Raw genomic sequence first — 72089 nt, forward strand, 5'->3', positions numbered from 1 at the left:
TTCACTTCATTCGATTATGATTCAACGTGAAAAGTATTCATCACCGGGTTTGGTTTTGGGGAGACACATTTGGGTGTCCATAGGGACAAGTTTGAGTGCGCAATGAGATTTCAATTTCAAGCCTCCAACAATGAGGTCGAGTGCAAAGCTTTGTTGGCCGACCTTAGAATGTGTAAGGCGGCAGGGGCAACAAGAATTGATGCAAGTTCGGACTCCTAGCTGATAGTTAGCCAAGTAAATGGCGATTATGAAGCCAGGGAGCCGGCTATGATGAAATATTTGCAGATGGTAAAAGATGAGGCCGAGGGCCTAGAGCATTTCTCCTTACAACAAGGTCCCGTTCAAAAAATCATCAAGCGGACGCGCTCCCTAAGTTAGCATCCTCTGCATCATGTGATACTTCCAGGTCAGTGTTTTGGGAAGTAAAGGAAAAAAGAAGTATTGATGCCGAGCCAGTAAAAATTATTGAAAGAAGCTTTACTTGGATGGACGGAGTCATTTCCTACCTAAGGGATGGGATACTCCTGACCGATCCGAAAGAGAGTTGGATGACGAAGAAGAGGGCAGCCCGGTTCGAGATGAAGAGTGGGGAATTATTCAAAAAGCTTTTGTGAAACCGTAAGTGAAGTGTATCACCCCCGAAAGAGGGCATGATGTGCGGGACGAGCTCCATCAAGGGCAATGCGGGTCACACATTGGAGGGCGAGCCCTAGCTGAGAAAGTTACCTATTTGGGGTACTACTGGCCGAGTATGAATGTAGACGCCATGCAAATGGGGAAGAAATGTGACAAGGGCTAGAGATTTACAACCCTAATTCACCGCCCGGCAAATAATCTGTCGGTCATAAGTAGTCCACTCCCCTTCGCAAAGTAGGGCATGGACATCTTGGAGCCGTATACGCCAGCGTCCGGTCAAAGGTGGTATGTGCTAGTAGCTATAGACTACTTCATAAAGTGGGTTGAAGCTGAGGTCGTTCGAGGAATCAAGTGGATGGACGTGTCAGCCTTCATCTCGAAAAATATCATTACTCGTTTTGGGGTACCACAATCTATGGTATTCGACAATGGACCACAATTTGAAACGCCTCAACTCAAAGACTGGCTGAGTGACCAGGGCATCACTCATTGTTTTGCCCCGGTCGGCAGCCCCCAAGCCAATGGCCAAGTTTAGGCCTATAACAAACTAATTTCTAACGGCATTAAGCGTAAGCTTGAGAAAGCAGGTGGCCTGTGGGCAGACGAGTTGGTTAATGTACTATGTTCCATCCGTACCACAATAAAAAGCTCCACAGGAGAAACCCCCTTCTTTCTAGTATATGGTATCGAGGTAGTGCTCCCAATTGAGATGTACGAGCTCACCCTCCGGGTAATGTTATATGACAAATCGGCCAATTGGAAGGCCATGAAGAATGCCCAGGAAATCCTTCCTGAAGCCAGGGGCAATGCGGCGCTTAGACACGAAATCTATCGTCTAAGGATGACAAGGGCATACAATCGCCGAGTGTCTAAGCAGCCGCTTAAGATGGGGGATCTAGGCTAAAGAAGCGGTGGGCCGAGCCAATAAAGACGGAAAGTTAACCCCAAACTGGGAAGGGCCCTACCAAGTCAAGGAAGAAGTACGAGATGGAACATACCGAGTTGAAGCCTTAGATGGACATCCTATTCCTCGTACATGGAATACAGACAATTTGAAAAAAAAAATATCATGTTTAAAGCTTAATAGCCAAACATTACATCCTAGTCTGAATGACCAAGTAGTGTAGCTGAGCCGTAATGGTCGAACAATGAAATTAAGCCGAACGGCCTCCTATAATGTAAAAATTCGACAAAAATTAATGAAAAGTAAAGCATTGTTATTAAATTCTTTGTTCTTGACTGCTAAGAATGTTTATACTATTAAGCTAAACACCGAATGAAAATAACAACAAGGTGGCTCACAGCAGTGCTGGTCGGCCACCAAAGAATAGACACAGCAACCGCCTGAAAAGAGATACCAGTGTTGCTTCAACATAGCATCTCCGTCGTCATAAAATAGGGCATAAAATGGAGGCCGAGTAGGAGCTCACTGAGAGCATGACAAAATGAACTGGTTCGGCCACCCCTCATCAAACGATGATGCACCTAATAAAGGGGGCAATATACATTGGGCGAGTAAAATGTTAAGCAAGGGCTTCCCTAGCAAAGCTACTCGGCCATCAGCTTACAGGGCCGAGTAAAACGCTATGCAAGGGTCTCCCTAGCAAAGGTACTCGGCCTTCAGCTTTATATCGGCCGAGTAGACTGTTAAGCAAGGGCATTCCTAGCTAAACTACTCAGCCATTGACCATTTATACTAAGAAAGCCTCGAAAAGCTGCCGACTACCATGTGTAGCAAGGGCATACTTTGTTCAGCCACTCGACCAACTAGCCTAAAAAGCCAATCTTATCATTCGGCCCCATCAAGCTGAGGGAAAGACAAACGAGAAGTTCTAAAACTGCTAAGGTATATATTACCCGCTTAGGATGAAGACTTCCCTAGGCGAATGAGCCCAGTAGACAGAAATTTACAAGTTGAGAGAATTCTTGAAATTTCTTGGGTACGTCTAAGCGATAGCTTCAACGGACGACTCAAACAAAGCCCTTAAATAGGCCTTATACTTAATGTTGATTTAGCGTCTACCTAGTCCAAGGGCAATCATTATATATGATTTGATTAACTTACTAGTAGTCATACCCTTCAAGGTATAAAATTTACTAAGTCAATCAAACCACTTGGAATATGAACTAGGCAAACGCCGAATAAAGGGGCATACCCCCGGTGTTCGTATGAAAAGCAGTAAAAAGCACGAATAAAACAAGCAAATTGCTAAATTAACATAAATTAAAACCGCTCAGAAGGCGGCAAAATAATCCTTACAAAGCTGCTCAAAACAGGTGGTAATAAAAATTGTTCAGCAGAAATAAAAATATAAAAGACATAAGCTTAAAGTTGTAGAAGAGGAGGGCTCCTCACTTGACTGCTTCCTCTACGCCATTATCAGCATTGGCCGCATCATCAGCATTGACAGCATTATCTACCTGAGGTGGTCCCCCATCCTCGGCCGCATCCTCTTCCTCGTCCTCTCCATCTTCGACGTCGCTGGGTAGGGGGAAGGAGTCTCGACAAAGGGAGAGACAGGAGCCAACGGCTTCGCACTCGTCCCTCATGGTGAGGAAGTCTAGCCTTCTGGTGAAGCACTCCAGATAGTAGCCGAGCTCGTCCTTTCCACCATCATGGAAAAAGCATCCTCAAACCGGTTCTTGAGATGAGTAGGGGCCAACTGCTTAATCCAGACAACGTCTGCTAGAGGGATTGGCCTTAGAGCATTGAGCTATTACTTCAGCTCCTCCAATTCTTTCCTGAGACGCTCGGCCTCCTGGTTCCGCTAATCCGTAGCCTTAATCGCTGTTTCTAAGGCCTCCCTATTGGACTCTAACTCAGCCTTAAGCTTGTTCAAGGAGTCGGCCGTCTTCTTCCAACTGGCCGCTTGAGTGACCGCCTCATCTCTCTCCTTGGTGAGAGCTTCATTGGCCAGCCACTCCTACTTCAGAGCATCGCCGATTTTGACGATGACTTCAACTTGTCTGGCCGCCTTCTTAGTTAGGGCATTCATGGCGGTCTGGTGGTGGACTTATTTGACAGCCAGCAGCCAGTGTTCTTGTCTTGAAGGCGCCGGATATTTTCCCATTCCGACTGGATCTCGCGTCTCTACTGTTGACGCCAGTCCTGGAAAGCGAAGAGCCTGAGAAAAATCTACGGACAAATGAACAAAGATAAGTAAGCGAGAAAAGGGGGAAATTGGCTAAGTGCTAAGGGGGAAGACGAGTTCGGGTACCTCAACACAGCTATTAATCATTGGACCGAGGTGCCCATCGTTGATACCCCTGTATTTGTTCTGAGTCTCAGCCGGGACAGCCTGCTGGATAGCATCTCGGACGGCCTTGCGCTCGGCCCCAGTCATAGAAGACCCAGGTAGCCGAGCATCCATCTCTTCAGAAATGTCTACAAAGTAAAAACACAAGTTAGGAGAGATTTGATAAAAGAAAACTCAGAAGGAAAAAGATGAAGGCGTACGATTACCTTCTGAGAGATCAGGAGCATGTGGAAGCCTCTTAGAAGTTGGCATCGGCACATGTTGTTCGTCCGCCTTAGGCAGGGACAGCTGCCCTTCTTCAATTTGAAAACCTGTCAGCCGAGTTCCCAAATACTGAACATGCGGAGTTGATTCACGGCCGCCCGTTTGGTCCATGGACGACTTTCACTCTTTGTCCTTTCGGACGGACGTGTCTCGAGCCACCTTGAATGGTTGTGGTCCCGAGGGCTTGGAGTCCCCACTAGGTGTCAGCTGGGGTTGTTCTCCTTTAGGTTGCTCTAACGCAACCCACGACCTTGCCCTGGTCGCCTGCGCCCCTGAGAGGGTCTTGGACGCAAAAGTTTTGCGAGATTTGGACGACCCCTCGTCCTTTGAAGCAGGCACCGACCGCTTCCTCGCTGGCCTAGGGGTAGCTGTCTGAAAAAACACCGAAGTATGAGGTTAGTCTACCCCGTCCGAGTAGAAGTAGGAGGAACAACCCTCCAAAATGTTTTCACTCGGCATAACTTTCCCCTGTCCGAGTAGAAGTAAAGGGAAAGATTCCCCTAATAAAATCAGCTCGGCCAGGTGGGAAAGTGTTTGATCGTCCGAAATAGAATAAAAGAATCCTTGATCCAGCATGGAAGATCGAACGCAAAAAACAAAAAAAAAAATAAAATAAAAGAGAAGAAAAATAGTATTTTTAATTAAATAATTCAAGCCAAAAGGATGAAGAATGTGTTCGTACCCTTTTACCGCCTCGTACTACTGCCTTAAGAGCTGATAACGCTCCATATTGAACTTGTTCATGTCGACCTCCCCCTTTTATGCTGGGTCGAGCTGAGACATGGCTCGTTTTGTCAAGAATAAAGAGTTGGGAGTTAGAAAATTCTCAAGTGTAAGTATAGTCAAGTGTGCATATCATGAAAATCCACATGGAGTGTAGTTTCAAAGCAAGCCGAACGAGGACATAAACATGTGATCCCTCAGTCAGTCCACTAAGGGAATCCACCTAGGAATGATGGCCACTCGGCAATCCCCCGAAACTCCCTCTTGACCAAATAGTAGTCAAGCTGATGAGCATGGTCTAGATGAATGGGAGGACGGGTCGGACGATGGTCCCCTCGTCCGAGTTGAACAAGAAAAGAGTTAAAGTTGTTCATTTTCCTGTTAAACGCTCGATCCCTGGTCCGGACGAGGTAAAATCTCTGCTTCCAGTCGCACAATTTAATTAGACGACTTGCGCAGGACCACCATGTACTCTGGCCGGGTGTTTAAAATGAACGACCCGTCTGCATCGGCCTTCAGCTTCACCATGCTGTGCATGGCGCCAAAGACCGAAAAGTTAGGGGTGAAGCCCATCCTAAGGCAAGTAGCCAAAAATGTTTGCCCAGTTGTTTAGCGCCAGCTGGACCAAGGCAATGTTATATTCGTCCAGCAGAACCTGGACGAAAGGATGAAGGGGAAAGCGGAGGCCGACCTCCAATGCAGCCCTATATACATTGCAACCCCAACGAGTGATAGTCGGGTCATCTGAAGCCGCCACTAAAGTAGAGGTGTGTGGCAGTTTAATCCTGAAGTTGTGGAAACTTAGGGCAGTTACCCCAATCTCACAGCCAAACGGGCTGTCAGAGTCCTTCTCTTCGGCAGGAGCGTCAGGGTTTTCACACCCCTGCTCGGCCGCTTGAGGTTCAGGTTCCCTCACCAAACCAAAGTCAGCAAACAGAACTTTGTCTAGCTCAGCCACTTCAGTTGAGCTTCCTTTGACTGAGTCCTGCCCTGGGTCGGCCAGCACCATACATTCAGGCACTAAGGAGACCTTGCCCTTGTCTTTAGCTTCGCCCCCAGACACTACTAAAATTAAGCCGAATTGCGACCGCCTCTGACGGTCGCAGAAAATAGCAAAAATGGTCGCTAAAAGTGGTTGCGACCGTCAACGGTTGTAATGTGGTGGTCGTTATTCCTTTGGTCGCAAAACGAAAAAATTACGACTGGTTGACGGTCGCAATTTTAATTGCGACCGTTTTCAGTATTTTCAACGACTGTGTGAGGAACGGTTGCAAATTAATATAATTACGACCGTTCAGGCGGTCGCAATTATGGGAAATAGCGACTGGTTATGGCGGTCGCAAATTAATGTAATTACGACCGTTTGTTTAGGCGGTCGCAATTCTGGAAAATAGCGACTGCTTCTGGCGGTCGCAAATTCTTTAGATTAATTAAAAAAAATAACTAAAAAACACTCACTGACTGTATTTCGAAGCCAGCCCCACCGCCACTTTGCACCCAACCCACCACCACCACCCTGCCTAAACAACCTTTACCAAGCATCGCCGCTAACCCAAAACATTTGATTTTATAAAAACCCCCACAAAATTATCAAAATTTAACGAAAATCAAACTATACTTAACGAAAATATGAACAAAAAAAACAAACACGAACAGAATTAACGAAAATATGAACAAAATCAACAAAACACGAACAAAATTAACGAAGATATGAACAAATTAAATCAACAAAACACGAATAAAATCAACGAAAATATGAACAAAATAACCGAAATAATTAACAAAATCAAGGAAAATTCGAAATCAATCACAAAGTTAACAAAATTCGAACCAAATATGAACAAAGTTCGCAAAATCAAACAATATCAACGAAACTAAAAATTAAACCCAAAATCAACAAAATTCAAACAAAAATTCAAAACAAAAATCAAAAATAAAATCAAACAAAATTTGTATAAAAATAAACCTGGAAAATCGAATAAAAATCGAAGTAAACCACAAGCCTTTCCTCATATTTCTTCCTTTTTGGGTTTATATGGTTAAATTGGACCATAAAAATTCCAGATCTAAACTCCAGATCTGGAATTTTTATGGTCCAATTTGACCATAAACACCATAATTGTTCATTTGTTGACGAAAATCCAAACACCCGAAATACTTTGTTGACGAAAATTCGAAGAAAAAGAAAAACTGAAGTAGAAAAAGAGACCAAAAATGGAGGAAATAGTGGTGTGAGTGTTGGTTAATGGAGGCATAGAGACGTAAGAAGAAGAAAGGAAAGAGAAAGCTAAGAAATGACAAGAGAGATGGAGGAGCGTTAGAAAAGGAAAAAGGAAAGAGAAAGATAAGGAAAGAGGAGAGAGAAAGGAAAGAGAAGAGAATGAAAGAAAGAATAGAAGAACGGCGTGAGTGAAGAGAGGGTTAGGGTTTGAGTGAATGGGGTATCCTTTTATATCCTATTATTTTTAAAATTAATATTAACCCTTTTTGCGACCGCTTTTACGACCGTTTTTAAACGGTCGCAATTTTGATATTTGCGAGCGTTTATAAAACGGTTGCAATTTGTGAAATTTGCGACCGCTTTAAACGGTCGTAATAGATTATTTTTCTTTTACAATTATTTTACACATCTATCTTTTTAAAAAAATTGTTTAAATATTCTTGCGACAGTTTTTTTGGCCAAAAACGGTCGCAATTTTGCGACCACTTGAAAAATGGTCGCAAATTGCAACTTTTACGACTGTTTTTATGGCGGTCGTAAATAAATGGTCGCAATTTCGCCAAATTTTAGTAGTGAGAATCGTGACTTCTAAATGGAACGTTACGGGGGCGCTCGGCCGGCTCAGCAATATGGATGCCAGTTTGAGGCCTGGCCGACCTGGAATAATATGAGGGGGGTGGAGGTAGAAACTGTTCGGACGCCACATTAGGTTGTGGCCGATTTTGGACAGATTGAACAGTGCCCGATCGAGATGAAGAGAGAGGCCTCCCAGAAGAATGTCTCTCGGACGATCTTACGTCCGAACTAATATGTTGTACTGGGGGCGATTGGGGTTTCATCCAGACGATAACCCGGAAGAAAAAGTGTTTGGCTGATTTGCAGCCGGGGTTCGTCCAGACGTAGAAGTGCCTCACTGATTTTGGCGCTCCTCAAAAGAAGTGGTCACCTCAATCACTGAGCATGCACTACCACTAACAGTAGTGGAGGTGTTGGTATTTGTGTCTATATTAGTGGTCTCCACGTCCGTATTATTCGGATCATAGGAGGCCAAGGGTTGGATTATGCTGCCGTCCGGATTTCTCGCAGCATGGAGGTTGTGCGTCTGCCTCGTACGCGCCATGTTCGGCTGCAGGGACATAGAAGAATAGGTGGGGTGAGTTGGTACGCACTAGAAATGGACCCACTCCATAAAGACAAGGACTCGTCCCCGTCCACTCTACATTCCTCAGTCCCAGGCGAACAAACGACCTCTTGAGGAGAAACGAACGAGGCCGAGTGTTGAGCCAGTGTGTGTGGAGATAAAACAAGTATAAAAAGAAAAAGGGAAAAAGAAAGGAAAAGTATTCGGTTACCTCTGTTCGAGTAGAAAGCTTGAAGATTCTGAAGATCTTGTTAAAGATTGGTCGGAGAACTCAACACTTTGACCGGAAAACTCCAAATGCACGGTGAAAACCTTGAAGATTCAAAGGAAACTTAAATTTCTCTCTTTAGAAGCTCTGACTTCTCTCTAGAAAGTGAAATAAACTAAATTAACAAAATGAGGTCAAACCTCCGCTATTTATAGGCAAAAATTTACAGGGGCATGATGGTAAAATCATCTTTCCCGCCTAAAGAAGTCCAAAAGTTAAACTCTTTGAAAGTTTAACCTAGAAGTTAAATGGTTAAAAACCGTTTTGTCATTTGGGACAGAATTTGAATGGGTGTCACGTCATTTAAGATGGAATTCGAACGGACATCATAACTATTCGTTAAAATTAACACCTGCCTCAGAAGTTGAACCATTCCCTCGAAATAATCGACAACAGCTGGATGGCTCGTCCAAAGCCATTCGGACCTCCCCGTCTACCAGACTATCAAGCAAAATCCCTTAAAAGATGTCAGGCGGACCGGACAAGGCATTTAGCCCAACCAGATGGATAGACAACACTGTCCGAACTCTACAACGTCTTCAAACGCTCAAAAACGCCTAAGTACCCAGACGCGCTCGGACAAGTGAAGTCAGAGGAGTCGGCCCGTGGAGAACGAGCCACCCCCTCTGAGGGGAAAATATTTAGTGTAAGAAAATACCCCAATTACGTGGTCCAATCCCATAGAGACACGTGACCTAAATAAAGAGGCAACACGTGTCCCTATAGGAAGATGACACATGTCAAGAATAAGAGCACCTGACAAAAGAGAATGAGGAATGGAGGCCTCCTTACATCAGGAGGCCCAAGATCCTAGATAGCCGCAAAACGGCGCCCCAAGGGGACATGTGCCCTCTCCTGATTGCACCGCCAATCAGAGCACGCCATCCTAAGTCACTAACCTTAAAGGGGCATCATTTCCCACCCTATAAAAACCCCAATCATTTATGATGGGAGGGGTGGATTTAAGACATAACATTTAATAGAGCATAAAATCAGCTCCAACTTCTCTCTACTTTCTCTCTCTAGCTTTCCGAATTCCGGTTACTAACTTAACCTTTGGAGGCGAGTATTCCGGCAACGGAATATTCGTGTTTTGGAGGTTTCCGAGCCATCCTGTTCATAGAGCGCGACCAGTATTCCAAGGGATTCCAAAATACCCCCAAAAAACACATGTCACGTAAAACTAAGAATCATCATGAGGAGAGTAACATGTGTCACTGCATGCATACTGATTTAGGAACGTCTTTTAATATATAGTATAGATAGAATCAACTGAATAGAATATTAATGAAATAGGTTTAACTTTCGTTCGTCACATATGTTGTAATTTTATTTAATTATTTATTTTCAATAAATGCTTTTAGTGCAATTACAAAGTATTATTAATAAATTAAAGCAACCCATATTTTTGGACACTCCTTCAACAATCTCATACGCCAGTCGAAATCATGGCAATTAGCCTTGTGTATGTATATTCAAATTTCGACCCTTATAGTTGAATCTGGTTGAATGATTCAAAGGTATCTGATATCCCATGCCATAAGTTTTATGACATTATTGTATCCATATACAGTTCTCTTTTATCATGACTTATAAGTAATTGGATTTTGGTCAAAAAAGTTGGTTGGTTTGAGCTCGAAACTGCTTCGTAGAGTGGCCATAATAGGAAAATCTTCTTGGCTAGGGACATGATGAAATCCCATTGTATACCACAACACAATGTCTTTGTTTTCTATCTTTCTATTCCTGCAACAAAAAATATACTATGTGAATACACAACGGATAATTTAAGTGCACATTGGTAAACTTAAGTAGTTACTAGCTATGAGCATGAAGAAAGAAAAATTAAATACTACCTCCGTTACAGGTTATGTGCAAGATTTGACATAAAACAGAGAGGGAAAATGTCTAATCGTTGCACATAACCTGTAACGGAGGTAGTATTTATTTGGAGTTTGAAATGGATAGAAATTAAAGATTTAAAAAGGCATCCCATAACAAATTATTTTTTGTTCTTGTAATTATATTCACATCTACCATTCTCTTATTATATACAATGTACTACATAAGTACCATTTAATTATGTTAATTTTGACATTAAAAATAAATCAAAATCAATCAATAAAAATTTAATACAATAGTAGTCATTCATAGAATCATCCCAGGTACTAGCTTAGAGTCTTATCATTAACATATTTATCAAAATATTTATACAGAGGGTGTGCAAGTGTCTTCACTTTGTGCTATATAAATCTGTCACTTTCGTCATCTATAATTCATACTAGTATATAGGAAAAAACTTTATAACGTGAGTTAATTTAAATTTATTATTATATTCTGTATTTTCATAATATCAACATTTTTTTTCTTAATAAATTTAGTAATACGAAGTTACCTGCGTGTCCATACGGTTAAGCCATCATCTCCATGACTTTGATCAGCATAAAATCCACCAGCCCATCTTTCAGACTTATCATAGGGTGTCACCCAAACTTGATACTTTGTATAAGCCGTACGTATTTGAGGATAATCATCATTCGCCAAAAGTGAATAAGCCGATTGCCCCGTTACAAGTTGGTAACCAACTAGGTTTCCTACATTCGTTTTCTTGTTAGAGTTCACCACCATTAGTTGAGTTGGTTTTGAGTCGAGTCGTATCCTAGCCTCGGCTTCTCTTTTCAAGATTTTCCTTTTCACCCTCCAGTAACTTTTCCTAGGGGTTGTCATCCTCTTAACTCTCTTCGACTGTAACGACGATTTCATGAAGGAGTTGTTGTCGCCGTCTATGTCGAGGTCGAGATAGTACGTGAGGAAATGGTCGTGGTTGATGGCAATAAGGTTGGGTGCCACCATGGTGCCATACACTTCTTCCTTGATTTGGTCTGTTGATGTGTAGGATGTTGCCTTCATTTCTAAAACTCCGGTTAGTCCAACCTGTGTTAAATGGTTATTAATATATATTGTATCCTCAACAAGTCTTGTACTCCCTCCATTTCAAAATAATTGACACATTTTACTTTTATTTTATTAATTTTGACCATTTATTACTGCTATTATATAAAATAAAATTTTAATAAAAACTTGATATTACAATAATATATACTTAATTTTAAGCTAAATCCAATAACTACTTAATTTTATTTTATATACTAGCAATAACATACGGTCAAAGTTGATTAAAAAAAAAAAGGCAAGTGTGTCAATTATTTTAAAATAGAAGAAGTACAACCTTCTACCCATTTGTTATGTTCTATTAAGATTGTACAATTTGCTTGTTAAGTTGCACCACTTTTAGATTCTGATTTTTGGTTGAATAAAATGATACTACTTACGTTATGTGCAACTTTGGGTATTATTTGTGAGATATAAAATATTCAAAAGTTACACATAACATTTAACGGAGGTAGTAGCTAACTTTCTTTTATTATTCTACTAGTTTTGTGCCCCGTGCGATGCCCTGGTTGTTTATTGAATTTTAAGATAAATTTTTAATCTATATGTCAAATTTTATAATATATCATTGATACAAAATTAGTTAGGAATTGATGTGCTTTTGTGACGATTGGCTATATAGTAGGCATGTAATGACTAATAATAATGTTGGTGGAATGCTCGATTTAATTTAATACATTAAAAAAATAAAAAATTAACAAAAAATAAATTAAATAAAATAAATGTTCAAAGCCTGAAGTGACCCAATTCGAGATGACTCATGACCCGACCCTAATTGACAGGTCTACATAGTAATAAAATTATATTGGATTGTGAAGTATATTTTATTAAACGATTAGTATATATTATAAATGAATGTTTTTATAAATGGATGTTTTACGCTTTTACTTCCTTCGCTCAAAAAAATATTATGATATAAAAAATAAATTTTTATGATAATTTTTTATAATTATAATCTAATAATTTTTTTGAATAAAATTATAATTCAATTTGTACATCTGAAATATTGGTATTTTATTGAAAATAAAACTCTAAGCTAACAATTTTATCCTAAAATTCTATACAAATAGAATTCTAAACTAACTTTTTTATCTTAGGATCGAAGTTTATTTAAATCTATCCAACGTGGCGCGACACTTGACAAAAAGTTAGAACGTCAAGTGTCATTGTGTCGTGACCTGGCTAAAAGTTTAGCTTTATATATTAGTTATATGATTTTAATACTATTTCTTTTTTTTTTATTTATTTATTTAAAACAAATGAGTGATTTATACTTCGTACTTCCTCTGTTTGTTAGTTGATATATTTCTATTTCACGCTTATCAACGCATGTTTTAACGATTAATAACAACATTATAAAATTATAAAAAGTGGATATTAATATAATATACATTGAAACGATTCAAAGAAGACCCCACATGAATATGTTTTATCGTATCTATAAACCACAAAAGCGAGTTAAAGCGTGTTTTGTGAATAGTGTAAAAGTCAAACGGTGTCAACTAAAAAAACAGAGGAAGTATAAGACAAGAAATCATTTCCCTTCAAAAAAAAAAAAAACAAAAAAAGAAAAAAAAAAATATTTGTTGCAAATAAAAAGAAATGAAACCAGTAATAACAACAGCCTAATCAAAATGGAATAAAAGAAAACATACCCCAACTGTAATAGATCCAGTTTGTCTAAATTCCCAATCAAGAATGTAGTCATAATTTCCCACGGTAGCTATCATTCTCACAACTAGTGTAACTTCTGGCTCTCCATCTCTTATCTGAAAAAGACCAATGACAGCATCAAAACTATGTACAACAATATAGTAACACTTTAGTAACAATAAAATTAACACTTTAGATAACAAGTATTTAAGTACTCTCATGTGCACTTAATATTTTCTCGATCTATAATACCACAATCTATAAATAACAAAAAATAATTACTCAGACAACCAAAAAATTACTTACCACTCTTCCAGGAACACCAATCTCAGTATGTCTCCAAGCAACATCACCAGAATATTTTTCAAAAATACAAATAGCTCTAGGAAGCAAATTAGGCCTTCCAAAACCATCAATCAAATATCCATCCATAAACCTTGCATTCCCTGCACAATCAACAAGGGGTTGAAGGCTATCTGCTGCCTTCCCGAACCCGAATTCGCCTACATCCATGAATGTCCTATAATACCAATCTTCAGTAGGATCCATGTACGGTACAAACGTCTCCGAAACATGCCCTCTATATAAAACCCTCCTGTACTTATTCTCTTTTGAATCGAATACTGAAGCAGTAGATATAATCACCCCTGCTCTTGAATTAAATGCAACGTGAAATTTCCAATCACCCCATGTAACAACATTACCTTGTATGTTCAACTTGCTGTTTGTTGTGTTAGGAAAACTCGGGCCGGGTTGTAGTGGCCGTGAATGAAACTCTGTACCTTCGGCCTTTGGCAATGGAGCTCGGTACCGGTCCATGTATGTTGTCACCTTCATTAGTTCGAGATCAAATATTATTGTTATCCCGTTAATTGGTCTTCCATAAATGTTAGTTGTTCCATTTCTATAAAAACATGTGATTTTAACTGCCCTTTTAGAAACATGTTCTCCAAACCAACCTTTTGTAAGAGGTAAGCATGAAACTTGAGAACTTTTCAAATTTCTTTTAGACAATGAGGTTAAAAATCGAGGGTCTTTTTGTGTAAGTAAACTTGCTTGTAACAATTCTTCAAATGTAAGTTGGGGGTAACCATGACCTTTGTAAACATGGTCTAACACGATCGACCTCTTCGATAAGTCTACTATGAGTTCGCGTGTTTGTTTCCCACCTATAACCACCACCTTAGCTCGACGAGGAAAAGATTTTGGTTGTCTAGTTGATTTTGATGATGATAGCCAATGTAGCACATCATCCTTTTCTGGCTCATCAACATCAACAAAGTGGTATGTTAAATTTGTAAGGGTTTTGAGATGGGATTTTTCGATAATAGCTCGTATTTCATTGATCTCTTTAGGGCTTAAAGGGTCTAAAGGGTGCTGAATACTTTGAGTATTAGAGAAATTTAATGCAACAAAGAGTAATACCAAGATTATTGAGAAATTTATGAATGACATCTTTGGAAAGAAATTGGCATTTGCATTTGCTTAATCTAAGATTATATATAGTTCACATTACTTGTAAAACACCTTATATCTTCATATTTTTAATGTCATTCTAAAGGGTGGAAAACTATACATTTGGATAAATAATGTTTTGCCACACTTTGAATTATTTGTTGGATTAGTGAAGCTCATTTTGGACGCACAGTAACGTCTTGCTTTGAGAAGAAGGATAGTTAAGCAATAAGTTGAATAAGCATTTAAGAATTGTAGTTGAGTCACTTGTGCTTAAGTTTATAGCAATCAGCCATCTTTTTGACAAAGCAAAAACATGTGTTTAGTTGCATTAGATATAATCCCATTTGCTAAGAATCCTAAAATAAACAATTGCAAAAGTATTTTAATATATGTGACAATATCGATCAAGATCCAGTGCATCATGAGCCTAAAATCCTTTTTTTCTATAAATGTTATGGAATGTTGATAACTGTAGAGACAGGAGTTGCTTGCACTAGAACAGCATTGAAGTGAGCACATGCCGTTGATTGGGCACATGTTAATGCTTAATGAACTGTTCTTGAATTCCTTAGTCCACAAGGTTTGGTTGCGAAATTCTGAACCACTTGGCTGAGCGGCTGTCATTGTGGCAACAATCTTTCTGCACGGAGGGTTCTGTGTTCTGTCCCTTGATTAATCAGAATTTGATCTTGAAAGGCGATCTGTGAACCCAAAGTAATGTTGTATCTGTTGAAGATAAGACTACCAAGTCAAGTTAGTTGAGCATAATTATAGGACATTATTCTTTATTATCTTTATTATTCCTTATTTATCTAGGTTTAACGTATAACTCTGTAGGTTAGTTGTTATAACTTGTATATATACATACTTTGTATATTGTAAACATTAAGCTAATCAATATACTCTTGATTATTCTTCTACAGTATCAATGTGTATGAATTGGCATACACACGCATTATGTGTAATCTATATCCAGTTCATCGCATGACAGAAGTTGCTGCTGTTCATTCGTACATGATGTTAAATTTGAATATGACTTATCATCTATTGATGAAATTAATCAATGATAGTCAACAATTATACAATTTTCTGAATTTTCAGAACATTGGTTTCCTCTGCTTTCAGTATTCACAATTCTAGGATGGTGTTATTGATATGCAAAGTCCCATCTTGGGGGTAAACTTTCCACACAGCCCATTGCTTTAGTTAGTCGCAGATTTCCCTTTGCAATCTAATGAACTGAGAGTCGATCATTGCATCATACGAAGTATGAATAATACTGTCATAGGAATACCTTTTCAATGTGCAATTTGTTGAATATATACCACAAACCTGAATAACCAACACACACAAGATAAACAACACTTTAAACTACATTCACTCGTACCTCCAAACTTGGGGTTATTCCTGAATACAAAAGCTCAAATTTATTTAAAATGATTTGCCTACAATAATACTTTAAGATAATAGCTTGTGATACCTATTGTATTTTACAGATCTGCATCTAGTTTTAATCACATTCAACAGCTGGAATTTAGACAGTTAAAAAAAAAAATAAAAAAAATAAAAAAAAATGTCGTTCTACTCAGATTGAGTCCCCACTATTAAGCCATTATCTGATCATCACAAGAACAAAATTATCCTCAGCAAGAAGCAGCAGAGAATCAAAAACTCACCATCTGGATCAAAGAAAAACACTTGCTTTGTCTTTCCATCAGGTAGAGTTTGTTCAAATGTCTCATTTTTCTTCTCTTGTATATCAGTAAAATCATTAAAATCTCATGACTTCAATGACAACAATTGAACTGCGTCCTAAATTACAGGTTTAATTTTCTCTAAACGCAGGTATTTTATACATGTGATTGACTGATTGTTACATTGTCATCAATATATTCTTCCAAAACTTATCTTTTTGAAAAAAGTATCATGTCCATACCTTATTTAGTTAAATCTAATAAAATTAGTCCAAGTGTGAGAGTTCTATCATACATTCCAGTAGACCTGAGACTATTTTATAGTGTGGGAATGTGGGTTTACCGGGTTTACCATGTACATGATACACTTGGATGTGTACAGAGATCATATAACCCAAGTACAACACTACAAAATATTATATTCTCCATTTAAGGGAGAAGCAGTTCAAAATTAAAAATTTCTCAGCTCTTAAACTAGATAAACTAGCAGATTAATCAGACATTGAAATTGATTACTTTGTAATTACCTTGAGAGAATTATCGAAATTTGAGACAGAGAAGAAGACATGGTGACCTCTAGGCAGGTTCTTAGGATCCTTGCCCCTTTTGCATAGCGAATCAATCTAACCCCAGACCTTATACTAGAAGATGAACCAAACTCCCTTTAAATAAGTGTTCCCAGGTCCTTGAATTTAAAATTTGAAGGATCCGACTCATGGGTTTATAGCAGAGTCAGAGCACCCTAGCTAATTTTTAGCTAGTTGAGGTCTAATAGAGATAAAAACAGAGTTTAATTATTGAGACAGCAGTAGCTGAGATCATATTTGCACCTCTTTAGCTTATATCAGTTACTTTCTATAATGACGTTCCTTATTATTTATTATGGATGTAAGCCTCATTAATTTTTAAGTCATACCTTCTCTACTCATCCTACTCCCTACAACTAACACTATGTTTGGATAACAATTTAGAAAGGAAAGAGGAAGGAAAAGGAAGGGAGAGGGAGGAGGAAAGTGGCGCTGCATTTTCCTTCCAAATCTCTCGAATTTTGGAGGGGTAGTGTTTATTAAAAGAGGAGGGAAAATGAATCCCTCCCTCTCCCTCCTCTTCCTTCCCTCAATCCATAATCCAAAAAAGGTGATTTTTCCCGTCCCTTTCTCTTCCCTTTTTTCCTCCTCATTTCCTTCTATCAAAACAATTTGTAAAGGGAAAAAAATGAAAATGCAAGTAAACTACTTAGCAACCAGTATTAGTTAGAGCAATAAAATTATCCCAGCCCTAAGCACAAGCCTATTTTGAATAATTGGTTGAACTAAACTACTATTTCAAACAAAAGTACTTAATCTGTTGAATCTGTACATGTCATCCTTGTCTAGTAAGAAGCACAACATAAACATCAAATTATATACAGGTATATGACTAAATGACTGAGAAAAGGAAGAAATTGATTTTACATATGAACACATTATTAAGCACCATTTTAACCTTAAGTAGGTACTATAACAATGATGATGATGATGGTAGTTCAATCAAAACGTGACACAACAAAACATCAAAAAATGCCATAAGAGAGTGATTCTTACTGCACATTGAACTGCTCGAGATAAATTTGGGATTTCTCAAATTGTGGGCAACCCTGAATTTGGAATCTATCACAATGTTTAGATCTAATCATGACCGTCAATCATCATTTCCTATAGAAGGCATAGGGTAGCGCATGTCACAATCTCAAGGATAAAATTCCCATAGAGAAAACAGAAATTGTATCTTTTAAGCAGAAGTCCTCTTATTGAAACCCTACTTTTCCAAAATCCAGCTTGTTTCAAATTTACCAATTTGAGAGCTAGTGTCTCATATCATATTATCAATGGCATCATTAAGGCGTTCTGAAAGCGTTTTGGAAACCACATACTGAGCCAAATCAATCTAGTAGTGTACACCCAATAACCTCAAAATAAATAAATGAAAGAATAAATAAAAGAAGGAAACACTAGCAAATGCTTAAAAGACACAAAACACAAGTATTTGAAGACCACTCAAAGCAATTTGACATAGACAGAAAATACAGACACAAAAAACATATAAAGCAAGCTAGTTTCATTACTGAAGAATGCTGATCATATTCTTTGTACACAACACATACAGTCTGCTACACTTAATGCAATGCAGCCAAAATTTGATGTAGGAAATCAATAATTACATCAATTACAAAACAATGCAGCTTTAACTTTTATTACCCTAGTAATATACCTGCTTTGGTGTTTAAAGAGCGCAGAATCCTGTGATTGTAGTTGCACCATATGTCCTGTAACTTTAAAAAAAGAAAAAACAAAGAAAAAGGACACACAGAAGATCTAGATTCGGGAAACAATCATCCCTCTTGTGGCATGAAACAAGACAAAGACCTTGCTGTGTTATCCTCCCACCCCTGCCCTTATAAAATTTGTTTGTCGGAGGTTCAAGGGATAACTGTTGTATTTCCGGCTCATAGGACCAATTCAAGATATCTATTTGATGAATACTAAACAAAAAATTTGATAAAACAAATCAAACCATTTCCAAAGAAGTAAAAGATTTATTATTCATTGCCTTTGCTATAATGGCAAATGTTATTTGAACCACTTTCTGATCAAATCTACAATAAAAGAGATACAAGAGACACATGATACTTATCAAACCTAAACAACAACTCGTATCCATTGCAGTACGTAGACAAGTAGCTAAGTTTATTCACACTAGTTTGTGCTATCATCTACATTGCAGTAAGTAGACAAGTAGCCAAGTTTATTCACTAGATCGCACTATCATCTACAGAGGGTTAACAAAAGAATAACAAATGTATAACTGTCAACACAAGCAGCTAATTTTCACAATGTAAACATCAACACAATCTTCTATTCTTCTTGCTCCGTGATTATGGCAAGAGGTGACATAAGGCTTGGAACATAATTCACTGCACTCCATCTTTCTACACAACCAATATGAAAATATTCAGGAGGATCACGGTTGAAGTCAGCAAGCAATATTTCATCGTTATTGTAGAACTTGAAAACCATTCCAGACTTGGTAAATCCAAAAAAATTCCGATAATAATGAGCCGGATCAAAACGAAACAACTTAGTCCATGATTCCTGCACTCCATATTCTTTCAACATCCACGTCTCTACTACTTTTCCACCCTCATAATTCGCCCAAGCACACAAGCAATCATCCAAACAACACAAACAAAAAGCACTGTCAGTTCTTCTAACAGATTCTCCAAAATTAGCACAAGGCAATTTCATCTTCCCCAAAAACTCTTCCTGATTAGCCAAATTAAAGGTAACAATGCATTTCTGATCCTTTCCTAGTGTAATACCCCAATGCAAAGTTTCTTTAACCAGTGTTCCAGTTTCACCGTAAAAGGGTTCTTGTAATTCCAATGACAGTCTATCTTTCTTATCATTTCGCACTGTTTTATAACTTTTCCATTCTCGCAACCTCAATGAGTATACAAACACAACTGCCTCAGGTCTACTCAAACACACAGGAAAATTAATTGCAACAATGTAGTAATCATCACGAGACGAAACATAACCAAACCCAAAATTAAATTCCCCAGCAGAATATTCATCACTTGTAACAAGAAATTCATCAGGGTGTTCAATCTCAATATAAGCATTTTTACCAAGAACTGGGTTATGAACCACAAAATGAAAATCAAAATAAAGAAGAGAATCAGGAATGTTTAAGTGATATTCACAAGATTCTTCATCAGCAGAAAGCAACAGAACTAACCCATTACAAGAACCCAGAAACCAATTGAAAGTCTCAAGAAAATTAGCGCCAAAGTTACTGAAATCAAGATTGGAATCACTGTAATCAATACACTTGAAATCCAAGTAATCATCAAGGGTAAGAATAGACCTTGAAGAGAGAGAAAGTTGTTGCAGAAGATGGGTTTTGGCGAAAATGGTAGTTGAAATGAAGTCGTTCCATTGATGAGAAACACATCTGAATCGAACAAGGGATTTGGCGGGAAGATTTGGGAGTAATTTTTTGGAATATTATGTCTTCTGGAATTTCTATCATCTTGATTTTTGTGGAGAAGAGAAGATGGTGGGTTGGGTTTTAGCGGCGGCGATTGCGGTGGAGAGAGAAAATGGTGGTGGTTATGGGGTTGCTAAGTGGCGGCAACACTAGAGAAGATTATTGGGAGGCGTTGTTTGATTATTCGTAATGTGGAAATTACTGAGTACTCCGTACTTAGTAGAGTAAATAGGTCCCTCAATTTTGGCATGAGGCAATTAAGTCCTTCAAAGAGAAACCTTCGAAAAGAGAAAAAATAAATAAATAAAAATAAAAAGGATGGAAACCTCTTAAATTGATTGAAATCGCTAATTAACAAACTGAAAACGCTAACTTTTAAACTAAATACTAGTCTTAAATCCGTGCGATTTACGATTGTCAAATTTATTATACTACGCACTATTTTTTATTTTTATGTTTTTTTCTTTTTTTTGTATTTGAACGTATAGTGATTTATTGATCTAAAAACTCTCATAGATATTTGAAAATTCAACAATACCATTTAAACATTTATCCCCAAACATATTAATACATGAAATTGAATTTCATTAAATCGGAAAAGATGTAAATTTTTACCCAAAATTATTAATATATGTAAGCGAATTTCATAAAACCAGAAAAGATGTACATTCTTACCAAATAAACATTGCAAAGAAAAAGGATAATCAAAAGATTACAACAATCTTTCCTAATACTCACAATTTTTGACGGAATTTATGACAATTGGATGCGAAACTTGTGACAATTGGAGATGGAAAATAAATTAACTTCTTCTCAACGTCCCACAAACAGATTAATCGTCAGATACCATAAACCCAATTTTTGTCATGCAAATAAACTAAAATATGACCAAATCAGTCAAAACAATCCAACAAACTTGACGACCTAGAAGTTCTTAAAACACAATAAAAAGAAGCATCAATTAACAATATAAGACAATGTGAAAGTGAAAATATAAATTTTGAAAAAAAAAAATAAAAGAAATAATTCATAGTATCACAAATCTAACAAGTAAATTCACCACTGCAACTTGATTGAAATATAAAACCCAAAATTTAAACTGGTAAAAATATAAAACTTGTTGTAACATATCTGACGAAACTGATCACGAAAACCAAATTTTTTTTAAGCAAATTGGTTGGAGAGATCAATTGCATGTGTATTGTGATTTTAATAAGAGAGGGGAATGTGGAACTGACTATTAAAGAAACAAATTTTAGAAACAGATGAAGCACAATGATAAGAGGAAAAGAAATAAACAGGTTTTAAAGGGAAAAAAAATTAAAACGCTTCACTATGATTTTTTTTTTTTTTTTTTTTATAAAGAACACTTTAGTAAGATTAATAGGGCTTGAAATTTTTGTAAAACCAAAATAACAAAATTTATGTGTAAAAAAAAAGGTTAGAAAAGGACACGACTCTTAAGATTATTTGTTTTTTGTTAATTTTTTTAATTAAATTAACAGGAAGTAGACACGTGTCCTTCCAACTTCCTGCTTTAAAATAATAGTATAGATGTTATCCTATTGGGTTTTTTTTTTTTTTTTTTTTTTTTTTTACTATTAACAAAAAGTGATAATGTCAACCTTTAAACACTTTTCAATGAGCAGTTTTGTTTTTGGGTGGGATATTGGGATGAAGTGAGCTGACATTTTTTTTTTTTTTTTTTTTTTTGGTGTTCCACCCGATTCATTCTTTGGGCTAATTCGGATTCGGGGATCAGTTTTGTGTGGTTAGGTTCCAATCCCCTCCAATTGTTGTTGTGGGGGATCGAATACGAGTTTTCCCTACCAAGTGTAGTCCCAATCACCACTACACATTTGAGAGTAAGGGGTAAGGTAAATCTCAATCGTGGTATCTCAACATGACCTTTTTCAAAGTTGAGAAGCAAATTTCCATTACCCCTACTCTAAAATGAGACAATTGCAAATGGGGGTAAGGGAAATCTCAATTGTTGCAAATGGGAATACTTAATTGTTGTAGAAAGTTGTTGAAGATTGATGCTTTATGAGTAAGGGTAAGGGAAATCCCTACCCTCGATGTGTCCTTAATGGGGATTGAACCCTTAATCTTAAGGTAGAAAGGCTCAATCTTTTATCAATAGGCTAACCTTTGTTTGGAATAATATAATTATATACGTAATATCTGGTTATAATAAATAAGTTGCGTGTTAAAAATTAAAAGGGTATTTATTTAGAAGTTTTTTTGGAGCAAAAAGAGATGTTTGTCCATTACAAAAAGTACTTTAGGGCTTGGTTGGGCATTGTTTGAACACTAATATAACAGTTACTTACCAAATACTAATACTATACTTTTACACAAATAACTAGTTATAATTAGCTTGTCAAAGCAGTTAATGCAAATAGATAACAGCTTATCAAAGAAACTAAAAGCTAATTGCCAAACTAGCTTAAATTTAATGGAAGAAACCTCCCTTTATTTTATCTTTTTGTGTTTTATTATGTAATTTCCTTTTTTATGGGGAGAAGGATCGTTAATTACAAAGCAACTAATTCATCCGAACAAATAGCGGTTTCAGTAAGTTTTTAGAGGTTTCATACATCCACTTAGCTAGGAAAATTAAGCTAATTGCCGAATTCCAAATTAAGGGACAAACTTGCAACTTTGATGAAAGTTAAGGGTCCTTCTTTATGCTTAACTCTACCTAGTAAAAGTTACATGCAAAGGGTATGAGGCGGGTACAACTTGAATGGGGAAGTATTTTACCCCACCTGTTTTAGGTGTTTTTGTCCCTCGGGAGAGTTACAGCTCGAAGACTGGTCCGGAGCAGCCTGTACCTGCAAGACAAACGGAGACACCGGTTGGTAGGTGCTCCGCCTCCGACGATCAAGTTAGTAACTTGAAAGGAGAGAAAAGGTGCGGAAATCTAGGTGGGGATCTGCTAGGATTTCTAGCTCAATTGTCTCTATCAAAGGGACAGTTTGTAATAAGTGGAAAAACGTGCCCTCCAAAAGAGGGGAATCTCCCTATTTATAGGGTCCTTGGGAATTGTGCCCCTGATTAGGTCACAGAACCCTAATCAGTGGTGGGCTGCGCCGCATTGCGACTTTCTCGGGATTTGGGCCGGAAGGCCGTTATTTCCCCAAATATCTGGGATGACATGTGTCAAGCAGGGATAGGTCCACTTTGGACCATCCTTGGGCTGACACGTGTCGCCCTCTGATTGGGCCACATGGCGGGGTAAAATTACCCTAAACATTTGCCCCTCACAGATGTGACGTGGCACGCCACGTGGCATCTGTGACACGTGTCACTCTTTGAATGGTGGTAATTTTACCGCCAAAATTTTACTGTTTACCTTCTGGGTAAATTACAGGTTTACCCCTTCATTTACCCTCTTTATATAGCCGTTTACCCTCATATTTTTGTACGTTTCACAAAAATTTTCAGAGTAAACTTAGAGAGAATCTTGAAAGAGAGAGCAGAAGTCACCCGTCTGAGTCAAGCGCAAGTTTAAGAAAACTCAGCCTCTTCAACACAGGCGGACCCGTCTACCTTCAGATCTCAAATCTAAAGGTACGGTCTCTGACTCTCTCAGCTCTTTTTTCATTTTACCGCTTGTATATATTCCTTGCAATAAATGGATTCATCACCAACACACACGGCACAACCTAGGGTAGAATCCAGCCGTTCACCAGGGACGGCTGAGTCTAGGACTGGTAGTGCCGTCTCAGGGTGTTGGGACCACCCTCATGCTTGGATTCCGACCATTTGCGCGTCTGTGCAGGGCACAATGGCTCGGACTATGCAGACGGCACAGGATCCCAATTATAGGAGCGAAGGCTCAGGCGGCCAAACGCCTGAGGGAGAGGCGTCTGGCTCTGAACACCAGACGGCTCCGGAGAGGCCCCCTCCGCGTGGCCCCCCAACTCCTCCTGACTCGTTTTTGGACGAGTGCGACCAAGGCGGTGAGGAGGCCGCCTCAGCTTCCGTTTCCCAATCTGGGGAGGAGACGGGAAGCGGACTTGACGTCTCTTCCTCAGAGAGCAGTGACAATCTTCCTCCGCTTGAGGATAGTGAGGAAGAAGAAAGGAAGAAATGGAAGGAGAAGGACGATCCCTTCAAAATCCACGTCTCCATGAAAGACATAGACCTCATGGATAAAGGTCTTAAAAACTTTTTGAAGATGCACCCAATGGGAGACGGGTGGAAAATAAGGGTGCCTCCCCCAGAAGGCACCATTTCCTGGGAAGACGAAGAACGAAACGCTAACGGCTACTTCGGCTGTAATGAGGCGGCGTTCAAGGCAGGACTTCGCTTCCCCCTTCACGAGGCGGTGAAGGCAATTTTGAGAGGTTATGGCCTCGGAGTCTGGCAACTTACCCCCAACTCTTGGGAAAATATTCTGGGGTATGTTGCCGCCTGTGAATTCCAAGGAATTCACCCCGGCTGGGAAGCCTTTGCTAAGATGCATTATCTTAGTCGCAACCCAGGCGGGTACAGAGCGTGGTATACTCTAACCACGTTCCCTCAATACATGATGACCTTGGACAAGGTCTCAAAATTTGACGGCTGGAAGCACAGATTCTATCTGCTGACGGCTCCCACCAGGCGGGAGAACTTCGAGCTCCGCCAGTACAATAAGAAGCCCGACCTTCTGGGTCGGAAATGTTGTCTTCCCCGGATCCCGGATGAGGACTTTGACAAAATAATTGAGGCTGGCTTCTTCGGCCTCACAGACGCTACACTGTCAACCGGGGAGACAATAAAAGTCCCCAAGAACTGGATCCCTAAGAGCGCCTGGCTCAGGGATTAATGCTTTCTAGCCGCTTGCGGGCTAGGGCACATGTTCATCAGACGTACGCGCCTGAATACTTTTCGTCTGTACTACTTTTGTGTCGGAAATGTTTTTGATGATGTACTAATTGATTACCCTTTTTGTTTTTGCAGAAGAAGCTTTGAACATGTTGCCAGACGAGAAGACCCCCAGACGGTCCTCTGCGCAGATCCGCCGTGACTTGGCGGAGGCCCAGGCGCGAGAGCTTAAGGCCAAGGTAAACGCCTGACCATTTTTGTGAGTTTACTTTCAAAGTTTTCTTCCTTCGACTGCTAACATTAACTTGTTTTATTTTTTCAGGGAGGAGAGGTGGACAAGACGTTTGAGAAAAAACTCAAACGGGCTAGGGAGGAGACCACCGCCTCTAACCCCAGCAAGTCCTCAAAAAAGACCACCTCCACTGCAACTCCCAACGCCCCAGTCGGGAGACAAATGCGGATAGGGGGGAGGAATGAGAGAGTGTCCGGCTCTGTTGGCCTTGACTTGGCCAGCCCCCTATCTGCAACCAGGGGGTTCACCACGCCTGCCAGCGGCTCTCGTCTGGCTGGCTCTGCAGGTAAGAACCCTTTTGAATCCCCGCCTGAGCTGGGATGGCCGTTGCGAGTGAAAACACACTCCCAGCAGACGTCATCCTCAGACGGTCGAGACTAGAAAGGCGCTGCTTTAGTATCTCAATCTGACGCTGATTATGGTGCAGATCAATCTCCCCGTTGGCCAGACGTCCAGAAGCATGCCAAGGCCATGCTGGATGCTGTCAGCAAACGGGATAAGGATACTATCCCGGGGATTGAGACGTTCAACCTTGAACATATTCTGACCCTCCTGGCTGAGGTAAGACACTTGAACTATTTTTCAATAATTTTCTCCAAGTCTTTCTCCGCCTGCACTACTAACCTTGTTTGCTAGCAGGCTCTGCTGCGGGTAGACGGGCTCAAGCGTCCTTACACCCGCAAGCGGGATGAGGTAAGACGGGCCAAGCAGTCCGCCTCAGACGCCAATAATGTTGCTTTATACTCGTGCATATTTGACGATCTTGAAACTAAAGCAACCCAAATGACACAGGCGGCCAAGATTTCAGAGCTGGAGACGGATCTGCAGGCGGTCAAGAAAAGGGCTGAGGATGCCGAGTCGTCCCAAAAGCAGGCGGAGGTGGACCTCCCCAAGCTCAGGGAGGACCTCAAGAAGGCCTAGGAAGACCTCCAAAAGCTCCAAGGAGTCTCTTCAGAGAATGCTGATCTGAAGAGCAAAATTGCTAAGTTGGAGAAGGAGGCGGCCAAAGCTCAGGATAACTTCCGAGCAACTCTCCAGGTGGATCAAAACCGTCTGGTTGCTGAGATGGCCGCTAACAACGAGGCTATGATGAGGATCGCCTGGAACGCCTTGTATCCTGAAAAGGATTATGGCGTCTGGGCTCTGGCTCACAAGTATGCTGATGAAGTTATATTCTTGAGAGAGAAGGGTGAGCCAGAGCCTGAGTCCTTCCTCGCCTGGGCTGAAACTGAGCATTCCGAGCCTGAGGCTGAAGCTCCAGCGACTGAAGCTCCTGAAGAAGGAGAGAAGGGCCAGGGGGGACCGTCTGCGGGGCAATGATTTCAGCGGCTGTGTGCCAATTTCTCTTTTTTTTATTTTTTCTGCGGTAGTATGCCATTGATTTGCTTTTCCAGCCTGTGTGCCGAGTATGTTTGTATCTTTACCGGCTGAGGAGCCGTGTTCAACAACAATTTCTTTTTTCCCGGACGGGGTCCGGATAACATTTGCCCCACCACAACCGTTTGGTTGGGTGGATAATTAATGAATGCACCGACTGAGTCGGTTTTGATCTTTTTTGCGCTTGTGTTTGCACTTTTCAAATTTTTTGCATTTTCAATTTTTGCCTAACTTATCAAAAGTATGCGGCTGATTTTGCCTAACTTATCAAAAGTACGCGGCTGTCCTTGCCCCTGGACGGCTGTGTGGTTGGTTTGGACAGGCGAATTTATGGGTGAAGCAGCCATCCGGCCATTGGCCTCTGGTCTTGTTTTAGACCGGCTGTATAGCCACTAAGCGTTTTTGTGCTTAGCTTACTTATCTGGCCATTGGCCTCTCGTCAATCAGACGTTAATTCAATTTCCAAGTGTCAAACTCAGAGAAACAAACAAGTGACCCGTCTGAAATTCAGACGGGGCAAAAGACAAAAATGACAACAAAAAGCAACTTCGCATTAATGTACTTCTTGTTTACAAAAATTACAAAATCTCAGAAGTAGTATTTTTTTCAAATTATCTACATTCCAAGTTCTAGGCAGGCGCCTGCCGTCTGGAGTTTCCAGGCGGTAGGTGCCGTCTCTTACTTCTTCATAAATCCGGTAGGGGCCTTCCCAATTAGGAGTTAGCTTTCCAAGCTCATTGGCCCTACCGGTTGCCTCCATTTTCCGTAACACTAGGTCGTCCACTTTCAAAGGACGCCTGTGTACTCTCTTGTTGTAGGCTCTTGTCATTCTCAAACGATAAATCTCATGGCGCAAGGCAGCATTGCCCCTGCGTTCTGGAAGTGAGTCCAATGCCAAGCGCATTGCCTCCCAGTTTGCCTCTTCATCATATAGCATGACTCTGAGAGTCGGCTCATAGTGTTCAATGGGCAAGACGGCTTCAGCACCGTAAACCATGAGAAATGGGGTTTCACCGGTTGCCCCCTTTGCTGTTGTCCGGATGGCCCATAGGACATGGATTAATTCCTCAGCCCATAAGCCACCGGCTCTTTCAATTTTCTTCTTAATGCCGTCTGAGATCAGTTTGTTGAAGGCTTCAACTTGACCGTTTGCTTGGGGACGGCCGACTGATGCAAAGTAACTTGAGATCCCTTGATCTCCCAACCAAGTTTTAAGCTGAGGCGTCTCAAACTGAGGACCATTATCAAATACCATGGACATAGGAACCCCATACCGGGTGATAACATTCTTCCAGATGAAAGAAATGACGTCTGATGTCTTGATACTCTTTACCGCCTCAGCCTCTACCCACTTGGTAAAGTAATCCACAGCCACCAAGATGTAACGCTTTCCGCCTGGTGCAGGCGTGTAAGGACCTAAAATGTCCATGCCCCATTTTGCAAACGGGATTGGGTTGTGGATGGCCGTCAGATCAGTAGCCGGACGGTGAATAAGTTTGCCAAATTTCTGGCACTTGTCACATTTTCTCACCAATTCCTTGGCGTCTGCCTCTAGAGTGGGCCAAAAGTAATGTCGTCTGGCTCTGACGGCTAGAGATCTGCCGCCTATGTGGGAGGCGCAGAATCCCGAGTGCAAGTCTTCGAGAACTTCCTTCCCCTTTTCTGGGGTTACACACTTCAAAAGAGGCTTAAGAAACCCCGCCTTGAAGAGCTCTCCATTTCTCAACTCAAAGCTTGCGGCTCGCTTTTTCAGAACGGCTACCTCCTGTGGCGAATCAGGAAGTGTACCGTCTGAGAGATATGCCCGGATGCCATCCATCCAGGTAGAGCTTCGGTCTAGGACTCCAATGGGATCTTCATAGATGCTTCTTTTTTCAAGTACTTCCCAAAAGACTGACCGAGGCGTATCATGGCAGGCGGAAGATGCAAGCTTTGATAGTGCATCCGCCTGGTTATTATCAGACCTGGGTACTTGATTCAAATGAAACTCCTCAAGTGACCCAGCCTCTTCTTTGACCGCCTGAAGATATTTGATCATAGCCGGGTGAGTTGCCTCAAATATTCCCTCATATTGGCTAACGACCAGCTGTGAATCAGAGTAGGCGTCAATTTTTGTTGCCCCTGCCGCCTTACACATACGGATTCCGGCTAGCAGGGCTTCATATTCCGCCTCATTGTTTGAGGCCTGAAATTTGAACCGTAGTGCATACTCATATCTGTCCCCCTCAGGAGACTCATAAATTACGCCTGCACCACAGCCGTTCTTTGTAGAACTCCCGTCTACATAAACTTTCCAAACCTGATCAAGATTATCCGTAGCCACCGGACGGGTCATTTCCACAATGAAGTCGGCAAACGCCTGACCTTTCACTGCCTTTCTTGGTTCGTAAGTGATTTCAAGACTTTGCATTTCAATAGCCCATTTTAACATTCTGCCGGATGACTCCAAGGTAGACATTGGCCGCTTGAGTGGCTGGTCGGTGTAAATCACCACCGGATGAGCCAGAAAGTAAGGCTTCAATTTTTTGAATGCCATGTACAAAGCAAGGCCAAATTTTTCAACCACGGGGTACCGGAGTTCAGCATTTTTAAGAACATGGCTAATGAAGTAAACCGGGAGCTGAACGTCGTCTAGCTCAGCAAGGAGAACGGCACTGAGAGCATGATCTGAGACGGCTAAATACATATACAAAGTCTCCCTAGGTAGAGGACTGACCAACCTAGGCAGAGAGTGCAGATGCTCTTTTAGCTTCTAGAATGCCGTCTCAGCATCGTCTCCTCATTCAAACCTGGTCTTCTTCCTGATTGCTTGGAAGAAGTAAAGGCATTTGTCACCTGACCGGCTGAGGAACCTCCCCAAGGCCGCCAGGCAGCCAGTTAGTCTCTGAACTTCCTTGACAGAACGGGGTGACTTCATGTCAATTACCGCCTGTATCTTTTCGGGGTTAGCCTCTATCCCCCTTTGATCAATCAGGAATCCGAGAAACTTCCCAGACTCAACACCAAAGACGCATTTCTTGGGGTTTAACATGACCTTATGCCGCCTGAGGGTGGTGAACGTTTCTCGGAGATCAGCAAGGTGATCCGTCTGTTGCTTGGATTTGACTATCATGTCGTCGATGTACGCCTCCACATTCCTCCCAATTTGATTAATGAAGACCGTATTAATCATCCGTTGGAAGGTGGCAGGCGCATTCTTCAAGCCAAACGGCATCAGAGTATAACAGAATAACCCCAAATCAATGACGAAGGCCGTCTTCTCTTGATCTTTTTTCTAGAGGGGTATCTGATGGAAGCCGGAGTAGGCATCCATAAAGCTCATCAAGGCGTGGCCGGATGTAGAGTCGACCAGACTGTCGATCTTTGGAAGCGGGTAACTGTCCTTTGGACACGCCTTGTTGAGGTCTGTGTAATCAACACACATGCGCCAGGTCCCATTCGGTTTCTTAACAAGGACCACATTGGCCACCCAGTCGGGGAAATTGCAGGGCCGAATGAACCTGGCGTCTAGCAGCTTTTTGACTTCGGCAGCTGCCGCCTGACTTCTTTCCTCGCCATGGTTTCTTTTCTTTTGCCGGATGGGCTTCTTTTTGGGATACACGGCGAGTTTGTGGACAGCGAGATCCGGGCTGACGCCTGGCATCTCTTCCACTTCAAAGGCAAAGATGTCTTTGAATTCTTTCAGCAGAAGGTGCAAGCTTGCACCCAGAGTAGCATAAGCAACCGTCCCAACCTTCACCGTACGCTCTAGACGGCTGTCGTCCAACACGAGATCAATATTTTCTCCAGCCGGTTGGGGACGGAGCTCGTCTGACCGTTCCCCGGTCAGTGATTGCTATTTTTTCTCTTTCTTCACCTCCACCAGCAGAGGCGCTTTTCTTTTCTTACCAACGGCTGGTGGGGCAGGGTTGGCATCCTTGACAGCATCAAGGTCTATTGGTTCCTTCTCTTGGTCGTCTGGGGCCACGGTATCTTTAACGGCTGAGAGGTAGCACTCCCGAGTTTTTCAAAATCATAGGATATATGTCATATAATGAATAAAAAAATTAGTCAAGCTTATTTAAATAATGATAATTTTGAAAACTGACAACAGAGAAGTGTAAACACCTCTTATTTTCAGTTTTTGGTTTTTGTTTTCAAAAAACTGTAAAAATAAAAAAATAAAAAAAAATAAAAATAAAATCCTAATTTGGGATAAAATACTGTTTTTGTTATTTGGGGTTTCTTCCACCAAAATGATCTATTCTTGAGCATATGTGTTATCTTTCTAGCTATTGATTTGTGCGTTGTAGTAAGTCATAATTTTTATATTGATAAGATTATAGTGTCTTTAGCCTCGTGAGACTTAAAAATTTTATTTTCGTAAGCAATGCAATGGATTAGAAGTTAAAATCAAGAAACATTTGAAAAATCTTACGGAGTACAAAAAACATAAGATGTCAATACAGTGGCGGATCTAGAAATTTGACAATGGGGGGACAATTTCGATAATTCAACTAACATCATTTTTTTAAAAAAACGGGTACACAATACAAATAATTCGGGTACATACTTGTTTAATACTAAAAAGTTACTATCCCAAAACCCATTGAATAATATAATTCGGTTACATACTACTAAAATATCCTCCGAGTCTTCATTCTTTGAAATCAATCAATGATATCTTCATCGGGGACTTGTAAAAACACTTCTTTCTCAATGAAATTAACCAAACAATCATTCATAAGTTGATCACCCATACTATTTCTCAATTTATTTTTGATATATGTCATTGCAGAAAAGAATTATCTTGTGATTTCAATTTTTTAAACAACATTTGACAAAGATCCGCTTGTTTTCCCATTGTCCTGGACTTGCTTGAAGAACTTGACATATCCTAATTCATTTAAAAATTAAGCTTTAATATTCAATAATCATCTTTTTAACAATAAGCATCCAACATCTAAAAAACCAAATCACAAACTAATTCAATACACAAAGTTACAAACTAATTTACATATTAATTAAATACACAAACTACTTGTCTACTTTCAAAGTTTTAATCTTCCATTCACCATATTCACCAAATAATTCACAAAATCACAAATCCACAATTCAATTCATAAACTAATAACAAATAAACTAAATCACAAATTAATTCAAAAACATGATTACATAAACAAAATTACTCATAAACTAATTCTTTAATTTTTTTATAATCTAAGATAAAAATTAGGAAATAATCAAAAAAAAAAAAAAGACCTGCGTGGCTGTGTGGGCTACCGGGGCTGGGTTGACGAGTAGTGGCGCTGTGGCGGTGTTGCGGCGAGAAGTCCGGCGGTCGTTGACTCGGTGGTGTCGTGCTATTGCGGTGGTCGATGGTGCGCGATCTACTTTCTCTCTCTTAGGTTTTTGAATTTTAAAACTTTTCTCTTTCCTTCTTTTCTTAACCCACGTGATATCTTGCTGATTTCTTTCTTTTCTTTTTTTTTTCTTTCTTTCTCTGATTTTTTTTTTTTTTTTGAAAGTGAGGGGACAATGGTCCCCCCTTGTCCTCACGTGGGTCCGCCCATGTGTCAATACAATTCCAAATTAGATGTTAAAACTTAAAGAGTTATAAGATTGTACACTTGAGATAAGAGGAATTATCCTTCAATCAAGATGACAATATTAGAAATAATAAGAGTAAGTAACAATCAAGCTATTTTAGTTGTTCATCATGTTTTGTTAAAAACCAACTATGATATGTGGATTAATCAATGAGGTCTTCTACTAACAATAACTAGATCACATATAAGGTCACATATAAAAATGTTGACTGGGTCAATAGCACACCAAAGCCCATGATGGACTATAGTAACCAAACATGCTCAAATTGAAACTTATTTACAATGTTGGTTTTTCCTATGCCAGAAATGAGAAAATAAGCCTTACCAGTAGATGAGCCATTGGGTGCGGCAAGCCGCACCAAACAATTCGTGCGTCAAGTATATATGATATTCAGTGTTTGATCAGGATATGTATTATTTGATGAAGGATATGTACAACTTGTTGGAGGATATGTGTTATTTAATAGAGGATATGTATTATTTGATCAGGATATGTAATATTTGATGAAGGATATGTACAACTTGTTGGAGGATATGTGTTATTTAATAGAGGATATGTACAATTTTGTTGTAGGATATGTATTATTTGTTGTAGGACATGTAGTATTTGATAGAGGATATGTACCATTTATCTTTGGTAGAGGATACTCTAGTTTGTTAGAGTATATCATCATATAAGCAATAGAGGATATCGTCCTGCCTATTGATGATATCATAGACACAATTATATATAAATGATATCATATAGTCAGTAGAGGATATCATCCAGCCTATAGATGATATTATAGACACAATTATAAATGATATCATATAGCCAATAGAGGATATCATTCATCCAATAAAGGATATCATAGATACCATTAATAAATGATCATATAGCCAATCCAACCAATAGAGAACATCATAGACACAATTATAAATGATATCATGTATTCAATAGAGGATATCATACTCGTACAGGAAAAATCGGTCGTTGGACAATCACCCTAAACTAAACAATAATTCTACCTAAACCAACCTAAGACAAGTTTAGGGTAAGTATAGGATCATATCCACAGGGAATGGGTCAAGAACACCAAGAGTATGAAATATTTGTAAGCTAGTTCGGTCACAAATTGGGGGTTTTGATTAAATAACTACTATGGAGACAAACACTAGGGGGAAATGGGAATCGACACCAACCAAACCAATCAAAACAATAGGCAAACATGAACACAAATTAGGATATAGAAAGGGCAATCAACATTGCCTTCTTTCGAAGCCACAACACTAAGAATTCCTAAACCAAACTCAACTAACAAGATAGGTCAACCAAGTCTTAACGATGGGAAGTAGATTACTGTAGACACTAAATTGTGTCTCCCCAAAAACCGAACCCAGTGATGAGTACTTTTCACGTCATTGATATCGAGTAAGGTGATATGTTGAAGAGTCTCGTGAATTCTTCTGTTTTCTAAAAATTTTTAATAAAAATAATTTAATTATGTTTTCGAAAATCATTCATTTCGTATCCTTTTTATGAAAATCGTCCAATCCAGTTAGTGTAGTCCATATTCAGGGTCCAATAATTGTGTAGTTGGATGGGGCTTGAAAATACCTTTCCAACGATATATTATAAGCCCAATTTCGAGTTATAACAAGGAAGTTATAGTCAAAATACTAAACTGGTCTAAATGAGTTTGATGTACGACCCAATGATCATGTGGAGGGTCCATTAATCTTAATTATATTCCTAAACCAATTAAGATTAATTAGAAGATTCTATAAGTTTCTAAAAGATCTTAATTATCCTTTTTGAAAAGATAAGATTAAAGAGTTTGATATTGAATAAACTTCTCTTTTTGAAAGTCTTAATTCTATTCGAAATGAAAGACGTTCAAGGACAGTCAGATATTATTTTCGTGCCTCATAATTTTTATCCAAATCTTTTATGGTTAGCTCTTGAAATTATCTTTCCAATGATATATTATAATATTAATTTCGAGCTATAACGAAAAAGATATGAAAGAAATACAAACCTCTATCCAAAACTGATACCCTTCCACTTTTTCGGCCATATATTTTATTATACAAAATATTTTAATCTGATTCTAATTGGGTTTAAAATTAAAATTCAAGAGCTTTCCAAGGACATATTATATGACTTATTTCGACTTTTGGATCAAAAGATATGATAAAAACAAAATCCGTAAAAAACTGTTTTTATCGCACTGCGATAATCCCATCGCGCCGCGATACTTTTTATCTTGTCGCGTTGAAAGGAATTTTATTCCGATTCGAATTCTAACTCTTTCTAATCGTTTTCAGTTGTTTTTCTTTATAAATAGGGTTGTATTTCCCCGTTTTCAATCATCAACAATCATCAATTCTTCTCTCTCTCTTTTAAAGCTAGAAGCTTATTCTTTCTTCCTTTTTCTAAGCCTAGCCTTTTCAAACACCATACGTCCATCACGAGACTTAGACACACCTAGCCAAGCTCAAAGTTGCCTTCGCCCTAGACGTGAAAGGTTTATAGTTCTGAGGATTTGGTCCCAAATCTTATTTCAATTCTTTGATTAGATTTATTGTTTAATACTTTTATTGAAGTTACTAACGTGTGTATTGTTTTAATAGAAAGGAATACGAGGCAACAAAGTAAGTAGTTTCATTGTTATATTTCTTTAGGAATAATGCTTAGATTATTTTAATTCCTATTATCATGTTAGGATGTTATTTATGATTCCTAATATCATGTTTAGAGTATTAACTAATATTTCTAATATCATGTATGTTTCTGGTATCATGCTTAGGTTGCTTCCTATTTCTTATATCATGCTTGTTAGTATCATGTTAGGGCTAAAGCTTTGATCTTTAATGTTTAGTGACATGCTAGGATTTATTATTAATCTTGTTAGTATCATGCCTAGGATCTTGCTAATAATATTATGCTTTGATGAGATTGAGATTATTATGATGATGATGATGATTGTTGTTATTTATAATATTATGTTGCTTGATATATTATTGTTATTGCTTAATCACGCCCTCTCTTGCAGGTTTAAAGGGAATTTGTACTTGAAATCACGCTTAATAAGATAACTAATAATTTTATTTAGGCTAATATGATTTTAATTCATGTGATCGCAAATAATAGATTTGTTTGTGCATTAATATTCAACAACATAGATTAAACAAGTTTAGGGTTAATATATTGATTGTATGTTAGTCAAAAAACGCACATGAATATGAGAAGAATAAAGTAGATGCCTATTTTTAGGGCAGGTTCAATCTCTTTTTGGTTGGATTTGTACCATCATCCCCGAATATCCAGTCATGGTTCAAGACCACTATGGAGTTAGCGATCTCATGGATCGTGAAGGGGTGTAACCTTCACATTGTGAACGGTTTACAAGTTCCTAAAATTTGTTGGCGACTCTTTTGCTCTAGCTTCCTTCCCTTTGGACGCCACCATGCTTAAGTGTGTGATCACAGTGGGGCTCAACTGTGGGATGCTTGAAATATTCCCTACAGTTTTTGGCGACTCCACTGGGGAGGATTTCTATTTTACTCTTTTCTAATATCATGTTAGGGCTAAAGCTTTGATTTTTATTGTTTAGCGACATGCTAGGGTTTGTTATTAATCTTGTTAGTATCAAGCCTAGGATCTTGCTAATATTATGCTTTAACATGATTATTTTTATTATTATTATTATTATTATTATTATTATGATTGTTATTATGTTGCTTGATGTTATATATTATTGTTATTGCTTGATCACACCTTTTATGCATGTTTAAAGGGAATTTGTACTTGTAATCACGCTTAATAAGATAATTAATAATCTTGTTTAGGCTAATATGATTATAATTCAAGTGATCGCCAATAATAGTTTTACTTGTGCATTAAATTCAACCAACATAGATAAACAGGTTTAGGGTTAACCTATTGATTGCATGTTAGTAAGAAAGCGAACATGAATACGAGAAGAATGAAGTAGAGGCCTATTATTAGGGCAGGTTCAATCTCTTTTAGGTTGGATTTGTACCCTCATCCCCGAACCCTATTTGGTTCAAGACCTTTTGGAGTTGACGATCTCATGGATCGTTAAGGGGTGTAATCTTCACCTTATGAACGGTTTACAAGTTCCTAAAAATTGTTGGTGACTCTTTTGCTCTAACTTCCTTCCTTTTGGACGCCACCATGCTTAAGTGTATGATCACAGTGGGGTTCAAGCTTGGGGTTAATGCTTGAAATATTCCCTACAATACGCGCCAACCCTTCCAAAGGTAAGGCTTATGCGCGATGCATTCGGACTCATAACCATGGACCCTATTTTGACTACCCTTATCCTTGAACTTTAGAGAACTAGAGCCGTGGTCAGATTGCAAACTCATTGCATCATATTGTGCTTATTTGACTACTTGTGCATCTCTTGCTTGTGCATAGCTTATATGTGTTTATACTAACTATTAGTTTGACTTGTGTTTAATAATAAGTCTAAATAAACTAACCAATGACTAAAGGACTTTGTTTAATTAATTTATTAATTAATTTGAGCTAATAAATATGCCTAATATCGAGTCATAGTTCTTTTGAGTCAACCCGGATTTTTATTCCCGTATACTAACAAGCGTCAACTTGTTTTGGCCTTAACCGGAGTTCTAGAAAGAAATACAAGTCGTACAACCTATGGATCTATAGCCTCGAGTTTTATCTTTCATTTGGCGTTGGTTTCATCCAATTCAGAGTCACATATCAAAAGTTATGACTAAAATACTACAGCCTGTCCAGTTTAGTGTATATAGATGAAGTCTTAACTTAGTGTTTGTACGAGTCTAATCACATGTCTAGTCACATGGTCATGACACGAGTCTTAAATATATCACTTACACTCACTAGTCAAAAGCACACACTTTGTATATGTGTCACCATGACCATATCTTAGGTCCATGCATGAGTCGTCCTTTCCGTTATTCGAGTTGGGGGTCCAATCTATTCCTAAATTCTTCCACACCTCTCCATCTACATCATCTTTCCACTCTCCACATGCTTTCTCCACACATATCATTTCCCTCATTTTTCCATGATCTTTTTCCATCTATGCATGTTGAATCGAGTTTGAGTCAAACAATTAACAATAAGTACCCATGACTTCCCTTTCCACGGCACTTGGTCCAGGAGATTAGAGAAGGGCGCTTAATCAAGGACAACACCTTCGTTCAAGTTGTACTCTTCGATAAGCCCATTAGACACAGGAAAAAGTTCGTACTAATGACTTCCCAACAAGAAGTTGATAAGTTGAGGCAAAACATGAACAATTTGACTAAGATGTTGAAAACTCTCGTTTTACAAGTCAACGATCCTAGCAAGCAACAACGGCTTGACCGCGTGGAAGAAAGCCTTAGCAAAGTTTTCAACGATTATAAGTATCAAGGAATTAGCTCGCAAGGGGTTTTAGTGGACAAGGAACTTCTTTCGTAGAAGTTCAATGCCAATGACATCCCTAAATTCAAGCCTACCGACAACCCTTATTTTCATTTAAGAGCTTTCGAGACTATAATGAGTATTAAGGCAATTGACAAGAAAGCCTTCCCTTCAATATTCTCGCTATCTCATGAAACCGTTTATCAACAATGGTTTTTCTCCCTAGAAAAGGAGAAGACCTCCTCCTAAGACTCTATCACAAACGCTTTCATTGATAGATACAAATGTAACATTCAAGTTGAGACTGACCGTAGAGAACTCGAGATGTTGAGACAAAAAGAAAACGAAGGATTTACTTCTTTCTTCAATAAGTAGAGAAAACTTCCGCTAAGATGTCGAGGTTTCGAACTTTAGAATTCGAATCAAAATAAAATTCCTTTCGACGCGGCAAGATAAAAAGTATCGCGGCGCGATAAAAACAGTTTTTTTTGCGGATTTTGTTTTTATCATATCTTTTGATCTAGAAGTTGAAATAAGTCATATAATATGTCTTTGGAAAGATCTAGAAGTCCACTTTCCAACCCAATTAGAATCAGATTAAAATATTTTGTAGAAAAAAATATATGGCCGAAATAGTAGAAGGGTGTTAATTTTGGATAGAGTTTCGTATTTCTTTCATATCTTTTTCGTTATAGCTCAGAATTAATATTATAATATATCATCAGAAAGATAATTTCAAAAGATATCCAACCATAAAAGAGTTGGATAAAAATTATGAGGCATGCAAATAATATCTGACTGTCATTAAACGTCTTTCATTTTGAATAAAATTAAGACTTTCAAAAAAACATCAAGTCGATTCACATCAAATCGATTTGAGTACGTCGAGTTACACATCGAGTCGAGCAAAAAAACATTAAGTCTTACACAATGAGTTAGTAATACTTTATCTGGTATTATGTATCACTTTTTGCAAACTAATGTAACACCTTAATATAATAATAATTATTATTATTACTATTATTATTATTATAATAATAATTATTATTACTATTATAATAAAAATTATTATTATTATTATTTAAAATGCAACATTCTTTATTGTTTTAAACATAAAAATTATATTAACATGTACAACAACCACAAATTTGAAATTAACAAATACAATAGACAATAATTTGAATTGATATAATTTTATAACATCTTAAAAAAAAATTCCATAAACACCAATTTTTTTTATTGACTAAACAATCCAATGAATAAAACAAAAAGAAAGTCAACTTCAGTTTCTAGATTAGACCACCAAATTCCTAAAGAGAAAAAGCAAAATTAACAGCCGAATGCAGCAGCTAGCAGTAACAGTCGATAGCAGCAGCTAGTAGTAACAACCGATAGCAGTAGCTAGTAGTAACAATAGTCAGCATTACCAGGCTAGCAGTAATACCAGCTAGCAGCAACATTAGGTAGCAGCAACTTGGAGTAACAGCAGTCAGTAGTACCAGGCCAGCAGATTGCAGTAGCAGCAAATAGCGGTGAGCTAGTGACATCAGCAGGCAGCAGCAACAACAACAGATAATTATAACAGCAGAAACAGTAATAGTGACATTGGTTGCTAAATATATGCAGGCATGTTTCTTGTGGCCTGTAACATAACATAAGTTTTTGTTTCTATCGTCTCTGAACTTCCCATGCTCTATCTCATGGTTCTCACTCCCCTGCTCATAAATGCAAGAGCATCCGTAAATACAATGAGAATTGAAAAAAGTAGTAAACTGATAGTCTAAGAGTAAAATAATTGCACTCTTACAATTTTATTTTTTACTTTTTTTGAAACACTCTGCCCTCTTCTTACATAGCATCAAGTAAATTGTAGACATTCTGGGGAAAAAATTCTCAATAGCTAGCTTCTAATATGTTAGCCAATTCAAATGGAATATACAACTGAATTAAATAAAGCAACCTTGTCGTCAAACTACCGTAGCAGCAAATCTTGTAAGAAACTAAGAATTAAATCCATGAACTAATAAAAGGAAAGGGAAAGAAAAACTACCAATAATTCCTACAACTATCTACTGAACATTGATTAGAATTTCACTACCCACACTGCAAACTTAAAAAGTCATATCATCCAAGAATATAAATCTACAAAAAGGTCCAGGAATCAAATTGAGATTGACCATGCTAGGAAGGTTTGCAACAATGCCCCTTAAGCTTTTCTATATAATAACATTGACTTCAATCTTATTTTTAATTCTCATTTTCCATTGTAAAACAAAGATCCTCCCTCGTTCTTTTCCCCTTTATTACAAGCTGTTAAAAGCAACTACCACATGATCACCCTATTAGTCCATCTATGAGCTTGATACTGATCTTTATATGAATCAATTTATTGGAAACCTTGCATCACCATATAACAAATTCAAAAGCAAATACCAAATAATATGTTTTGAACATATAAACCACAGAAGTTCATCTATGAGCTTGATACTCATCCTAACTTCTGACTTTTAAAAGTGTGTGCAGTCTTCCTTGGTCATTAAAAGGGACCATCACAGTATCATAACATACCATTGGTAATATAATACATTAAAATATACCTTAGATTAAGGAGCCAGGCGTGCCATAAGAGCAGCTGCAGCGTTACCTGCATTAGTCTCTTCTATATAGCTAATTGTTGAGTTGATAAACAAAAGAATCACGATTCCAATGAAGTTCTGCCAATCAGGAGGCTTCCCCTGCAAAATCATGGTAGCTTATTACCCCAATTAAGTTCCAACATGTCAAAAAATTAAGGATGACCAGCTTGTCTATAATCTTTTTTACGAACACCTTGTCATGAACCATTATACAGTATGTAATTAAAAAAAAAAAAAAAAAAAAAAAACATACAAAGGCATTTACCCACTAGTTCCCACTATTTTTTCTATACAGTATGAAATTAAATAGAGATGAGAAGATTGTAGAAGGTTAGAATATAATTCCTCAAAAATGAACCTCATATGTGATGCACAATATTCTTAAAAGCCACCTTGTTGCCTTCTGCCTACTAACCAAGCTGATTTGCTGATTATTAAATTTCTCGGTCACAAATTAGAATACAATTTACTATTTTGGCCTCACCCAAAACCTTATTAGCCATTTATCTACGTACCTGAATTCGCTCATAGAATCTAATTCTACAGCTACTAGAAAGAAAATGGCTTAATTGCACTTTAACAACACAAATGAAACTCACCAGAATCCCAATTTCTGAAACAATGCTCAATAGTTGAAATAGCAAGCAGAAAAATTCGAGAAACATAAAATATCTAGTAAAAAAGCATTGAAGGTTAGATTAAGCTTACATTTTATATGGATCAGCACCGGTGTAACCAATTGGTTTCAGAATAGGAATCAAAACCTATACAACATTCAAATCAGCGCAGTTAAATATTCATCACCCAACTTTGTTCATAGTAAGAAATTAGATTGATTAATCAAACAAATTTAAAAATCAGGAAAAAAAAAAGTATACATAAAGGGACAAACTATATCATGCCAACAGTCCTCGACTACAAGCAATAATCAATCAAGTAAGTAATTAGAAAGAAGAGGGTGAGACTGAAGACAAACTTTTTTACATACAAATTCAATTCATTTAATGTGTATATAAAACAAGATACACAAATTAGTTTCCCGATCAGTACATTTGTAAGCCACCACAATGGCAATATAATCTAGATCTACTCACCAATCCAAGTTGCAACTTCATTATTGAAAAAACATAACAAATAACAAAAATCAATTGAAAAATCACACTTAAGATGTTCTAAATTAAAAGCACCAGCTAAATTGATTGGACTACACTACAAGCATCAACAAATTAATGTCTTACGCAGTCTCACCACACAATTTTTACGGCAAGAAGTTCAAAGCGAGTTCCGCAGTTCATCACAAAATTGATTTTACACTTCGCAAACAAAATTTGGAGAATACATAATTGATTATGCAGCGATCATCAAATCAAGCATTGCAAAAAAAAACCCTAATTTATGAAATTGAAGAAAAAAAATAAGCATAAATTGGGGGAAATACCTGCAAGAATTGGCGGACCGTATAGGCACTCTGGCCAACAGCGATCTCGAGGAATTGGGAGACCATGATCTGCTTATCGGAAGGAGAGAGAATGTCTTCCATTGATTTCGAGCTTTGTTGTCAATGACGAATGAAAATTGATGAAAAGGTTGATTTGTTTAATTACTGAGAAGGTGGTAGCGGTGGAAGCCGAGGTAAGGAGGTGCAGCGTAAAGAGACGGTGAAAGCTTAATTGAGGGATGGAGAAATACCAGGGGGAAGAAATTTGTGAGGTTGTGACACTGTGTGTCTGTGAAGGTCGATTTTGATAAATAAATAAATAAATATTTTTTTTTGAAACAAAATAAATAAATATTGAGCATATCAAATTAAGTGTTTTCTTAAAAAAAAAAAAAAAAAGTGTTACAACTAAGTGTTACCTAATATTAAAGTGTTACAATTAAGTGTTACCTAATATTAAAGTGTTACAAAAAATGTTACCTAATACTACAATGTTATAAAAGTGTTACGTAAAAATCAAGCAATCATGAAATTTTTAAAGTGTTACCAATGGGTGTTACTTAAGCTCAATTTTGTAGTAGTGAGAAAAGGGGATTGAAGTAGGGGAAAGAGTACAAAATCGTGTTTGAAGTATCATGATAAGTGGACAAATAAAACACTTATCACATGCATCCATACACAATAGATGATATCATCTAGCTTAAATCATAGAACCAATAGAGGAGATCATCCAACTTATAGAAAATATCATAAAAACAATAGAGGATATCATCCAACTCATACAAGATACTCGTATCAGATCATAAAAACAATAGATGATAAAAAAAGAGGAGATAGCATCCATCGTATAGATAATATTATAGACACAATAAATGATATCATCTAACTTATAAATTATATCATCCAACTTATTATAGATGATATAATCTACACATCAATAGAATTTATTTTATAAAAATATAATTAAAAGGTCAATAATGGTGGAACCACCATTGAAGGTCCCGTAAGAAACTCATGGGTATAACATCACATGCTCATTTCTCAACCAAAATCAATGCATTTGTTATCAAAATGCTTACAATTCAACATACAATCACATAGGACAATCAATTTCAACAATTATACATCACACAAGGCCTAATAAACGGAACCCAAGGGCGATATTCTTCTCCAATTTGAGCCCCAAATCGATTTTTTGGGCATTTTTCGAAAAATCCGAGAATCTCAAGCAATTATCATACCAATTCAAGCATAAATCATAAACAATCAACAATCTTTATTTTCTCTCTCCTCTCCATTCTCTTCAATTCAAGCATAAATCATGGAAAAATAAAATGGAGGAATTTAGCAGAAAGTTGAGGAGAGAGAAAATAGGGGGTGGGTTAAAGGTGAGGGAAGAGAGAGAAAGTGAAGTAGGATTTAGGCCCTGTTCAATTCACCTTAAAAAAACTAATATTAAGTAGAAATAATTTCAGTTCAATAAAAATAAGTTCAGTTCAGTAAAATTAATTTTAGTTCAGTAAAAATAATTTCAGTTCAGTAAAAATAAGTTTAGTTTAGTAAAATTCAGTTTTCTTAAAGAAGAATTATAATAGAAAATCAGTAAAAATAATTTCGGTTCAACAAAAATAATTTCAGTTCAGTAAAATTAATTTAAGTTCAGTAAAAATAATTTAAGTTCAGCAAATATAATTTTGTTTCAGTAAAAATAATTCCAATTCAACAAAAATAAGGTGAAGTGAACGTGGCCTTAGTGGGAGTACTGTTGGTGGTGGTGAGTGGAAATGAGGGTGTGAGAAGTTTATATTGCCGTACAAATAATAGCTTGATTGACGAAATGTTTGATCAGACTGGATTGACCTAATAATTTGTGTTACCAGTATTTTGTTGGTTATGTGAAAGGGTGGGGGTAGTAATAGTCGACTAGACGTACATCAAGTTAAAGTCCAACAAAGATGGACCTAAACTCTACCTACTAACAACTAGCATGAGTGCATGACTAATACACTATATAACTTCATCAACATCAAACCAAGAAAACCAATGTATTATTAAAGCTAAGATTGACAAAGACATTTGAGTTCAATTCAAAAGTAACTCAACAAAACGATAAAGTACATCCAATTATATATTCTCACATTTTCATTTTTATTATATCTTGTAAAATAATTTGAATAACTCTTTTTTGGGATATATTACTCTGTCTAATTTTAAATAAGTGTATCAATTTAACTGACACATTTGATAATATAATATTCCCTCCGTTTTATCATATAGTTCCTATTTTTCTATTTTGGAGATTCAAAATGTTGTTCCTATTTCTATTTTGGGATAATATATAAAGTCTATTATACCTTCACTTTTTTAACTTTATTCATTGTATTTCCTAATTTACCCATGAATTTTGTGCATGCTTTGTACTTTTTCCACTTTGTCTCTCTCACTTTTATCTATGATTGTACTTTTCACTTTTATTAACGTACTTCATCCACTTTCTCCTCTTATTTCTTAAATACCGTGAAAAAATACAAACAAGAACTATATTATGGGACGGAGGGAGTACTTTGACTAATAATATATTTAATAGTCTAATAGTAAAAAAAAAATTAATAAATATTATTCTTGTTTAGGGTGTTTTTGTCCCTCGGGAGAGTTACAACTCGAAGGCTGGTCCGGCTGGCTCTGTACCTGCAAAATCAACGGAGACTCCGGTTGGGTGGAGCTCCGCCTCCAACGGTCAAGTTAGTAACTTGAAGAAGGATAAAAAGAGCGGAATTTAAGGTGGGGATCTGCTTGGATTCCAAGCTCAGATATTCTCTGATGTGAGAGAAAATGGATGTAATAAATGATTGTCAATTGTCCCCAAAATGAGGGAATATCTCCCTATTTATAGGGTCATGGGGAAAAGTGCCCTCCACTAGGTCAGTCTGACCTAGGGCAGGTGGGCTGCGCCGCAAAAGTGCGGATTTGGGGATCTGGGCCCTTGAAGGCCGCAATTCTGAGAATTGATCTGGGAGTGCCACGTGTCAGCTGGGGATTGGTCAGAGGTGACTTGCCAGCCTTTGACACGTGGCAGGCCCTCATTGGTCCAAGTGTTGAGGGTAAAAATACCCCAAACAATTCTAATAAATATTGTGAGTAATCCAATAGCATTTTATATAATAGCAATTACATGTAGTTAAATTAGTCAACATACTCTCTCCGTCCCAATTTATTTAACACGGTTGATTAGTACAATGTTTAGACATATTAATTGACTTTATAATTTTGTTATGTAAAAACTGTTATTACTTTTTTTAAGTGTTACACTTTGACTTCTTTTTTTTTTTTTTTTTTACTATTTATTTATTGGTTTTGACTTGGCTATCTAGTTAACAAATAAATTACAAATGTTATTGTATAATATGTTGTTCGATTCGTCTCAATATATACTTTCATAATATCATATTCTCTATTATTTTTATTAGCATATAATTGGAGAAAATAATGGTCAATTTTGTGCCTCCATATTAATATTTGGTCAAAGCTTAACACTTACAAAAAAATTACAGAGGGAGCTCATCAATAAAATTTAACTACGATAAAAGGTAATTTATGTATATATAACCAATTCACATTAACAATTTACATCAATCGCATCAAAGTTCCATGTTTTAAGTAATATGTAGTAGAATTCACTTTCCAAAGTATAATAATAATAATAATAATAATAATAATAATAATAATAATAAGTAGATGTTTCTCAACCTCATAATAACATCATGAACTCCAAGATTAAAACATTTTACTTTCCAAAGCCTTCATGTTCTACGTTTCGACCACGATAACTTCATTCCATGCACAACAATTTTCTTGGTACGTCGTCTCCCGACCACCCCTTGACCTTTGTAAATTAATATTTATTCACACGAGTGCATGTTACATCTAATTAATTACGGAGTAACATAGATTTTGTATCATTAATATATCTCCATTATTCACCAAAAAACATAACTTAGGGAGTATTAATTTAATGTAATTAACTATTTATTTGAAACCAAGACAATAATTAATAAACAAAACATCATACTAATAATAATAATTAACAACCTTATAATATTATGTTTGACATCATGATATCATGATCATTGTTAATTTACCCAATATACTCTTTATGTACCCACCCTTTTTCCTTTTTTTTTTTATTTTTTTTTATTTTTTTTTTTTTTTGTAGTAAGATTGCTTCAAAAACGTTGAGACACTGACATGTGGCGGCGCCGGAGGTGTTGGGGAGCAACGATCGAGATTAAACCACCAAGAGGAGGCTTCATTTTTGACCGGTAGATCATTTCATCGTAAGGTCTACGGTAAAACTTGAAGTATGGAAAGAAAGCTTCTCTAGACTTTTCACCCTTACTAATACCATGGCTAGCCGGGGCCGGTGTCTCGCGCCTCCCGAACAATGCCGCCGCAGGGGAGTGGAGGAAAGACGGCTTCGGTGTCCGAGGTAGCTTAACCGAGGCGGTATCGGCGTTGTGGGACTTTTGAGGGAGTGGTGTAGAAGGGATGAAATTCTTCCTTAATAGTTTGTCACCACCGTTAAAGTTGTTATAACCGCCACCGCCACGTGGAGTTCTATCAATGGGTGATGCAAAGGAGAATGAACGAGGATTGGGGCCCAAGATAGATGACGTGGAGTTTGTTGTTGTGGGGCCTACTTTGGAAGATGAGGTAGTGTCACTAGTGAGGCTTAGGTACCACGGTTTGAGGGAGTCAAAGCTGTGAGATACGGTGAAGGAGAACCGGGACGAGGCGCACGCGCCGATCTTGGCGGTCGAGGAGTGAACCGGGATAGAGGACGAATCGAATCGAAGAGAAGCGGCTCTTGGGTACATGGAGAAGTCATTGTAGTCTAGGGTGATTGAGTCTTCGAAGTCTGTTGAGGAAACTATTGTGGTTAAGTTTGATAGCTCCACAAATGGGCGTACTCCCTGGAAATTAGTCAAACATTTTCATCATGTTAAATATACCGTACAAGCTGAAAGAACATTAAGTTAACCGTATATATTAATCTATAATTAAAGTTTAGAATGTATACACTTCGTATATTCAAATAAAATAAATTGAATCAAATATAATTTAAATTTATGCTAGAGGTTACTATCAATGATCAAAACAAAAATATAAATTAGGACAAATTATTGTACTTATAGACTTATACTATTGATATTTTATTAAAAATGTACAGAATATAAATCTCCCCCAAAAAAATGGTTTAAGTTTGAAATTTTATTAATTAATCAAATGATTAAAAATAAAGTGATGATTTTATACTATTAATAAATCAATTAAACAAATTTACTACCTTTCTCTTTAATTAAACAAACATATGTACACCAAATAGGCAATAATGTGTCCATATTTCTTGATACTAATTGGTGTTATTGATTATTAATTCATTATGCTAAAACATCCTACTAGTCATGTGGCCCTCATACAGAAATCACAATGCACAGTAACATGCAAACAGTAAAAAAAACAGCAACTTCATTACCCAAAAAGAAGCATAAAAAGGAAGAATGAAATTATCTAGGTTGGGTAAACTTTGAACTTCGTGAAGGTTAAAAATAAAACCAAATCAACCTAACAAATTTGACTACTACGGAGTACTACTCTTTTTTTCCCTAAAAGAAGCATGATTATGAGCCTACCACTTAGGAAAAAATCATGACTCTTTTCAACGGTTATGATTGGAAGATAATTCCTAGTTACAACTCAGTTATTTCGAAAAAGTTTTTATGTGGTTTAAAAAAAAAAATCTTCTTTTTTATTTTATTATTTTTTTTTATTTTATGGGTTCAAATTAGTTTCCCTCCTTTACTATTCAATGTTCATATTCTACATGTGAACCCAAAAGGCTTTATAATCATTGGATTTCAATTCCACAAACGGCTCTATTCTTCCTCTTTTTACTTTAGCAAAGTTTGTTTCAACGTCTTCTCTTCTTCTTGTCCACTAAATTGACTTTACACCATTTTAATTGCTCCTCAATTTACCACCTCACTATAGAATATTACTAAACTTATGTTACATATATACGGAAGGTTTTATTATTAATATGAGGTAGAGTTCAAATTTAAGATACTATATTCATTATAGTGGTGGGCTTAAGATTTTAAAGATAGAGTGCCGATATTATAGTCATAAGTTGTCAAGATATTGGAAATTTCTCCCAACAAGAGTATATTAAACATACATAAAAGCACTATATTCATAAATTTCTCCCAACTAGAGTATAGAAAACGCATACATCAAAGCTTTTTCTTACGGTGGAAGTTAGTTGACACTCCAAAGTGACTTACATTTTAATTTACGTTTAAACATACTCCATATCTCATTAAATGTGTTTAAAAATTTCTTGATATTAAACATTCATCAAATCTCAATACATATGCATCACTATGTAAAAGATGCATGCTAAAGGTCAATAGGCAACTTTAGGAAGTCTTTAAATTAACATTCCCCATAAACAATATCAGTATTACTTTTCATGTGTCTCTCATTCTCTGAGTCAAGAAATTTGCTTTTATACTTTTACCATCTTAAATCATATTGTAATTACATATTATAACAATATAAAAATAATTCAATACTAACGTAATTACATAAACAGAATATAAACATAGAATTACTGAAATGAGATAAGAATGAAAGGAGTTGAAAATGAGCAGTAGTACCTTCCAGAGATACTGAAAAAGAGAAGGAGGGTCAATGACAAAGGCCTTATGAAGACGAGCAGGATAGTACTCGGCCACAATCTTCAGTGTTGGGAGCACTATATTCATAAATGCTGATGCTGATCTGAAAAAGCCTGCATTTTCACACCCCCTATCATTATACTATACCACACACTTTCCAATGGCCCCCAAAACTGAGAATTTTATGTTCTGTTCTGAACTTATCTTTTGTTTGCTTTTGGTTACTCTCCAATGCATTAATTAGACTCTCTTCGTCCCACAATAATAGCCGTGGTGTACTGAAAATGTCTCATCCTAGCCCATTGCTCGTATTACACATAGAAGTCTTAATTCGGATTAATGGATTGAGTTTGATCAGGTCTAATAGGCTCAAGTCTAGCTCAAATTTGAATTCTAAATTGGATTATTTTTGGGTTAGATTGAATCTAGTTAAACCAAGTAAGTTTTTGACATATCTAATCACAATGGAACAAAAATCCGTTTACTTATAATAATTTTAAAATTAGAGAATCGGAGTTGAATATGTGAGTATTAATTTTGGGTATTGGTATTATTCTTTTGAATAAATGGGGAAGTGAAATTATTCCAAGTAACCAGAGAAGAAAAAGTGTCAGAGACTGAAATTGACCAATCTTAGTATATAATTATACAGTATAAGTTTCATAACATTCCATATATGCCCTTGGGAAACCAACCCATAATTCTCTTAACCAGGATAAAAAACAGAGGTCCAAACAGCGACCTAACAAGGGTAATCTGGGAAATTTCTTGTTCCCCCAACAAAATGCTGGTCTTCCGACATACCAAAATTTTGCTTTATTCAGATTTTTATTTTTTATTTTCTGAAAACCGTGGTATTTCATATATTATTTACTACTTTTCTCAATAAATATGCAAAATATTTATTTTTAGGCGTGCATCGTGCTCTTAAAATAAATGAAATGAAATACATGAATTTTATAGAAAATGAAATATCTGCAAAAAGTAATAAAAACACTGCATTATTTTCTAGAATAAAACAAAAAGAAAGAGGGAAGAATTAATTAAAGCGGATGTGGGGAATCAAATAAAAGGTTGGTGTATCAAATTTTAAGCCTGATAATCCAGATTCAGCCTTTTTATGAAGGGAATCAATTTAAAATAAATGACTATTTTACCCTTTTTAAAATTCAAATGATTTTTTAATCACAAAAAGTAACTATGTAAACCCGGATTAACCAACTTAATTGATTGGCGTCAACAAATTTAAATTGTAAATTTGTGATCAATGGGAGGGGAATAGTTTTAAACTAGGCTAGTCCACTAGCTTAGTTTATGTAAATGATTATTTTATTTTATTTTAAGTTCAAATATTATTTTAATCGGAAAAAGTAATTATTTAAATACGGATTAACCAACTTAATTAAATGACATATACCATTTCAAATTGTAAAATTGTGATTAATGCGGGAACGGTTTTAAACTAGGCTAGTAAGCCGACTATTTCAACTTTTTAAGTTCAAATATTTTTTAATCACAAAAAGTAATAATGTAAACCCGGATTAACCAATTTAATTAATTTACATGGGTTAGTTCAAATTGTATTCAACGCGGGAAATGTAACAAAGAAAAATACGAGTAATAACTTACTTGCATCAAAAAGGATAACAAATTGTTCAGTGTTTCTCTGCATTGTTTGGACTGCTACTTCAAGCGTGAATACCATTAGTCGAGTAAATCTGTAAAATTTTAAAAAAATTAAATTAAGTTAATTTAAATTTAATGTAAAAATTTTCTAAAAAAAAAAATGAAAAAAGAAAGTAAAGAGAGTTAGGTGAGCTTACAGTTTCTGAGAATGGAACTTCTGATAATCTTGCTTGATTCGGAAAACCTAGGAAATAAAGCATTAAGCTTAGTTTATTATTTAAAGCCTTGAGACTTTAATTTTTCACAAAAATAGAACTAATTTAAAATAATAAGATAAAAACTAAAAAGATGCAAATAAATTCAAAAATAAAAAACAGAAATAATAAAATTATTGAAATAGAAATTTACCATAACCGGTCTGCCTTCTTCATCATGACCCGCTACATATGCTATTCCTTCCGCCAACTCTCCAGAAAACTCATCCGCTATTAAATTTTCTACAAAAATAAAATAAAAAAATAAATTCGATCCAAAAATTGAATAAATCATTTATTAATCATGTTTTAATTATATTCCTTAAAAATGTTGAATTGAAGTGACTTTTTATGGTTAACTTTTTCATTTGTTTTTCTAGATAAGAGTTAAATTTGAAAACGAAAAAAAAAAAAAAAAAAAAAAAAAAAAAAAAACAAGCAAAAGATGCTAAAATTAGGAAGTGATTAAATCAGAAAAGACAAAATTAGTAGCCGGAGGAGAGAGAAAGGAGTTAAGTTAAGACTAACCAGTTCCAATAGTATCACGCCACGTTAGACAAGCCCTTAGTAGTTTGGCTGCCTTCTTCACATTCTCCCCTTTCACCTTCAAAAACCTCTCCACACACGCCGTGTTGCAGAATTTCTCCTTTCGTAACCAAACACAGAAAATATAATTAGTTGCAACTCGTATGTGAGTTATTTTCGTAAAAATAGAAAAAAACAACGTTGTAACAAAAGAAAAAAGAAGGGAGTGTAATTACTTGTTTGAGAGAGAGAGGAGATTGTTTTCTGAGAATGTGAAGAACAGATTCAACTTTCGTTTTCTCTGTCATAATTTTCCCCATTAAATAACGCTGATCTTAAAATGAAAGCACAAAAGCAGTGAATTTGTTTGTTCGTATGATTTATATTTATGGAAAAAAACTTGTTTTTCACGCAACCATTGAAAAATGAGAAAGAACTACGAGTCTTCTGAGAAATGAGAGGAGAGAGAAAATGTGTTTAAGTGTATTATGTTGGGTTTGATTGAGAGAGAAAGAGAGTTGCGGGCAGTGACGCAGTAGAATGGCAGTGGTATTTATAACAAAGCCGACTTTATTAATGATAATAATAATAATAATAATGGGAGTTTGAGTTAAGTGGGATGATTTAAATTTTTAAATGTTGGTTAGTTTAACGTCAGTTTTATTTGACGTCTATACTCTGTATCATCGGATGGCTTATACTAGACTTTTTTTTTTTTTTCCTTTTTCCATAACAAAATACATTTTCAATTCACTTTTAAATACACATACAAACACTTCTTATTACTACGGAGTACATTTTTATCAATGCGTTATTTCAATTATAAATATTCTTTTTATGAATAATTGTGAAAATTTGATATTAATATTAATAAATTGAGTTGAATACAATAAGATCTCACATGATTATATTTTTCTTTAACTGTAACTTAGCAACTAATCGAAGTGGAGTATATAAAATTATAAATAGCGTAAAAGTAAAAGTGTTGCATTTATAAGAAAATGAATGGTGTACTTTATACTTTATTTAGGACTTGTTTGACATTATTTTTGGTTTTCAGTTTCCTGTTTTTTTGAAAACCAAAAATCAAAAACCGGAAACAAGAAAAAGGTTTTTTCACTTTTCTGTTGTCAATTTTCAAAATTATCATAATTTTAATAAGTTTATATAATTTTTGATTCATTATGGGACATATATCATATACTTTTAAAAAACAAAAAACTAAAAAACAGAAAACCACAGTAATGCCAAACGAACCCTTAGTTTTTTGTTTTGGTTCATTTGACTTTGTCTAAATTATTTTATTAGAATATTAGTGTAAACCAAACTTATGTTATTTGTGTGAATTTGTATTTTAAAAATTTTAGGAACTTATTTTAAATTTGTCTGAAATTCTTTTTCAAACTTATTTTGTTTGAAATAATATAAAATAAGTTAGTTAAAATAAAATGTAACAAATAGACCCTTACTGGTAACTCTTGATTTATGATAGTAGAGCGACATACTCCGTAATATTTTTTTTTTAAAAAAAAATAAAATAAAATAAAATTGAATGAGTAAAATGTGTAGATATTGTGAGATAATTAATCTAGAATATAATAAACTAAAAAATCAATACGTCAATAATTTAATCAAGCACACTAATAATTAATTTCGGCACGCCTACTTCACACACACACATACACACACACACACACACACACACACACATATATATATATATATATATATATATATATATATATATATATATATATATATATATATATATATATATGTATGTATGTATATAAAATAAAAAAATAAAATATAAAAAAAATAAATAAAAAAACCATTAAACCATTATGCTAAGTGTGCCCTAATCAATTTTTAATGTGCCTTAAATCAATTTTCCAAACAAAAACACCTTATAATTGAATCTGAGTACACTCTGCAGAAACGGGAAAATAACTACGGGTTATATGTGTGACCATATTACCTACTGCAGTAAAGCGTTATGCCTATAGTCTAAGGTGAAGTCTATTGTCTACCCGTTATAATGTCATCATTAACATGCTTTTCCCTCTTTTATTTCCAACTTTTGTTTTCTAAGATATGTTGAATCTGATACAGATCTTATATGTATGTGAATTAATATTATCCATTACATGTTGAGATGCATACACTGTTCCCTGCAGTGAAAGCAGATATTGTCATATTCATTCAACATTGTTTCATTGAGTATCAAATTCATAGTCAACCTTCCCATTTCTCAAACAAGCATACCTTTATGTGTCGACTTAATAAGGTGCTATCATCTCAAAATTTCGCTTTATAAGTATAGGTGTTTAATTATAACACTTTTTTTTTTACCAAACACAGCTTGATCTAGTGGTAAGGTTTGCATCTTACAACCTTGGGGTTGTGGGATCAAATCCTACTAAAGGCATTTTGGTGGTAGGGATTCCCTTACTCTTTCCCTCCACTTACAAATAGGACTTGTGAGAGGTTTTGGCCCAGTAAGGCCCTTTGTTCAATAATGCTGCAACAACTACTATTTTAGAAAATTTCACATATATTGCAACATTTTCTTATTTGCACATGATTTCACTCTTTTTCTCTCTCCTCATCATCACGTGGGTCTTTATCTTTTTCCCTATATATATCTCTCCCGTTCTTAAAATTCGTGTTTCCTCTCCATGTTGCAGTATGGGGGGGGGGGGGGGGGGGAGGGGGAGGCGGGAGAACGAAGGAAGTATTACGAAGTCATTTTGTCCATTTTGTAGAGAAAATGTGACGAATTGAATTTAGCTTGTAATTAATGTACTCCCTACGTTTTATAATAATCGCAATAGTTTAATTGGTACACATGCGAATGCACAATTTTGACCATTAATATTTTGTATTTATATACTCTTTCCATCTCCTAATATAGTTCTCATTTACCAAATTTCACGGGAACTAAGAAATGAGAGGAGAAATATATAAAGTACATTAAAAAAGAGCAGAGTGCAAGAAATGTGAGTCAGTGAGTGGACCACAAATAATTACATTTAAAAGATTAAAGTACATGCACATGGGTGGGGCACAAATATATAGAGAAAATATAATAGGGTATTTTTATAATTCGATATTCCACACCCGGTTGTACCATCATATGCATGGTACACTTAGGCCCTGTTGTGCTCACCTTATCTCCACTTATTTCAAGACAAATAAGTTAAAATAGGGGTTAATAAGTTCAGATAAGAAAAGTTTTGAGAAAATAAGTTCAGATAAGTTGTGATAAGGGTTAATGAGGGCAATCCAAGTTTAATTTATAATTTAAATAAGTTCTAATAAGGGTTTATAAGTTCAAATAAGATCATATAAGTAAAAATCAGGTGAATAGGATGCCAAAAAAAAAAAAAATCAATAAATTGTAAAGAACATGGACATATATAAAGAATATGTCATTGTTTTGTAAACGCGTATGTTAGTTACTGAATCAATAACATAATACTAAAACAGACACCAGGAATGACACCTGTCAATTCCTGGTGTAGTTTTTCCCCTCCAAAAAAACCCTTCCCTTTTTTGCTAAAATCTTCTTAGAGAAGTTTGGTATAATATAAATATTATAAGATTGTTTCAAATATTTTATATGTATTTTCTATAGTGAACTAGCTTAAAGCCCGTGCCATGCACGGTAAGTCTAATTTTTTTAAGAAAATTAATTATATCCAACAAATAAAATTTGATAAAACATACAAATCAAATACATAAAAATAATAATGTCATAATCTATATTAAATAGGCAAAGCAACAAATTATCTAAAAACTGGATTTTTTTTTGTCTGCCCAAACTCGAGAATTTATCAGGTGGGGCTTGATCAGATCTAGTGGCCATGTTAGTGAATACTTATTTATAAATGCGTATTTAATAAATATCAAAAACCAATCGAACAACAAACTAAAATCTCCACTAAAATTATTAGTAAAAGTGCAAACATACACAAAATTACAAATAATATATCACCTTTTTATCAAAAAAAATCATTTGTTAAACACAACATTTATTTTATAGCTATACTATACTCTATAAATCAATTTATGATAATATGTACGTATAGTAGTAAAATTTCATAAACAAAATTGTAATTAACTTGAATATATAGTTATATTGTATTGAAATTGAAATAAAATATTAGCTAGAGGTATTTGAAAAAAAAAATAAAGTGATGTTTTAAAGTAGTTTATTTATTATCTATTATATGAATCAATTTATTATAACTTTTTTTGGCAAAATTTAATAATACTCCATTTATAAGATAGTTGAAAAAGAGTTGATTTTTTTTTTTTTAAGGAAGTTGAAATAGTTATTTAGGTAAATGTATATGGAATAATCATGAACACCGAATAAAAAGGAATATATATTTGTCATAAAGATAATATAAAATATTTGGAATGATATTATTGTAGAATCAAATATTAACAAAAAAAGGGTTAAAAAGGAAAGGGCAGTTTTGGAGGCGAAAAATAACACCATAATGTGACACGTGTCACTCCTGGTGTCTGTTTTAGTATTAAGTTATTGATATATTCCTTTTAGTTATTACTCTGTTTTCCATAAATATTACTCTGTATGACAAATCTTTAATACATCATAATTCTTTTTTCATTCAATTGATTAATATAATTTAAAATGATGAATCCATTAAATAATAGATTTGTACTACACAAATTATTATTAAATGGGAATTTTGATTTTTTTTTTTTCAATACTTTAATTGGTTTCTTGCCTAATTCTAATACGAATAGCCTAATAAAAATATGAAGGGAGTTTAGCAACACATATAGCATAACATTATAAACACTTTATCTATACATGTAATCATGTAAGATAATTTGATTAAGTTCTTTGTATTTGTATCTCCAATACTTTCATATAGTATCTAAATTTAGGGGAAAAAATGACTAAGTATCAAAATGGGGTTATCATTATTCCTGCCCGTTAAGTGTAATACACAATTTTAAATACTTATTTGATTAAGAAAAAGAAAATTTTATACTAATTTATCATTAAATTTCTAAAACACTTATATGGTCTAACATGTAGATATAGTTTTAATATACGGAGTACTCATTTGTATAACTGACTCTTTCGTTATATTTCATGCTTCATTTCATTGTATAATACACGCAAAATAAGAAGATAATAAATATGTTATAAATGTATTTTATCTATGCTATTTTTTAAGGGTAATGCTATATGTAGCCATAGGGGGTATATATAAGCATTAAATACACTCTTAGAAATTGTATAAAATTAGAAATTCATGACAAAAACACGCGTAAATCAGTGTAATTAGTGTTTATATTTTTATGATTTCTTAACTTTTTACGATTTTCAAGTGTAAATTTATTACAACATTTTCTATTTTTTAATACACTTTTTTTTATTGATTAAATTTAGTGAATAACCGTGCATGGCACGGGACCTAATCTAGTTTACATTATAATTTTCTCACTAAAATTAATTTCTTCAAAAAATAATTCAAGATTTCATTTTTAAAATTTCAATTTTCGAAATATTTTATTTCGGTCATATTTTTCCACCATTAATTTATTTCATCTTAATAATGATCATGCGTATTTCTTGTGATGTTGTTTATACGATTTAATAATATTTTTCATCGGAAAGCATGATGTAGTTCATATTTGGTTGAAATATACAATAAATTATTAACACTAAATTCTTTCCATTAGTCCATTATAATATCATATAATGATCTTTATTAGATCTCTTCATAAATTGTTTAAATGTCCATGTTCTTTTATAGTCATTGTAATGTATTTTTTATAGTCACACAATGTTTATTACTTATTGTAAAATGTTAATTATTTGAATTTATCTTTGGATAATGCTTGGTAAATATAAATAGCATTCAATTACAAAATGCTATCATGTTCTTTATGAGTATTCCAAAGGTTCTTTAGATTTGAAAATTAATCATTAATATTATTGTCATCATCAACCTTCATGATTTAAATAAAATATATGCACAATCATTAGACGATAATTAATTAAAAAAATATATAAAATTAATAAATAATATTGAAGATTATTAAGTGACAAATTCAAAAATATATTGAGAGATGAATTCAAATAACTTAGACCATAAGCAAAAAAAAGAACAAAAACATTGAAAACATAAAGGATAAAAACACATATATATAATACCCAAAAGAGTATAAAGGTTAAAACAAACGAACATGAGTATTAAAAAACATATATTCAAGTAAAAACATATAATTTGTATGTTTGAAACACAAATAACATTTTTAATCTACATACCTTAAAGCATATGTTATAATGTAAAAACATATAGTTCATATTTAAAGAACATAATGATCAAACTAAAACAACATATTAATTCCAATTTAAAAAGTGAATATGGATCGAAAACCTAATCAAGGAAAATTCAACATAATCCGAATTGAAGAGCATAACCTTCAACTTTAGAAAATAACACAAATTCTGAAAAAATGAAAAAACTAGAATTAATTGATTATTACTCCCTCCGTTTTAAAATACTTGCTTCATTTCTCCATGTGCGGAAATTTAGGAGAAAGTAATAATATGTGAAGGTAGTGGGATAGGTGAAAAAATAAAAAATTGTAAAAATCAAAAGTAGTTGAGAAAATTGGAGGAGAGAGAATATTTTTTTTTTTTGGTGAACGCGAAGGGCAATCCCCAAAGAAAAGAGAAATTACAAACTAAGAAAGAAAAAGCAACGGAAATAAAGAACAAACAAAACAAAGAACAAGACAAAAAAAGAACAATAGAGCTATAATTTTCCACAAATAAACTATCAAGCATTTGAAGGCACCATCCAAAGCTTCGTCACTCCCCACAAGTCCTCCAATAAAACGGTTCGAAGATCCTTCGGGACCGCCTCAAAGAAGACTATTTTTTCCACCGACGTTACTCCAAAGTTAGCTAGCCAATCTGCCACATGGTTAGCCTCTCAGTAGCAATGTCCAATCGTAAGTTTCCAATCGCGATTATTCGTGAGAGCCTTACATTTACGAATCAGATGAAGATAGGGAGAGTTGGAGTGGGATCAACCAACATTCGGACAATTATCTCTGAGTCAACTATGACTTGAACTTTGCAGTGCCCTCCACTCCAAGTTTTAATGTAGAGTTGGTTGGAGGAGAGAGAATATGAAATAAATAAAATACGATTTATGTTAGGTCCACTAGTTGAAAGAAATGAATTAATATTGTAAAAATTTCCAAATAAAGAAATGAAACAAGTATTTAAAAACAGTCAAAAAATGAAAAGTGGAGCAAGTATTGAAAAACAGGGGGAATATTACATTTCTTTTAATAACAAATTCGTGAACAATGATCAATGAACAATTATAATAATCTAAAAAAAGTCATCATCAACATCAACAAAACTTTTAAAATTAAATATCTTTTCAAAAAATTATACATTCTCATTTATCAGAAATCACACACCACCATCCAAGGTGGCAGCAGAGACAGTTGGCCGATGCTGGCACCTGTGCTGGCTGCCCCGTGGTGGCCGACTGCTGCCATTGGTTGTGGCGGGCTGCTCCCCTCTCATTTCTCTTTTATTTTTTTAAAAAAACTTTCAAATAACTAAATTGCTTCTTTGAAAATTTGAACAAACTTTGAACACAAACTTTCATATGTGGCTCTGAATAATTGTTGTGGAGATGATGCAGTGCTGCGGGAGATGATGTGGTGGTTTGAGAGTCTATTGGGGTTACTTGGTTAGGGGTTGTTAGTTCGTTCAGGGGTTACTTGGTCAAGGATTACTAGGTCGGTCAGGGGTTACCGAGTCAGTCAGAGGTTATTTGATCAGGGGTTATTTGTGTGTTAGCTAGGCCTACACTGATACACAAAACCTGCGATGCTATCTCATGACTAGCTAAAGTGGTATTTATACAACTCCCTTTGAATCATACTTGCCTTAAAACATTTTAGCTTGCCTATCAAGTTTAATTTATTGACATAAATTAAGGACATAAACTATGGTAAGAATCTTTTAAAAATAAAAAATTCTAGGAACTTTAAAATATCTTCTATAAAAAAAATATATCGGCTTTACTTAATCAAAAATCAATTCTAGAATATTCACTAAATAAGATGGTCATCTTAGATCCTGTTCACTTCACCTTACAAAATAATATTCAGTAAAAATAATCTAGTTTAATAAAATTAATTTCAGTTCAGCAAAAATAATTTCAGTTCAGTAAAAATCAGTAATCTTAAAGAAGAAATATAATTTCAGTTCAGTAAAATAATTTCAATTTAGCAAAAATAGGTTGAAGTAAATGTGGTCTTATTCCTTAAAGTTTGATGATCATATTATTTAGGATATTATTCTAGAATATTCTCCCATATATATATACTCTAGGTTATAAAATCTATGTAATAAATTAATAAAGTTACTTACTTTAAAAAAATATTAATAAATACAATTAAGATATTAGGAGCATTAAATAATACTTATGTACAATACTTATATAAATACTTACTACAAGTATTTTTACTACTAATAAAATTTGTACTTTTATATTGTATTTAAATAGAATAAAAATACGGCATATTACAGATTACAGTGAAAGTTAATTTGTTCTTGCTATTATAAATTTGAGTGTGATAGAGAATTGGTTTTAGTTCTTTGGTCTTTGGTTGTGTTCTTGTTTGATCTCATTAATCAAGGGACTTTGGAGGATTTATAATGTTTAATTTTACTTTTAGGTTTGCAGTTTTTTTTTTCTGGTAAGGAGAAGGACCCTGACCGAATCAATCCTTACGGGTTTTTTGAAAAACAATTATTTGAAGTCGGCTCTCCAACTATTGGGGGTTCAATCAAGTGAAACATAGTCTTGCTTCCCTCACAAGGAAAGATGGAGAGTACATATTCAAGGTACTCTCTTTGCACAATTCGGCCTAGACTATTTATTACATGGTTGCTAAATACAACCTTCATTTACTGAGCACACCCCCCTAAAAACCCAAATATACCCTCATTCTCAAACTCCCTCTGATTTCTTACATTCTCCTCTCTTTCAACCTAAAACCCCAATTTTTCAATCAAAAAATTCATTCAATACTCAACTCAATTTGAGTACTTGTGCTATCATTATTCAAACGAAATTTGTCGCTTGATCTTCCCTACAAATTGTTCGTTGTTGTTGCCAAGGTAATCTTCACAATCTCTCATAATTTTTGTTGCTCCATTTTACAAATTAATTTAGGGTTTAATTTCGGTTTTTTTTTAACGCTTGAGTATGATGAATTTTGGGGTTTTTGCATACTCTTTATTCTATTTGTGGTTGTTTAATCTTTGGTTGGATCAAATTTTCATTCAATTGACAAAAATCGAATTGGGATTGGGTAGTATTACTGTATTAGAGAAATTGGCTAATGCAATTTATCCTATTTTGTGTAACTGGTATGAAATGGATTTGACTGTTTTGTATGGTTGGGCTAAAACAGAGGAATTTATTTCGTATAATTGGGATGTAATAGTAATAGCTGCTTTGTATAACTGGGATATAACAGTTCTGGCTGCTTTGTAATAGACTATTTCTTAACAAGTATTGTTAGTTCATATGGGTCATTTGAAATTGTTATACTATTGCATTGAGTTCCCAATTTTAGTTGTTTTGAATCCCTTGAAATTGTTTAATGCATGGTATCTAATTATATATTATGCACTTATGTTCCAATTGTGCATGGTATCTAACTTTTATTTATTTGAATAATCCCCTGCTTCTTGTTCCTATTGCTAACAAAGTCATGTAGCCTAAACTTATATCATGAAATTGAAGTTGATTGGTTGCTCCACTTGGGAGGGGAGGGGGGAATAGCCCACACCGCAAGCTGCCTGTGACTAGGTGAGTGTTGCTGCAGCCTACTACTGCTCACTTGGTCATGGAGCAGAGAACCCCGCAACCAACCTGCGGCTGTCCTCTAGAGGTCGCAATCCCCCCGCGGACCATGTAAAGTTTGATTATTATATTAGCATGAATCTGTATACATATATACTAGTAAATCAGCTGCTCCAATTAATAGGGTTTGAAGAACCATACAACTTGATACTATACATTTGTATGAAATAGTGCTTATTGTTTTGTTCAATATGTACGAAATTTAGTGTACTATTTTGTTCAAGATACACGAAATAGAGTATACTATTATGTTCAATATGCACAAAATAGAGTATACTATGTTGTTCAATGTGTACGAAATAGAGTATACTATTATGTTAAATATGTGCAAAATAGAGGCATCGATTTTGTTCAATTTAGCCGAAATAGATCAGCCTGTTTCACTCGTTCAGCACGAAGAGTACTCAAAAATAATAACAAAAAAACGAAAAACTTACATCAATTATGAGATTGTCATCCATTGCAATCCCAATTAGTATTTTAAATCGAATTTGGTACTCTTGTGAGAAAAAATTTAAATTTATTAATATGTTTTACCAAGTTGAGAGAGGAGGAGAACAAATAAACTTTATATTTCTATTAGAGTTATAAAATAAGGGAAAAAGGGTTGCGTTAATTAAACCTAGGTTGCGTTTAGCACACCCCATGTTTAGGAAAAATTCTTTGATTTGGTGAATATTGAGTTTTACTAGGATATGATTTATTTCCATGTTTTTCTTTACTAGGGTGGCCTACGTGCGCGATGCACGCAAAGGGCTAGCTCTTGCAGAAAAGTTGTATTGGCGTGTATTTACACCCCCTGGTAGTTTTAATACGTACTATTTGATTTATGTGCCTATGTGGTGGCTATGTAGAAATATAAGAAATCTACCAAAATCTTTTATCACAATTATTTTTTAAAACCCTCAAAAGTTTGATAGTGTTATTTCAAAATTATTATTAAATAATATTTAATTGATTTGCATCCGATCCCTTCATAATTTAAGCGGCAATAGTCAGTTTAGAACTCTTAATTGATTTGCATGTTTCAATAATACCTAGTGTGTTTTTCTTCAAATGAATTTTTTGTGAGCTTTGGTCATACGGAGTTTTAAAATGTGAAATGTTCGTTGTAGCTAAAAACTTAATAATGTAAGTTCTTCAGTTAGGTATACTTTTCCTCTTAAATTCTCTCCATAATTAATTTACCATTTTTTTTTCCTATCATCGATTTCCCTTGATTTTAGGATTTTAAAGGTTCTTTATACCTCTTGATAACATCTGCTCAAATATCACTTTTTAATATGAATCTCATTCAAATTCCATAATGTTGTTTATGTGCCATCAAACAATGTAGATTTCAAAACTAATAAACCTTAACTATAGTTGCAATTAAATGACGACAAGATTGTAAATAAGAAGAGTAACCACGAAGGGGTAAAAATAGACAGTCTCTTGGTAATAAACAGTTTCTTCGTACATACAGTTTTTTTTTCTTTTTAAGAAATAATAATAATAACATATGAAGTATAAAGCATTAGAATTTTTTTATTAAAAAAAAAGCATTACAAGTTTTTGTTAAAAAAAAAAAACTTTAAATTAATTGATGATAGGTTTAATTAAAAAAAAAAACATTAAATATATTAATGAGAGTAAACATATTAATAAGGGTAAAAAAGTAAATACACATTTTTGTACATATTTTTGAGGGTATAGTTGGTAGAACACTATTTATAAGAGTTATCTTCTACTTTTTATAATGTAGGGATTTTCCTAAGCTAGAGTTCACGGTTTGTGTAGGATTAGGAATCTAAAACTCTTGTATTATAAATATTCATCTTATGAGGTAATGAAAGGCAAGCCAAATTTCACCAATTTTACATGGTATCAGGCAAGAGCTGTTTTTTAAGCTAATTAGCCATGGCTAGCGGTGATGATCCACCACCATCATCCCTACCCCCTTCAAAAATTAAGCATAATTCATTATATTACCTCGGTTTGCAAGATCGCCCGAAGGCTATTGCGGTAGTTGTTTGTAACTCTCAAATCTCTAAAATTAATTTGACCGGTAAATTTGATGCCTCTTCTTGGATTATTGATACTGGCACGACTCATCATGTGACTGGAGATGATTCTTGGCTATTTGACACTTATAAATTTGAATGTCCTGTTGGATTGCCGAATGGTGCAACAGTGGTAGCTACTTTGATGGGATCCGTTTGTTTGTCGGATAAAATAACCCTCACCGAAGTTCTTTATGTTCCAAACTTGAATTGCAATTTACTCTCTGTCTCTCAACTTAATGATGATTTACACACTATTGTCCAATTTGATTCTAATGTTTGTGCTATACAGGATCAAACGAAGGAGCTGATTGGAACGGGAACTGGGAGAGATACTATTTTAGCAAACCAAAATTTGTGTCAAGTGTTGAAGCTACATCAAATTTGGAGTTATGGCATCGTCGGCTCGGGCATCCCTCCGAAAAAATAGTTAAGTTGATTCCTCATGTTAGTGGTAATAAAGATCATTTAAATATCGGTTGTGAAGTATGTATGTATGCTAAGCATCCGAGAGACAAGTTTCCTTTAAGTGAAAATAAAGCTTCTCAAATATTTGAGAAAATACATTGTGATTTGTAGGGTCCATATCGACATGCCTCATCTTGTGGAGCTCGTTATTTTTTGACAATTGTTGATGATTTCTCAACAGCAATATGGAATTATTTGTTGGTTGATAAAATGGAAGTCTTTCAAATGTTTATGTCTTTTGTTGCTATGGTTGATCGACAATTCTCCCAAACTATTAAAGTGGTTCAAAATGATAATGGAACCGAGTTTAATTGTTTACTTGACTATTTTAGAGCCACTGAAATTTTGTTTCAAACTTCGTGTGTGGGGACCCCTCAACAAAATGGGCGTGTAGAGAGAAAACATAAACATATTTTGAATGTTGGTCGGACATTGCAGTTTCAAGCAAAGTTGCCTATTTATTTTTGGGGGGAGTGTATTCTCATTGCGGCTCATTTGATTAACCGTACTCCAACTCCTCTTTTACAAATAAAACACCTTTTGAGATTCTTTTTGGTAAACCCCCTTGTTTGATTCTATTAGAACTTTTGGGTGTTTATGTTTTGCACATAATCAGAAAACTAAAGGAGATAAGTTTGCCAGTCGCAGTCGAAAGTGTGCTTTTATGGGATATCCATTTGGTAAAAAGGGGGGTGGAGGTTGTATGACTTGGATACCAAAGAATTTTTTGTTTCAAGAGACGTAAAATTTGTTGAAAGAAATTTTTCCGTTCGGTAGTCCGGAAGATGTAAACATCTCCATTCCAATTGGGCCTACAGATGGTCAGCGTGATGAGCATTCCACACATGACGAAGGCTCACATGAACAAGCTTTGGGTCGTGGACATCGTCAAAAGTTTCCCAATGTCTTACATTGTGATTTTGTGACACATACGGTTTTTGCTAATAGTCCACTCTCTTCTCCTTCTAGTCACTCCTCAGGTACTCCTTATCGTTTAGCACATTACATAAATTGTGACAATTTTTCTATCAATTATCAAAAATTTCTTGCAGCAATTGTTAAGGGTAATGCCCCAAAATCGTTCAAGGAGGCAATGAAATATGATGGATGGCGCAAATCTATGAAGGAAGAAATCCGTGCTTTAGAGGATAAAGGTACATAGACTCTAGAACACCTTCCTCCCGGGAAACGTGCTCTTGGCAGTCAATGGGTCTATAAGACCAAATATTTATCTAATGGTGATATTGAGCGTCTTAAATCAAGATTAGTGGTGTTTGGTAATCACCAACAAGCTGGAATTAACTATGATGAGACCTTTGCTCCGGTTGCTAAGATGACTACAGTTCTTGCCTTTCTTGCAATAGCAACTTGTAAAAATTGGGAACTACATCAAATGGATGTACATAATGCTTTTTTATATGGTGACTTAGCTGAGGAGGTCTACATGAAGTTGCCCCCCGGGTTTGAAAGCTCGGATCCTTCTTTGGTGTGTAGGTTGCGCAAGTCATTGTATAGCTTGAAATAAGCTCCTCGGTGTTGGTTTGCAAAGTTGACGACTGCTCTGAAACGGTATGGTTTTATCCAATCCTATTCAAATTATTCTTTATTCACGTATACTAATGACAAAACTCAAATCAATGTCTTGGTTTATGTGGATGATCTTATTATTTCTGGGAATGATTCCGCTGCACTTAAGGTGTTCAAAGCATATCTCAGTGATTGCTTTAAAATGAAAGATCTTGGTCCTCTTAAATATTTTTTGGGCATTGAGGTGCTTGTAGTTTGTCCGGATTATTTCTGTGTCAACGGAAGTATACTCTTGATATTATCTCTGAAACAAGTTTATTGGGAGCAAAGCCTAGTGGGTTTCCCATGGACCAAAATCATAGGCTTGCACACGCTAGTGGTGAATTGTTGCATAATCCCGAAGCATATCGCCGTCTTGTGGGACGACTTATATATCTTGCGGTTACTCGCCCTGACCTCACTTACTTAGTTCACATTCTATCACAGTTCATGCATGAGCCTTGCATAGAACATTGGGAAGCAGCTTTGGGGATTGTACGCTATCTCAAAGGTACACCCGGACAAGGCATATTGTTGCGTGCAGATAGTGAGCTCACACTAGAGGGATGGTGTGACTCAGGTTGGACAGCGTGTCCTCTCACTCGACGTTCGTTGACCGGATGGCTAGTGTTTCTAGGCAAATCTCCGATTTCTTGGAAAACTAAAAAGCAACCTACAGTATCTACATCTTCTGCCGAGGCAGAATACAGGTCCATGACTGGAGTCACTTGTGAATTAAAGTGGCTCAAGGGTTTATTGTTTAGTTTGGGAGCTCAACACCCTAGAGCAATTAAATTGTTTTGTGATAGTCAGACTGCATTGCATATTGCGAGGAACCTAGTGTTTCATGAGCGTACGAAACACATAGAGGTTGATTGTCATTTTGTTCATGATGCGATCAATGAAGGCTTGATTTCTCCGTCACATGTGTCTACTAAGGATCAGTTGGCGGATATATTCACAAAAGCTCTTGACAAAGCTCAGTTTGACTATATTCTTTCCAAGTTGGGCATTTTCGACCCTCATGCTCCAACTTGAGGGGGGTATTAAGATATGTTTAGGAAATATTTAGGAAATATTCTTTGATTTGGTGAATATTATGTTTTACTAGGATATAATTTATTTCCATGTTTATCTTTATTTTCCTAAGCTAGAGTTCACGGTTTGTGTAGGATTAAGAATGTAAAACTCTTGTATTATAAATATTCATCTTATGAGGTAATGAAAGGCAAGCCAAATTTCACCAATTTTACACCATTCAACCACATCGTACTTCACCTTTAGTACAAATTTTCTTGTTCTTCTATTATTTGTTCCCGCAATGCTAATAACAATAAATAATAAAGGTAAGTTGTGTATCAGTAGAAGGTATACGATCTGTGGCAAAAGAGCATGTTTCAAGCAACAAAGGTCTTCCAATGTATTTGTATGTGTGTACTTATAAGGAGCTACTCGAGGTCGATTTAGTTTTTGGTGGAACACTAATACTTGTTTTAATCATTTTCTTAGGTAAAAAAATAAACAATAAAATCAATTACTTGTATTAAAAAATGAAATTCAACTTCTTTCAAAAAAAAATAAAATAAAATGAAATTCAACAAGTAAACCACGGCTTAGGATAAAGATATTTGTCTCTTTTTATATGCTAATGTACCATTAATTTTTGTCCCCTTTTATTGTATTTACTTGTTTATGTAAGATCTTATGTTAGTAATAACGATGTAGAGATAACGACAGTAAAATAGCACAATTACACAGCACAGTTTTCAGTTCAAATAAAGAGCTCATTAGTCAAAACTTTGGTAAATGTCATCGCTTTTCTAAATTATTAAAAAAATGATTAAGTCTAACACCGTCCTCATTACGGCGTGGACCGCTTCTAAACTTGTAAAAATGTGGTGTTAAGAGCAAGATTTTTCTCTCAAAACCATTTTTTTTTTTTTTTTTTTAATAAAGTAGTTACAAAAAATAAAAATTATGAGTCAACTCTTACAAAATAAATTAAAAAAATCTGGCAAATACAGGGCTGAAACACTCAGACATTCCCCACGTGTATCGTATTAGTACTAAATTTTAAATTAATTTGGTAGTAAGCTAATTTAGTACATAATAATTGTTGTTAACATAATCAAAGTAGCCAAAAGTCAAACAGACTAGACAGTATGATCACTTGCATTTGTGTGAAAGCATGGATATTCCTTGCTCTATAGTAAACATGGGCACCGGCCGTGCCCGTGCCCGTGCCGCCGCGGGCCGTGCCGGGGTGGTGGCCGTGCCGTGCCTGAAATTGGCACACCCCAGCCCACGGCACGGCACGGCCCACGTGCCTAGCGGGCCGTGCCGGGTCGCGGGCCAAACCGTGCCACTCTTATTATTTTTTTTTTTTAAAAAAAAATAAATGATAAAAAAAACGAATTAAAAACAAAAATGCATATAATAAAAAAAATACGAGTGCGATAATCCGAAAACACAAAAAATTGAAGAATAACTTATTTTATTATATGACGGTAGCCGGTACGAATGTACGATAATTCAATAATACAAAATTACAAAATAAGTGATGATAATTAAAAATCGTACAATAGTGTATGAATATTGAATAACTTCATTTATTATACGGAATACGAAGTTCGATAATACAAAAAGAATACAATAGTGTATAATGTAAATATGTAATCATGTAATTATTATTGGTCGTCTTCGTCTTCGCCTTCGTCTTCATCTTCGTCTTCGTCTCCTAGAGGTTCAAGTTCATCCGCCAATTGAGTGGATTGAGAAGTATGAGAACTAAAAGAAGTCGACGTTCCTTAATCGTCGTCGTTTTGTGCATAAGTACGATCTTGAGAACGAGTTTCGGCATCCAACCAATCCTTGAAGCAAACACACATTTCAAGTGTTTCGGGTTTTAGTCTTGTTCTTCTATCGTCTAGAACTCTTCCCGACGCACTAAAAGCTCTTTCGGAAGCAACGGAGGAGACTTGGATAGCAAAAATATCACGAGCCATTGCCGACAAAATTGGATGTTTCACGGCTTGTGATTTCCACCAATCGAGGATGTCGAGGCCAAACTTCTCTTCATCGTCCATGCCTTTCATGAAGTCGTAACTTAAGTACATTTGCAACTCCGAAACATCGCTTTGTGTTCTCCTAGATGATGATGATTCTGTACCTGAATACTTAGACATCAAGTTAGCAGCTTGTGCAAATAAACCTTTGGCCCGTTTACTTACATTTTTGGATGTTTGAGAAGGGGCAAATCGAGACACGGTTCCATATTTACTTTCATAAACTCTATATAAATTAAAAAACTCATCCGTCACCTTATTCTTAAAAGTTTCAACATCATCTTCAAAATTCATGTTACTATAATAAATATCAATTAATAAAAAGGTGCCATCATATTTTTGTCTAGGATCTAAAATAGAAGCAAAAATATAAATCATAGGAATATCGGTGTACTATTTACGCCATTTATCCTCCATGGATGGAAGATATCCACGATAAACATGTTGTGATCGGCCATAAACGGCTAGTTTTCCAACGGTAAGGCACGGGCCGTGCCTGGCTTCGTGCCGGGCCGTGCCTGGCCGTGCCACGTGCCGTGCCGGCGGGTCGTGCCAGCGTGTCGGCCACCGTGCCACCCGCCGTGCCACGTGCCGTGCCCGTGCCGGAATCCGGATTTTTGTTCACGGTCCACGGCCCACAGGTGGGCCGCCGTGCCGTGCCGCCACCCGTGCCCGTGTCGGGCCGTGCCGGAGTCGTGCCGGGCCCGTGCCGCCCGCGTGCCGGCACGGCCCGTGCCCACCTTTACTCTATAGCTTAAAATTTTAAAAAAAGAATAAGAGAGAAGTATATTAGTTGGAACTTGAATTGAAGAAATCTATTATTACCTTTATTTCAAAATATTTCTATATTTAAGATGAATGGAACATGGATGGAGGTAGCAACAAAATCTAGTACTACGTATTACCTTTGTTTCATAATATTGGCATGCTAGTTATTAGAGTATTAGGTAACGATTTTATTGTTTAAGGTAAACGAGCAAACTAAGTTATGTTCACTTCACTTTATTTGATTTTTGGTGAACATAAATTATTTTTACCAAATTGAAATTATTTTTGTTGAACTTAAATTATTTTGATTGAACTAAAATTATTATCACAGGTTAAAAATTATTTTTCACTAACTCTACATTAAAACTTGTTTTTATTTAATTGAAATTATTTTTGCTGAAATAAACTCATTTTTACGCACATAAATGAAAATATTTTTACTGAACTGAAATTATCTTTACGTAATATTGTTGTTTTAAGGTGAAGAGATTAGGGCCTAAATCTTATTTTTATTCTTATGCTATTTTAGGTGTTCTTTAAAGTAACTAAATTTTAAGCTTAATTATTTAGATTAAACTAAAATTATTTTACTGAACAAACTTTAACTTATAATGAATTTCAAATTATTTTTACTGAGTTGAAATTATTTTTAATAAACTTAAATCATTGTCACTAAGTATTATTTCAATAGGCGAAAGAGCAAGGCCTAAATTAAATAAAGAATATTTGAATTGAAGAAAAATTTATAAACCTCATCATAATATAAAAATAACACATATATGTAGCAACTTATAAAAATAAACAAGATATTTATTAAACTACTAAGAGTACATAAGTGTGTTTGGATTAAAGGAAATGGAGAGAAAAGAAGGGAAGGAAAATCGAGGAATGAAGTATCTTTCATTTGGAAAACAAATTAGGGATGAAGTTAAGGGATCGGAATTCAACGAGAGAGAAATGAAGGGATTAATTTGTAAAAAATTGATCTTTTCAATAATGGAGCTGGAGATTTGTAAGGTAAACTCATTAATCGATCTTCCCTCCCCACGCTTTCCTTTCTCTCCTTTTCCCCTTCTCTTTATCTAATTGGGCCTGGAAATATACTCAAGCCATTAGAGGTCCCATACCGTGAGCCTGGCTCTGACACCATGATAAATGCGGGTCTTGGCCGCACTCGTAAACCAAGAGAGAGAGAGAGAGAGAGAGAGAGAGAGAGAGAGAGAGAGAGAGAGAGAGAGAGAGATAGTCCAGTTCACAAGTCCAAAGGAGGTTTCATCCCAAAATCATACGACAATTATTAAGAGAAAGAGAGGAGTAACTCATTAGCCTTATAAAGTGTTTAACTCTCTTTTATTTTCTCAATGTGGGCCACTTAGCTTACACGTGTTATTTGGTAGGATATACTTTAACAGATCAGTATAACACATATTATTAAGAGAATTAATGTAAATTTTGCATTCAATAATAACTAATTTTGATTAATTATACAATAGTATTTTTTTTCTATTGTATTAAATTTAGTTTTAAATATATTTAAGCACATCACAATTTTTACATCACCGCTTCAAGCTTAATGCGAGCATTATCTTTCAATACTTCTATATAATCCATATTTTTAAGTGCATCCTTCATATTCTAATTCCGTATGTAATTAATTAACATTGCAAACTTACAATTATGGGATGATGTCACATAAATTTGAGAAAATAGATAATCCTATCCAAGTAATAATTTAATAGTAGGCCCGTTGATTGAGAGAAAAAAAAAAAAAAGTTTCTAGTTGACTACAAACAACGAATTCATAGGAGTTTAATCAAGCCTTCTAAATTCTAGTAATACAAAAGTAGTATAATAATTACGTACTAATAATACTTTAGTTAAACTAATGCTTAGCAAAATATGGGATGGCATGCAGTTTCCAACGGTAAAGTTAAAAGCTTTATCGTTAAAAGAAAAGAGTGGATTTTAGTGAAAGAGTAGTTATCATTTGTCGCGGTCAAATACGACACAGATTCTCTAAAGTCTAAGTTTACTGTTCTTAATTTCTTCATTTTGCCAGCTACTTCTAGTCCTTTTTACATTGACTTTTTTTTTTTTTTTTTTTTTCAAAAAATATATTTTTGCAAAAATAATTTTACTCGTAATTTTATTTTATTTCATATATTTATTTATTTATTTATTTAATTTTCAGAGGGGACGAAGTACAACTGTACAAGGATTCCGGATGTCCTCATATTTCTCGCAGGACTGTGTGTTTATATGTCCAACATGAAGACATAAAATCTGCTGTTTATTTCTTAGTACAAAATACTGCTGTTTAGCTGTACATGTAATCAAATGTATGTATTATTGCATATGTACGAAATTTTTAGTCACTTTATAGTTACATTTTTGTATCAATTGTTGGCTTTCCCTTTGGATTCTAAGTACACATTTCTTTTAGAGGAAATTACATTTTAAGGTTTTTTTATTATTATTTTTTTATGTAACAATTTTCTTAACTCACATGTAAATATATTTAATACAAAGTAAAAAAAAATAATGGTAAATTTAATATTTTACACTACAAGAATACAGCTCAAGGAGGGCGCTTATTTGATCTTATTTGTTGTAGTGTTTGTTTATGTTAAATGCCAAATCGCTAATCACTTCAAAAGCGTTCATGCATGTTACCTTATTTAAAAAATAAAATTTATGACATACAAAAATGTATGAAAATGCATCAAAATGTAAGAGATTAATTTGGCAAGGGTATTTTTGATAATTAAAATTTCGGTTTTTTGCATATATCCTTGAGATTTTTGTTTATTCACCATATACCCCTGAACCTTTTTATATTCATAATATACCATCGAGTTTTCACAAAAATACACCATATACCCTTGATGACTAACGATTGTTAATTTTATAAATTATTAGGGTTATTATGACCTGAAATCACCCTAAATACATTCCCCTACCCCTAAAACCAGACCACCCAAATTTCTTTTTCCCACCCCCAAATACACCCCAAATTTCCTTTTCTCATCTTCAAAATTAATTATACGGATATGGTTATGGAGATTTAGAGTGATTTCGGGGGTTGGAAAAAAACGAGAAGAATGGTTTCGGGGATGGGGGGAGAGATCTAAGGCAGTTTCGATGCATAATTAACCAAATTCCACTCATCTTGTTGTCATTAGGGATATATGGTGAATTTTTGTAACAATTCAGGAGTATATGATGAATTTGAAAAT

The 72089-nt window shown here is 35.6% G+C and overlaps 3 protein-coding genes and 1 long non-coding RNA gene across 4 annotated transcripts; all 4 read right to left on the bottom strand.

The window, feature by feature from the left end:
* Nucleotides 1–9957: 9957 nt before the first annotated feature.
* On the bottom strand, nt 9958–14570 carry LOC145582041 (primary amine oxidase 1-like). The gene is made up of 4 exons (XM_081639076.1): nt 13422–14570; nt 13118–13231; nt 10906–11444; nt 9958–10256 (listed from the first exon to the last, which is right to left on the bottom strand). The coding sequence occupies exons 1-4, from the start codon at nt 14568–14570 to the stop codon at nt 10094–10096; spliced, it is 1965 nt and encodes a 654-aa protein (XP_081495202.1). The 3' UTR covers nt 9958–10093.
* A 4591-nt stretch (nt 14571–19161) lies between these two features.
* LOC145580939 (F-box protein CPR1-like) lies at nt 19162–20048 on the bottom strand. The gene is made up of 2 exons (XM_081638019.1): nt 20045–20048; nt 19162–19940 (listed from the first exon to the last, which is right to left on the bottom strand). Exons 1-2 carry the CDS (start codon nt 20046–20048, stop codon nt 19162–19164), a joined length of 783 nt encoding a protein of 260 aa, XP_081494145.1.
* Nucleotides 20049–38952: 18904 nt separating this feature from the next.
* LOC145582042 (uncharacterized) lies at nt 38953–42132 on the bottom strand. The gene is made up of 4 exons (XR_014099732.1): nt 41847–42132; nt 41117–41172; nt 40370–40507; nt 38953–39487 (listed from the first exon to the last, which is right to left on the bottom strand). It is a non-coding gene; the product is annotated as an uncharacterized LOC145582042 (long non-coding RNA).
* A 3805-nt stretch (nt 42133–45937) lies between these two features.
* LOC145582044 (uncharacterized) lies at nt 45938–51398 on the bottom strand. Its single transcript, XM_081639077.1, has 7 exons — nt 51225–51398; nt 50992–51109; nt 50618–50706; nt 50407–50453; nt 50213–50301; nt 48563–48696; nt 45938–46816 (listed from the first exon to the last, which is right to left on the bottom strand). Exons 1-7 carry the CDS (start codon nt 51306–51308, stop codon nt 46070–46072), a joined length of 1308 nt encoding a protein of 435 aa, XP_081495203.1. The 5' UTR covers nt 51309–51398; the 3' UTR covers nt 45938–46069.
* Between the last annotated feature and the right edge of the window lie 20691 nt (nt 51399–72089).

The sequence above is a fragment of the Chenopodium album genome, chromosome 15, assembly GCF_948465745.1.
Source record: "Chenopodium album chromosome 15, dcCheAlbu1.1, whole genome shotgun sequence".
NCBI classification, from domain to species: domain Eukaryota; kingdom Viridiplantae; phylum Streptophyta; class Magnoliopsida; order Caryophyllales; family Amaranthaceae; genus Chenopodium; species Chenopodium album.

Excerpts from the sequence above, each read along its gene's own strand:
- LOC145582041 (XM_081639076.1), bottom strand. The coding sequence starts at position 14,570 with ATGTCATTCATAAATTTCTCAATAATCTTGGTATTACTCTTTGTTGCA. Across the intron at positions 11,445-13,117 it reads CTGGATCTATTACAGTTGGG|GTTGGACTAACCGGAGTTTT; the intron begins GTATGTTTTCTT and ends CATTTAACACAG. Across the intron at positions 10,257-10,905 it reads TTAACCGTATGGACACGCAG|GAATAGAAAGATAGAAAACA; the intron begins GTAACTTCGTAT and ends TTTTTGTTGCAG.
- LOC145582044 (XM_081639077.1), bottom strand. The coding sequence starts at position 51,308 with ATGGGGAAAATTATGACAGAGAAAACGAAAGTTGAATCTGTTCTTCAC. Across the intron at positions 50,302-50,406 it reads AAGTTCCATTCTCAGAAACT|ATTTACTCGACTAATGGTAT; the intron begins GTAAGCTCACCT and ends AAAATTTTACAG. Across the intron at positions 48,697-50,212 it reads TGTTATCCTTTTTGATGCAA|GCTTTTTCAGATCAGCATCA; the intron begins GTAAGTTATTAC and ends GTGAAAATGCAG.